Source organism: Triticum urartu, chromosome 6A (genome assembly GCF_056163025.1).
Source record: "Triticum urartu cultivar PI428250 chromosome 6A, HENAU_Tu73, whole genome shotgun sequence".
NCBI classification, from domain to species: domain Eukaryota; kingdom Viridiplantae; phylum Streptophyta; class Magnoliopsida; order Poales; family Poaceae; genus Triticum; species Triticum urartu.
Window position 1 is genome coordinate 3,127,913 of NC_141878.1, and position 72,089 is coordinate 3,200,001.

At 48.9% G+C, this 72,089-nt stretch overlaps 1 pseudogene; it reads right to left on the minus strand.

Annotated features, from left to right (window-relative positions):
- Positions 1 to 40,717: 40,717 nt before the first annotated feature.
- LOC147962946 (uncharacterized) lies at positions 40,718 to 55,898 on the minus strand (annotated as a pseudogene).
- Between the last annotated feature and the right edge of the window lie 16,191 nt (positions 55,899 to 72,089).

Consider the following 72,089-nt stretch of genomic DNA (forward strand, 5'->3'; position numbering starts at 1 on the left):
CGGATTCAAAGGCTCACGACAAAGTCAGGCACAATCACCGCCCCAGGATAACAGGGACGATCCATCAAACCTACATAAAATCCTGGACAGGATATGTCAGATACACAGTACTCCCGGGAAGCCTGCTAACCATACCCACAGAGACTGTTGGGTTTTCAAACAATCTGGCAGACTCAACGCCGAACACAAGGGGCTCGACACACCAAGCGAAGACGAGGACAAACCCCAAAAGTAGAGCACCAGGAAACAAAAGAACTTCCCACAAGAAGTAAAAACAGTGAACTCACTTCACATAACAAAACGTGCGGCGCCCGTTAAGGTACGCACCACACGGTCCATCCCCAAAGGGTCCGGACAGTGGTTGTCAAAACCGATCATCTTCGATCAGCTAGATTATTCTAGAAATATCAAGAATGCAGGCTGGACTGCCTTGATACTCGATCCAATAATTGGCGGACTCCAGTTTTCAAATGTCCTTATGGACGGCGGCAGTGGACTAAACCTGATATATCAGGATACAATCCAGCACATGGGGATAAACCCAGCAAGAATCCGCCGCAGCAAAACTTCCTTTCAAGGGGTAATACCTGGTCCAGACACCCGTTGTATGGGTTTTCTCCGGCTCGAAGTCATATTCGGCTCTGCCGATAATTTCCACCGTGAAAAGCTGACCTTCCATATCGTCCCGTTCTCAAGTCACTATCAAGCACTACTGGGACGTGAAGCTTTCGCTCGCTTTAACGCAATACCGCATTATGCATCTCTTACGCTTAAGATGCCCGGTCCATGAGGCATCATCTATTTGAAGGGGAAGCACTAAAGTGCGCCTCCCCAAGCGGAGGACTGTGCGGCCACTTTGACAACCCCACAGCAAAATGGCCTCACCGGCCAGAAAACTTCAAAATAGGTCATTAAAGACCACGAACGTGGATAGACGAGTTTGGTACAAAATCATCATCGATGCAGGCTTAGTGGCCATATACCCCCGCACTAGGGGCTCCATGCATATATAATAAGAGACAATAAAGCTCAATTTTATATATTTTACTTTACACCTTGTTTATTTTAAAATTTTTCGGCACGGCCCATTTTCAACTCAGTTCCTCTCTTTTACAGATGAACGTCGTGCGGCGCCCGTCCAGGATACGCCACAACGGAGACACAGGTGCAGACGTGCAGTAGGGACCCGTCCTAAAGGATTCTTTTTAGATTAAGACCCTGCGTAAACCTTTTTTACTTTCTCTTGTTGCTACACACCCCCTGGTTTTTTCTGATATAACCAAGGAGGAGGCTGGTGTCTTGGCAAGTGGCCACGTCAGAATTTTTGCACATACCTGGACATTAGGGGCTTTTTTAATAAAGAGTGTTGTTTCGCCCGCACTCATAAAGACCGAATACCTTAGGAGTGTTCGGCGTCGCGAGTTTTGGCATTATATGCATCAGCTCCGAATCATGTCTTTGGTCAAATGTTGGGTTTGCCCGGGTCCTGAGTTCGGCTACCTTACGTTCCGCTCTATCGGCTAAGGTAGCACCGGGAGAACTACTGCGATTGTGCCCCGGTTCGGCCGGGCGAGCACCTCAGTAGAGAAAGCCGAAAACTGACTGTCATGATGTAGGATGAGACTGGTCAGCCACTCGATGACTTATCGGAATCTATCGAATTCCTCCGTTTTAATGAAGGGCCGCTTCCCGGTCAGGCACATACACGCCCCGAACTCGGATGAGCGCAGTCGCTACCAAGGAGCTACCTAAATAGTCTCACTGTCAAGCTCCTATGGCTAAGTGAAAGTGTTAAAGCATTATAGTCCGGTTGCCTGGCCCGCTGCGCTATCACCTCCTTTGTAGGACCAAGACGTTGGGTTAAGTGTGAAAATGCGTCTTCTGCGAGCACCCCCGCACTATGTGCGTGGGTGCTGAAGCCAACGACTGCCATCTTTCAGATTATATATATATATATATATATATATATATATATATATATATATTAAAACGGCCGCACAGGAGGTGTTCCCAATACTTGAAGGCACAAGTATAAAATGGCCACTACAATTTATCAAAATATTACTTTATAATTACATATGCTATCATAACATAGCATCTTTCGAGAACTATGTCTCTATTGCACGAGCGCCTTCAAGGACTTCCTGAAAATAGTGCTCGGAGGGTACTCGGCTTTTGTTCGAATCTCGGGACGCAACAACGGTGGTCTCCATCTCCGCAAAGTATGTTTTAACACGGGCAAGAGCCATCCTTGCGCCCTCTATGCATGCTGACCTCTTCATTGCATTTATACGCGGCACCGGGTCAAGGAATTGCTGCACCAAGCTGAAATAACTCTTCGGCTCCGATCTCCCCGGCCATAGATAACCCATGACGTACTTCATGGCGCGTCCGGACAACCTATTCAGTTCGGCCCATTGAGCCAAACGATCGTCCACTGCCAGTGGACGCTCTGGATTGTGAAACTCCGACCAGAAAAGCTTTTCCACTTCGCGATCCTTCTGATCTCGAAAGTGTTCGGTTGCATCAGCAGCACTCGCTGCCAAGTCCAGATAGGTATCCTCCACACTCCACATTCGGTCCAACAGAGTAAACTTCGGATCGCAAAGTTTCCTTCGCAGCATAAAGGGCTTTCCAGCCGCAATCTGTTCGGCCTGACGCAGCTCCTCCTTCGCAGCTCTCATCGCAGAGCGCGCGTCCTTGGCATTGGCAGCGGCCTTCTCTAAGTCCGTCTGTTTCGCCTGGTCTTCTTTTTTAAGAAGTCTGCAACGGTCTATAGCGCTTTTTAACTTTTCAGCCATCTCGGCCATCTCTTCCTTGCTTCGTCAATGGGCAGCCTGTTCGGCTCTCAGCTCTTCAAGGGCTTTCTTGGCGGCCGCATCACTTTCTCTGGCTTGTTCTTTAGCTCGGGCAAGTTCTGCCCTAAGACTCTCCACGGTGGCCGCACCATCTGCGTCAAACACACACATTGTAAGACAAAGGCCTCAAACTTTTCTTACCTCATGCAGCCCGGGGAATTGCGTACCTTGAGACTCCTCAAGCCGCTTGTTGACAAGCTTGATGTTGGCTTCTGCCACGTCCAGTTGCCGCTTCAGTTCGGCAAAATCGTCAGTTCGGCTCGATTCCGGACACCCTGCCGCCTACATTCAAAGGCGACATCTTAGACCTGGGATTATGATCCTCCGCGGGCCGTCATTTCTTGATGATGCGCAGAGTCTCAGGGGCTACTATCCACACAGGGCGCATTTTATTCATGCGCAACTGCCAAAAGTGTACATTATTTAGCGTACCTCGAAACCCGTCAGTAAACTTTTGACGGCCTCATGCAATCCACTCTCTGCGGATGAAATCCTTTCAATCACCATGCCCATCAATGCACGGTGCTCCTCTGAGATACAAGCTCGCCCCAGCAGAATCTTTAGCTCCTCCGACCAAGCACCTGACGGTGCCGGACTTGTCCCATGACCTCTTTCGAAGGCCGGACGCGGAGAACCTCGGCAGGCCACATAGACATCTTCCGCCCCTGCCGGATCTGGAGAAACTCTCCGCGACGACACCTCAAGTTCGCCCGCTTCGCTAGGCGGCACGGCAGGGGGAGGCGTCCCGCTCTCCATCATCTCCAGAAGAAGATCCCCCGAAGACGAGCTCTGCTGAGAAGGGCTGAGGTCCGAGCTACAAGGTAAAAGTTTGGTTAATCTTCTCAGACATAAATCAAGGATTTCCCTCGTCCCTCAAAAGGAAAAATCTTTCTCTACTTACGGCTCGCTGGAGGGCTGATCCCCTTGAGGGCGTAGTCCGGCCGAGGAACTCCCCGGAGTCGGACCCTCTGACGAGGATTTTCTCCCCCGCTTCGCGGCCATGGTTTCCGGGTCATCAGAGGCGGCTCTCTTCTTCCCCTTAGGAGAGGAATCGTCGGTTACTCCCTTCGGAGCAGCCTCCTTCGAGGAGGCCATAGCTTCCTTGTCCTCCCCCTCCAAAGGCATTATCTCCAGCATCCTGACTAGCACGGGATCCGGCCTGGTTTCAGGAAGGGGAGTCGGACACCTGATCAGCTTTGCCTTCGCTATCCACTACTGTTTAAAAGGACGGCTCTTTTAGGGGCAAGTTTATGACAATTATACGGATAGAAGGTACGGGCACAAGGTTGCTTACTTGAGTATCCAGGTCCGGGCACAAGGTTGCTTACTCGGTCGAATCTGGACACATCTCTTGTGATCCGAAGAACAGTTTATACATCTCCGCGGGCGTTGCGCCCATGAAGTTCTGGAGAGCTCGCGGTCCCTCTGGATTAAATTCCCACAGGCGAAGGGGGCGACGTTTGCCGAGCAATATTCGGTGAATTAGCATGACCTGCGTCACCTTGACCAGGCTGAAGTCTCCTTCCGAGAGATCTTTAATGCGGCCCTGTAACAAGGGCACGTCTTTGGGCAAACCCCAATCCAACCCCCTGTTGACCCATGACGCCAGACGTGGTGGGGGACCCGAGCAAAAGGTAGGAGGCACCACCCATTTGCTGCTCCAGGGAGCGGTGATATAAAACCACTCTCGTTGCCACAAGCCTAGCTCCTCTTGAAAAGAGCCCTTGGGCCATGGAGCATCAGCATTCTTTCTTATAACAGCGCCTCCGCACTCTGCGTGCCGTCCCTCGATCATCTTCGGCTCCACTTTGAAGGTCTTGAGCCATAGTCCGAAGTGAGGGGTAACACGGAGGAACGCATCGCACACAACGATAAACGAGGAGATATGGAGGATGGACCCCGGAGCTAAGTCATGGAATTCCAGCCCGTAATAAAATAGCAATCCCCTCACAAAGGGATCCATTGGGAAGCCCAACCCCCGAAGGAAGTGAGACATGAACACCACGCTCTCAGCGGGCTGGGGACTGGGGATGACCTGCCCTTGAGCAGGCAACCTATGCCGAATTTCGCCGGTCAAGAACTTAGCCTCTCTCAACTTTAGCACGTCTTCCTCCGTGACAGAGGAGGGCATCCATCGGCCTCGAGGCGATGGGCGAACTTGTTGGAGAAAAGATAAGGCCCTGGTCTCTTTATAAGAGGTTGAATACCAGGAACCCTACCCGTAACCGTTTGGGACTCGCCATTAATCGAGAAAATATGCTAACGGGCACGATTGGGTTAACCACGTCCGTATTGATGAGAATCCCGTAAAAGGGGGGTACCCGATCTCTGCTTCGATGAGACGTGCCAAGGAAACTGCCTCGCAAAACGTGCTGTGGTGGAAAAGTAAAAAGAATTCGAGTAAAGGACTTGGCTGTAGTGTGATGGCGCACTGCGAAATACGTCAGCAGATTTGATTTGTGTTAGTATTATTCTCTCTATGGCAATATGTGTAAGCTTATTTTGCAGAACCAGACACTACTCTTGGTGTTTACAAATCTTCTATGAAGGACTTGGAGGAGGAACCCGCCTTGCAATGCCGAAGACAATTTGCGCGGCGGACTCGTCGTCATTGAAGCCTGGTTCAGGGGCTACTGAGCGAGTCCTGGATTAGGGGGTGTTCGGGTAGTCGGACTATACCCTCAGCCGGACTCCAGGACTATGAAGATACAAGATTGAAGACTACGTCCCGTGTCCGGATGGGACTTTCCTTGGCGTGGAAGGCAAGCTTGGCGATGCGGATATTCAAGATCTCCTACCATTGTAACCGACTCTATGTAACCCTAACCCTATCCGGTGTCTATGTAAACCGGAGGGTTTTAGTCCGTAGGACAACATCATCATACAACAATCATACCATAGGCTAGCTTCTAGGGTTTAGCCTCCTCGATCTCGTGGTAGATCTACTCTTGTACTACCCATATCATCAATATTAATCAAGCAGGACGTAGGGTTTTACCTCCATCGAGAGGGCCCGAACCTGGGTAAAACATCGTGTTCCCTGCCTCCTATTACCATCCGGCCTAGACGCACAGTTCGGGACCCCCTACCCGAGATCCGCTGGTTTTGACACCGACAGTCGCAGTCTGTGAGAATTGGGTGTTCTCTAATAAATTCATGAAAAATCCCTGGAGTACGACGTATACGCTCCATCCGCAGGAAGCCTTGCGGCAGCCCAGTATCGGTCAAGAATTTTTGTGAAACTAGTCTCGCAGAAAACTTGTATTTCAAGGCATAGTCCACTATTCAAGTTGTGATCTAGTGTAGCATAAATCTCTAAGTGGAATTTCAACTTCATAGTCTCCACTAAGCACCAGTATATAAACAATGTTTTGAAACTAAATGATGAGATGTGCTAATAAGACTTTGTGGGGGATTGTTGGAATTTTGCTAGTAGGCCTTTGGCCCAAAGCCCAACTAAAATTCTGAAATTCTCTTGACCCATTCATGCACACATGTGAGTGGAGTGAGTGAGGCTAAAGTTTAGTATCACCCCGGAAGTTGAGAGAGAGTTGCATCTCTTTATAAGGTGAGATCTTCTACCACTTGTATGAGCATGAGAAGAGGAGACCTACACGCGCGCTCCTCCTCCTCCTCGCCACGCCACGCCTCGTCACGACGCGCCGCGCAGCGCCGCGGGTTGCGGCATTGAGCCGAGCCGAGGATAGAGCTATGCACGTTGTCCATATTTTTGTTGTTCGGGAAAAAATAATGAGTCATTAATTAATAATTAACGGGCGTGTTAATTACCGAACCGTTTCCGATTCTTTCGGATCGTAACGACTTGGACATGGGGTTTACTCCCACGACCCGCCCGACCCGCACTATATAGTCAGGCAGACGTCTACCCTAGCCGTCACCATTTCGTATGGTTTCTCACCACCATTCCATATCATTGCGCTGCCAAGCAAGTCTTCTCCATCCCTCCTTTCGGCGTGCACCGGGAGAAGGGACAGCAGGCCTCCGGAACCCCGCCTCCCGTAATCCTGTACGGGAGAGGGGCGATCAGGTTTTTGGGGAGCGCACTCGCGCGACTGCTGGCAGCGACGACTTCGCGAACAACGACTTCTTCCCCGACCTCGGCAACCTCATCCTCGACGACATGGGCGACAACGTCAACACCGGCGGTGCTGCTCCCGCTGCACCGTATGTGATTCTATCCTTCCTGTTCGAGATCGTGGTAGAATTCATGTTTCTAGTATGTGCCCTAGATGTGATATGTTCATCTGCTATGCTAGTTCGCATGATTAGTTTAATCTCTGCTACTGTAGTCATGATTTATATTCTATTTATTCGGATTAAATCTCGTAGTAATTTGCTCATATTTCCAACAGTAACTACGCCACCCCTGCATCTCTATGCTAATCTGAGTGCAGTACTCTACACAATGCTCTACTTCTCCTAAAAAATATCTGTTGAATGCACCATGTCTGGTTTGCACTTATGATGTCCGACAGGATGCCTAAGCAGTGACCGCATCCATGTTGATATACAGTTCTTTATCTCGTGTATGAGTATTATGATATATGAAATGCTTGAATGAAGTGATCCTTAATTAATTTGTCCACAAGTAGCCCAAGGATTTGGGAGTTTAGGGTTTGTTATGAGTAGTTAGCTGCCTGTGATGTGTGCCCAAACAAATTGTCATGTTTGTGGTAAATTATTATGAACAGTTGTTTTTCGTGTGGCGACGTCCAAGTGTGCCGACGCCAGCGGCTACCACCACGGTGTCGTCCTTCTTCCAGGCGTTCGTCGCGGGTCCAGATTTACGATGACGCCACCGCATCTAGTGACAACGCGAGCTCATGTGGGCGCTGCAACTTCCGAGAACACGGGAGTCTCCATGGCCAGCGAGTACGTGAGCACACTCACACACCACAGCTCTCAAGGATGCGGGAGCCGCCTCAGGCGGCAGGGACTCCTGAACCATGCTCAGGTATAACAGGTGTTCTTTATGTAGCCTCCTCACCCGGCCATGAAATTCCAGTCTGATCTGTAGCATTCTTTTGCTCTCCTGTTTTGAGGTTGGATTGTGTGCAATAACAGTTTGTTTAAATATCTGAGGGTAAAGACAGCTCATGGAGATGCCTCTGTGACCAGACCTCTCTATATATCCTTTTCTATAGACTAATAGATGTCATTGCCCTACAAATTCTGCACTTTTCTTTTAGAGAAGCACGAGAGATTTGCTTCTGTACTCCTAATTAATCTGGATTAGTTTCAACATAATTGTTCTCAGTCATTATCCTCAAATGCAAGACATAGATGTGCATCAAAGCTAAGTAATTCAAAGTAGTTTCCTGCAGGTACATTTTCTTTTGGTTTAGCTGATAGTGTGCTTTGGTATTGGTCTGATATCTCGTTCCTGGAGTAGTCCTTTTCTTGCTTTGTTCTTTTGTGGGACTTGCTTTGGTTTCTTTAACCGTAATACCATCATATGATATGTTTCTGTTCTTATTCCAAATTATAGATCACTTGCATAGTTACATTGTTTCTGACTCACACAAGCTAGCTGCATAGTAGAAGTTCAGCAAGCACAAAGCACTTAATTCACAGTCCGCAAAATAGGTAATCTATGTAACGCAAGGCAAATCTAGCTTAGAAATCTAAACAGAACCTGCACTGCGCTCGGCTAAATCAACTTACCTGTCCACGGGGTCTTTACATAATCTGATATAATTGTTAATTATCTCTCTTCCGTGACAAAATCCAACTTACTATTTTTTTTCTCACAGAATGACTGTGTTCAGCCACTATCAGACTTTGGTGGTGTACGCCGGCTGCCAACCCATGCTTTGCCAACCTACTAGAGGTAAGGCGAGGCTCACAAAGCGATGATCCTTCCATGGGAAGGGAAATTAATTTGCATGCCTGATTATGGATAAAAGAAGCCCTTCTGAACATTACTTATCCTCGATGAGGGGGACCAACCAAAAGAGGTAATCCTTGGGTGCTGAACATGGAATGGGATAATGGAACACTATTTGTTGTTACATTCTAATTTCAGTTCCTTTTGAGTTTTAGTATTTTTTCCTTTTTGCATGGTAATTTGCTGGGACCTGGGAGTCTCGATTTTAATTATTGCAGGATGATAATCAGTTTTATGTTGGTTTTATCTTCTCAGGAGCAAGCAAATTATGGGTTCGTAGCAAACCTTTCAGTTGCTGCTGTGCTCCTCTTATTATTGTTATTCAGAGTTCAAAAACCATCAATCTCAGGAATAGTGTGACCATGTATTCGATTCTATTGAAGACCCAATATATAATAAGGTGCTATTTTCATTTGCTATGCTGGGCAACCATGAAAAACTCTGTCCAATTCATAATTTGAATTACTCATGTGTGTTCTCTATGGATCTACTCCCTTTTATTGGAGAGGGGTGTTTTTTGTCATGTTTCTAATGCACAATTTAAAGTCAAGCTCTCATATTTCACCATATTGTTTTTCTTAATTCCAGAATGTAGTGATAATTAGCTAAACTAGATCAGTCTTAATCTATTCCTGTTTAGCATATCCTAACATTCGAAACATTGCCTTTTGATCTTGTTGATGTGAAATTTTGCTGGCTGTCATATCATTACTTGAAAAAGTTCATATAGCTAATCTGGCCTTACATCATACACGAGAAGTCCATGGTTGAGTACAAGCGCTATATATTTGGAGAGATAATGCACCACTCAAACGGTGCTCTTTTCCCATATTTATTACAAGCAACAACAAAGTTGACACCTCAGGTCTGAGTTATGCTGAACTTTTTGATCTTTTTATTAACCACACCGGTGGCTAAAAGAATTCATGAGTAGTAGCACAAATAAAAGAAGCTTCATCGGTTTAAAAAAGTTCATGAATTTGAAAGGAATCCGTGCATTTAGGAAAAAGGAAAAAAGATAAAAAAAACAGAATAACAGAATAAAAACGGCAGGAGAAAAAACCATGAAATGACAGAACAAATAAAAGAAGTAAAAAAGCATGTATATCACAACCGATGGGATAGCCTAGTGGTTTGCGTTCTTTCCTTTCGTACGGAGATATCATTGGATCAATCCTGTCAGCTGCACTTTTTTTGTGAGTTTAACGAAAAGAAATACAAAAGTATATAACTTCGGTCCCTACGAGGCGGCAGGCTCCCGGTGACGAAAAGAAATACAAAAGCATCGAAGTTTCCCAAAACCAGTATGAGTTAAACGCCAAACAGGTCAGCCCACTCCGGAGCGCTCGGCGGATAACCTCTGCGTAACCCCGACTATTTGACGCAGAGAACGGCAAATTAGGGTTTCCGCTGGCGTATGGCCAGAGAGGCGACCGCCCAGGGCCCATGCCTGGGGAGGGTCCCATAATCTGCTATGCATGTGATGTATAGCCCAGCAAGCAAATAGGTAGGAAAAAAATAAGGGAGGAAACAAACAAAAGGAGACCCAATTGCCTTTGGCTGATTGCTAGCGCTAGGTGAAGCCGGCCGGCCGCACGCATCAATCGCATCGCTTTATGCCTTCGTCTCTTCCTCAACCGTCGGCCGTCGCTCGGGATTCTTCGTTGGCTAGGTCTTGCGCCGCCCCCGTGCGCCCTTGCCGGCGACCTAGAGTGCCGCCGTCGCGCTGCGTTGGCCCTCACGTCCGGCCATCCGCGAGACTACCACTAGTAGAAAAAGGGTCAAACGTGAAGCACATTAGTGCCGGTTTGTATTTGAGCCGGCACTAATGTATACATTAGTGCCGGTTCCAACGGCTAGCCGGGCCGCTTTCATTAGTACCGGTTCATGGCGAAACTTTAGCACTGGTTCGTGCCACGAACCGGTACTAATGAGAGTGGTGGCAGGATGTTGTCAGATTGGGGCCCCTCCAGCCCCTTTAGTACCGGTTCTTGGCACTAACCGGTACTAAAGGTCATCCTACATAAACCCTTCGTCCACCCGAGCTTGTTCTGTTCTTCCCCTTTCCCCTCTCCTCTCTGTTCTTCCCCTTTTCCTCTCGAACTCATCACACATTTTGCCCAAAATTTGTCAAGATTTGAAAGCCCCCATCCATTCAAATGATCACAAAGGTTAGCAACTTTGTCCTTTCATCTCTCGTTGCTAGATTAGCTCTTGCAATGCTTTATATAGTGATTAATTTGTGAGTTTAGTAATTTGGGAGGATATATATATATATATATATATATATATATATGTGCTAGTATTTGATTTATATGCAATTTTTTCTAGGAGGTATGTGAACCAGAAATTCCAACCGACCCTATTGTCGAGAGGTTAAATTTAGTTGAAAGAGAAAACGAGTACTTGAAAGAAAAATTGAAAAGAATTGAGGGGGAGAAGATGGAATTGGAGTTGCATGTTACCGATGTCGTCGATGATCACAAGATAAAGATGGATAAAATGCGCTTGATGATTAGAAAGATTAGAAAATATGCCATCGATAGTGAGGCTTGGTATCATTATGCTGTTGGATCCATTGTTACCTTAGTTGCGATCTTGATCGTATTTGTTGTTGCATTTAAATGCTTTAGCTAGAGAGTTATTTGTTTGTTGCATTGAAGTGTTGTATGAACTTTATGTATGAACTTGTATTAATTTGGTCTATTTGGTGTTGTGTAATGAAGATGAGCCGGCAATGGATGTACGATGACCGATGCTCTCCCCAGTTCGTTGAGGGCGTGCATACTTTTCTGCTTGCGGCTGAGGCAAACAAGCGGGCGGATGGTTTTATGCCTTGTCCATGTGCTCGCTGTAAGAATGGTCACAATTACTCTACGTCAAGAACCATTCACGTCCACCTTTTTAAGTCCGGTTTCATGCCCGACTATAATGTTTGGACCAAGCACGGAGAAAGAGGGGTTATGATGGAAGACAATGAAGAAGAAGAGGACAACGACAGCTATCCTGGCCATGGGTTCCCTGAATACGATGATACAACAATGGGGGAAGAAGCTGAGCCGGTAATGCGGGAAGAAGCTGAGCCGGCAATGCGGGAAGAAGCTGAAGAAGAGGCATCAGATGAGCCTGTTGATGATCTAGGTCGGGCCATTGCTGATGCAAAGAGAAACTGTGCAAGTGATTTGGAGAAGAAGAAGTTGCAGCGCATGTTAGAGGATCACAAAAAATTGTTGTACCCGAATTGCGTAGGTGACAAGAAAAAGCTGGGCACCACACTGGAATTGCTGCAATGATAGGCAGAGAATGGTGTATCTGACAAGGGATTTGGAAAGTTGCTGGTAATGATAAAGGATATGCTTCCAAAGGACAACGAATTGCCCAAGAGTACGTACGAAGCAAAGAAGGCTATCTGCCCTCTAGGCTTACAGGTGCAGAAGATACATGCATGCCCTAATGATTGCATCCACTACCGCGGTGAGTACGAGGATTTGAACGCTTGCCCGGTATGTGGTGCTTTGCGCTATAAGATCAGCCGCGATGACCCTGGTGATGTCGAGGGCGAGCGCCCCAGGAAGAAGATTCCTGCCAAGGTGATGTGGTATGCTCCTATAATACCACGGTTGAAACGTTTGTTCCAAAAGAAAGAGCATGCCAAGGCGATGCAATGGCACAGAGAAGACCGTAAGAAAGACGGAAAGTTGAGAGTACCCGCTGACGGGACGTAGTGGAGAAAAATCGAAAGAAAGTACGGGAAGGAGTTTGCAGATGACACAATGAGCATATGGTTTGGTTTAAGCGCAGATGGCATTAATCCTTTTGGGGAGCAGAGCAGCAACCATAGCACCTGGCCTGTGACTCTATATTTGTATAACCTTCCTCCTTGGTTGTGCATGAAGCGGAAGTTCATTATGATGCCAGTGCTCATCCAAGGCCCTAAGCAACCCGGCAACGACATTGATGTGTACCTAAGGCCATTAGTGGAAGAACTCTTACAACTGTGGAATGGAACAGGTGTACGTGCGTGGGATGAGCACATGGGGGAAGAATTTGACCGAAAGGCGTTGCTGTTCGTGACCATCAATGATTGGCCTGCTCTCAGTAACCTTTCAAGACAGACAAACAAGGGATACCGCGCATGCACGCGCTGTTTGGACGATACCAACAGTATATATTTGGCTAATTGTAAGAAGAATGTGTACCTGGGACATCGTCAATTTCTTCCGAGCAGGCATCCCGTAAGAAAGAAAGGCAAGCATTTCAAAGGTGAGGCGGATCACCGGATGAAGCCTCGCCACCGTACTGGTGCTGATGTACATGATATGGTCAAGGATTTGAAGGTGGTCTTTGGAAAGGGTCCTGGTGGACAACCTGTTCCGAATGACGCTGACGGACGCGCACCCATGTGGAAGAAGAAATCTATATTTTGGGACCTGCCCTATTGGAAAGACCTAGAGGTCCGCTCCGCAATCAACGTGATGCATGTGACGAAGAATCTTTGTGTGACCCTGCTTGGCTTCTTGGGCGTGTATGGGAAGACAAAAGATACACCTGAGACACGAGAGGACCAGCAACGTATGCACGGAAAAGACGGCATACATCAGGGTCATGCAAGCTACGCTCTTACCAAAGAAGAGAAGGAAATCTTCTTTGAATGCCTGCTCAGTATTAAGGTACCGTCTGGCTTCTCCTCGAATATAAAGGGAATAATAAACATGGTAGAGAAAAAGTTCAGGAACCTAAAGTCTCATGACTGCCACGTGATTATGACGCAACTGCTTCCGGTTGCATTGAGGGGGCTTCTACCGAAAAACGTTCGATTAGCCATTGTGAAGCTATGTGCATTTCTCAATGCAATCTCTCAGAAGGTAATCGATCCAGAAATCATACCAAGGTTAGAGAATGATTTGGTGCAATGTCTTGTCAGTTTCGAGTTGGTGTTCCCACCATCCTTCTTCAACATCATGACGCACGTCTTAGTTCACCTATGCGAAGAGATTAACGTTTTGGGTCCTGTATTTCTACACAATATGTTGCCCTTTGAGAGGTTCTTGGGAGTCATAAAGAAATATGTTCATAACCGTGCTAGGCCAGAAGGAAGCATCTCCAAGGGCCGTCAAAATGAGGAGGTCATTGAGTTTTGTATTGACTTTATTCCTGACCTTAAGCCGATTGGTGTTCCTGAATTGCGGCATAAGGGCCGACTGGATGGAAAAGGCACGCTAGGAGGGGAACAAATAATATGTATGGACGGACATTCTCTCACTGAAGCACACTACACAGTTCTACAGAATTCCGCCTTGGTGGCTCCGTATATGGATGAACGCAAGAATTTGCTACGCTCCAAACACCCGGAGTGGTCTGATGACTGGATTACACGTGAACAAACCAGGAGTTTCGCCAGCTGGTTGCAGACACGTACCATGCATGACACCTCTATTGAAGATGACCTGTACTTGCTGTCCCAGTTACCATCTTCGAATATAATGACTTTCAAAGGGTACGAGATAAATGGTAATACATTTTACACGATCGCCCAAGATAAGAAGAGCACCAACCAAAATAGTGGTGTCCGCTTTGATGCAGAAACAAAGACGGGAAAGGAAACATATTATGGTTATATACAAGACATATGGGAACTTGACTATCGACGTGTTTTGAAGGTCCCTTTGTTTCGGTGCAAATGGGTCAATATGACACGAAGCGGGGTAATGGAAGACCCGCAGTACGGAATGACAACAGTGGATCTCAACAATCTTGCGTATGCAGACGAACCATTCGTCCTAGCCAATGATGTGGCACAGGTTTTCTATGTGAAGGACATGTCTACCAAGCCAAGAAAAAGAGAAGATAAGGAAGCGAATGCATCGTACGATGAGCCAAAGCGGCGCATAGTTCTTTCTGGGAAGAGAAGCATCACGGGAGTGGATGACAAGACAGACAAGTCAGAAGATTATGAAAAGTTTGATGAAATTGCTCCATTCACAGTGAATATTGACCCGAGCATCCCGTTAAATGATGAAGATTTTCCATGGTTACGGCGCAAAGGGACACACGCGAAGAAAAAGTTTCACACCCAAAGATCTGGGATGTGATCGGCTTCACTATCATCACTTTCTTCTGTGTTTCACACCCAGAAGGGAATCTCTGTAATAGTTAGGGTAGTTAATTATGTGTTTTGGCATTTGAAACACGAAGAAATTTTATGTGCAAACAAATTCTTTCAAGCCTTTACTGATTTTTAAAGTTAAGTTATTCACAAACTAGTGATTCACACTAATTTCAAATAATTCCAAATTTAAACTATTCAAATTTGAAAACTACGGGCACTAACAGAAAGTTTGTAATTTTTTGTACCTAAAGCAAAAATATTCACAACGAAACTCTAAATACACAAAAAAAACAACTCAAAAAAATAAAGCAAAAAAAATAAAAAAACCCGCCTACTAGGCCAGAGCGGCGTGCATACGACTAGAAACCCAACCTGTTGTTGTTGGGCCAGGATGCAGGCCCGCAAAGGCCTAGTAGGCCAACAGGGCAGCACAGAACATGTAGGCCCAGTAGGCCTGCTTTGGAGAGGAGCTCGAGAGAGCTACCGCACGGGGGTTTATAAACCAGTGCGGTCGCCCCTCGGCTAGCGAGGTGGGACTAAACTTGCGCACCGCACCTGCGCCAGCGCACCCCCTTTAGTACCTGGTCGTGGCACCAACCGGTACTAAAGGGGGGGCCTTTAGTACCGGTTGGAGCCACCACCCGGTACTAAACGGGGTCGCTTCCCGCCGCTTGGCCTGGCCAAAACAGGCCTTTAGTACCGGTTGGTGGCTCCAACCGGTACTGAAGGCCCCACCTATATAAACAACACTTATGAAAATTTCAGTTTCTCATCTACTTCTTCTCCTCTGCACCGTCGCCCGCCGCCCCCGTACGTCTCCATCCCTCGTCGCCGCCCCATCCCCGTCGTCGCCGCCCCGTCGTCCCTGTCGTCACCGCCGGCCCGTCCTGGCCCATCCCACGTCGTCCCCATCCCCGTCGTCGCTGCCCCGGCCCGTCCGTCCCCGTCCCCGTCATTGCCGCCCCGTCCCTGTCCCCATCGTCGTCATCCCCGTCGTCGCCGCGCCCGTCGCCGCCCCCCCCCCCCCCCCGTCGCCTCTCGCCTCGCCGGTGAGCGCACACACACACATACATTTTTTGTTTTTTAGTTATACAAATAGTTAGAAATTTTTCTGTTTTCTAGAAATTGTTAGAAATTTTTCTGTTTTTTAGAAATAGTTAGAAATGTTAGAATTGTTAGAATAGTTAGAAATGTTAGAATTGTTAGAAATTTTTCTATTTTTTAGTTATAGAAATAGTTATAAAAAAGTTAGAATTTATAGAAATTTTTCTGTTTTTTAGAAATTGTTAGAAATTTTTCTGTTTTTTAGAAATAGTTATAAATGTTAGAATTTTTAGAATAGTTAGAAATATTAGAATTGTTAGAATAGTTAGAAATGTTAGAATTGTTAGAAATTTTTCTGTTTTTTAGTTATAGAAATAGTTATAAAAAAGTTAGAAATTTTTCTTTTTTTTAGTTCTAGAACTATTAGAAATGTTTGTTATATAGAAATGTTAGAAATTTTAGTTATCAAAATCCAATCATTAAAAATGTTACTTTTTGCGGGCATATAGCTAGTATTTGTCCTCGACGATGCCCGGCCCTCATCCTCGCCGTCGACCCGTCCGCGACGACGTCCGACTGACCCATGTCCGGGACTGGGCTCCGCCGGGCTGGCACTGGGAGGTGCTGCCTGGAGGGGCGCGCCGCTTGATGAGGAACCAGGCCCCGGGTCCCGTCGTCGACCTTGATCTCATTTGGTGGCGTTCGCGTGGGCCAGTTTCGGTACGGAGGGAGCCGGCCCCGCCGAAGGTGGTACGTCGCCGTGTCAGGGAGGAGGACGAGCACGTCCATTGCTACATGGTTGCGTTAGAGGGCGGCAGGTTCTCCAATACCTGGTAGTTTCTTCAGGGATCTCACTTCAGCTATGATCCTGTGAGGGTTCCTTCTCTTGGGGTGTCCACCGCCCGCGCCGCAGGAACCGCGAGTGTCCTAGATTCTTCTGTAGTATTCGATCTTTATTAGCTACCTAGCCAGTGATGTACTCGATATATAATATTCAAGACGATGTATTCGAGATTATATATTATTCGAGACGGTGTATTCGAGATTATATCTATTATTCAAGATGATGTATTCGAGATTATATCTGTTATTCGAGACGATGTATTCGAGATTATATCTATTATTCGAGACGATGTATTCGAGATTATAACTATTATTCGAGACGATGTATTCGAGATTATATCTATTATTCGAGACGATGTATTCGAGATTATATCTATTATTAGAGACGATGTAATTTGAATACTAAATTGTTTTATATTTCTTTTAGCATAGTTAAATAAAAGCTATGGCGGACAATACCGACAGAGAGGAAGAACAGACCATGTTCGATATAATACGTGGGCCAGATGATGATCAGAGTGAAGAAGATTATGACGGCTCTGAATTTCTAAAAAACACCGGAGAGGGTGATATGATATTCGATCGCGATGACCTAATTGATGAAGTCATGAACTACGATTATGACAACACCGGAGAGGTATATATATTTATATAAGCAGGCATTTGGTGATCATCACATGTTTTAAACGAGTTGAAGATATATTAACGAATCGATCATTCTTCTTTCAGCCATCCGGATCGAGCAAATCTTCAGGCAACAGGACAAAACGAGGCCAAGTTGAAGGAGGGCGTACATTTTAATATCGAGGCAATCAAACCTAATGGCGAACCATTAGCGCCTAAGAAGATTGCGTACAAGTTCGTTCGCCAGTGCGGAGTTCTTGTGAAGGACCAACTCCCGATCTCCCTTCAAGAATTGAGAGAGCCAGCAAAGCCACGTCCAGATCTTACTTTTGTCGACGACAGACAAAAAAGTCTGCTTTGGGATACTCTCATGGAACATTTCACCCTACCAGATCATTTCACAGAAGCAGATGTGCAGAATGTCAAGGACGCTGCTCTTAGGAAGATGGCGGTTGCATTCAAGAACCACAAGAATCGTGAATGGGACAAGTACGTCAAGGGAGGAAGGAAGACTCCAGTATTCGAGGGAACACTAGAGAATCAAAGTGCTCATTGGGACGATTTCGTGAAATTCAAGGATTCAGAAGTATCTAAGGAACGGTCAAGAATAAACAAGGCCAATGCCGCAAAAAAGGATAAGTTCCATAAGCTAGGGCCAGGTGGCTATGCGGTGGGAATGCCTAAGTGGGATAAGTCTGAGAAAGAGATGTTGGATGCAAGTGTCACTCCAGAAACATTGAGCTGGCCCCCCAGGTGCATGGGGGGGAGTTGGACCCGAAGACAGGCAAAGTTTCCAAGAAGGCATGTCTGGACGGAGCCGAAGATAAGCTACTTGTTGCAATAGAAGAGGCTCGATCCAGGTTGTTCGAGCCCAACAGAGAGAACGACGAGCTTACACGTGCCCTGGGAAATCCTGAACACCCGGGAAGAACACGAGGCATGGGTGCTATTTCGTGGTATGAGGGGTTTTCGGACTGGAACACCGACTACAGAACCCATGCGAGAAAGAAGATTGTGGAGGAGAAGAAGAGGAAGATGGAGGAGGAGCAGAGGAAGCTCGACTATGAACGCCTTCAAGGCCTAGAATCAGTGCATGCAGACTTGGCAATCAAATTCCATTGGCAGCAGGAGCAGATCGACTCACTTAGCCAGCAAAGGGGGTCTCAGCAGTTGCAGCAGCTAGCGGATGATCCAACATTGGATACCACCGCCCCATCCATGCCGAGAAGCAGCGTGGGTTCCGCCCCGTTTGACGCAATGCTGGATAGATACCCCGTGGATGACATCGCGGAGAACACTAACTGCGAGCTACACTTCAAAATTAAGAACATATCCTTGAAGGTGGCGGACGGCGTTGCTTATACAAATTCCCCCGATGCAACCTTCCATTGCAACCCGATTCCAGCAGGCTATGCTCGTGTCGTGGTTGATGAGGTGGTGGACCAATATTCGGAGCTAGAGCTTGACATTCCTGGAGGTGACGAGGAGCACAAACTCGGAGATGCCAAACATCGTATCATCCTATGGAGAAAGGATTGCATCATCTTTCGAAGGCCACCGGCACCGCGTCAACCGACTCCTCGTCGAAGTCCGCCACCGAGTCAGCAGACTCCTGCTCCTCCAAGTCCACCAACGCGTGAGGCCACTCCTCCTCCTCCAAGTCCGGCAAAGTGTCAGGCCACTCCTCCTCCAAGTCCGACACAGCGTCAGACATCCACTCCTCCTCCAAGTCCGGCACAACCTCAGGCCACTGCAAGTCCGGCACAGCTTCAGGCCACTCCTCCTTGTCCAACTCAGCCCCGTCAGCCATCTCCGCTGCCTCAGCAATCGCAGAAGAGACACCCCGCAGCTATGGTGCATAGCGGTACGAGTCGAGGTCATAGTACAAGAAGTACAGGCGGAGGCAAGTGATATAAATATGGTCCAAACCTCACTACTCCTCTTCCTGAGAGGGCTTACGACAGGACCGAGGAGCAAACCAATGCCATAGTGCGGGCAGAAGTCGACGCCTTGGCAGCTTTCAGGCATAACGTCTGAGACAAATGGCTCGCCAGACACCTCGGCCAAGAAAAGCCAAAAACAATGGCCGCACTAACATACCTCATGACCCGCTTTTGTGCAGGGGAGGACAACTGGTTGGCAAGGTGCAGCCCCAGCGACCCAAGTACATCCGAAACTAGGGATGGAAACGGAAAACCGCGACGCAACAAGGACCATCGCCGAACTAAGGACAAAAATCTGAAGAGCACGGCAGTCAATGCCGGATTCAAAGGCTCACGACAAAGTCAGGCACAATCGCCGCCCCAGGATAACAGGGACGATCCATCCAACTTACATAAAATCCTGGACAGGATATGTCAGATACACAGTACTCCCGGGAAGCCTGCTAACCATACCCACAGAGACTGTTGGGTTTTCAAACAATCCGGCAGACTCAACGCCGAACACAAGGGGCTCGACACACCAAGCGAAGACGAGGACGAACCCCAAAAGCAGAGCACCAGGAAACAAAAGAACTTCACACAAGAAGTAAAAACAGTGAACTCACTTCACATAACAAAACGTGCGGCGCCCGTAAAGGTACGCACCACACGGCCCATCCCCAAAGGGTCCGGACACTGCTTGTCAAAACCGATCATCTTTGATCAGCTAGATTATTCTAGAAATATCAAGAATGCAGGCTGGACTGCCTTGATACTCGATCCAATAATTGGCGGACTCCAGTTTTCAAATGTCCTTATGGACGGCGACAGTGGACTAAACCTGATATATCAGGATACAATCCAGCACATGGGGATAAACCCAGCAAGAATCCACCGCAGCAAAACTTCCTTTCAAGGGGTAATACCTGGTCCGGACACCCGTTGTATGGGTTTTCTCCGGCTCGAAGTCATATTCGGCTCTGCCGATAATTTCCGCCGCGAAAAGCTGACCTTCCATATCGTCTCGTTCTCAAGTCGCTATCAAGCACTACTGGAACGTGAAGCTTTTGCTCGCTTTAACGCAATACCGCATTATGCATCTCTTACGCTTAAGATGCCCGGTCCACGAGGCATCATCTCTTTGAAGGGGAAGCACTAAAGTGCGCCTCCCCAAGCAGAGGACTGTGCGGCCGCTTTGACAGCCCCACAGCAAAATGGCCTCACCGGCCAGAAAACTTCAAAATAGGTCATTAAAGACCACGAACGCGGATAGACGAGTTCGGTACAAAATCATCATCGATGCAGGCTTAGTGGCCATATACCCCCGCACTAGGGGCTCCATGCATATATAATAAGAGACAATAAAGCTCAATTTTATATATTTTACTTTACACCTTGTTTATTTTAAACTTTTTTGACACGACCCGTTTTCAACTCAGTTCCTCTCTTTTACAGATGAACGTCGTGCGGCGCCCGTCCAGGATACGGCACAACGGAGACACAGGCGCAGACGTGCAGTAGGGACCCGTCCTAAAGGATTCTTTTTAGATTAAGACCCTGCGTAAACCTTTTTTACTGTCTCTTGTTGCTACACATCCCCTGGTTTTTTTTGATATAACCAAGGAGGAGGCTGGCGTCTTGGCATGTGGCCACGTCAGAATTTTTGCACATACCTGGACACTTGGGGCTTTTTTAATAAAGAGTGTTGTTTCGCCCGCACTCATAAAGACCGAATACCTTAGGGAGTGTTCGGCGTCGCGAGTTTTGGCATTATATGCATCAGCTCCAAATCATGTCTTTGGTCAAATGTTGGGTTTTCCCGGCTCCTGAGTTCAGCTACCTTACGTTCCGCTCTATCGGCTAAGGTAGCACCGGGAGAACTAGTGCGATTGTGCCCCGGTTAGGCCGGGTGAGCACCACAGTAGAGAAAGCCAAAAACTGACTGTCATGATGTAGCATGAGACTGGTCAGCCACTCGATGACTTATCGGAATCTATCGGATTCCTCCGTTTTAATGAAGGGCCGCTTCCCGGTCAGGCACATACGCGCCCCGAACTCGGATGAGCGCCGTCGCCACCAAGGAGCTACCTAAATAGTCTCACTATCAAGCTCCTATGGCTAAGTGAAAGTGTTAAAGCATTATAGTCCGGTTGCCTGGAGCGCTGCTCTATCACCTCCTTTGTAGGACCAAGACGTTGGGTTAACTGTGAAAATGCGTCTTCTGCGAGCACCCCCGCACTATGTGCGTGGGGGCTGAAGCCAACGACTGCCATCTTTCAGATTTTATATATATATTAAAACGGCCGCACAGGAGGTGTTCCCAATACTTGAAGGCACAAGTATAAAAAGGCCACTACAATTTATCAAAATATTACTTTATAATTACATATGCTATCATAACATAGCATCTTTCGTGCACTGTGTCTCTATTGCACGAGCGCCTTCAAGGACTTCCTGAAAATAGTGCTCGGAGGGTACTCAGCTTTTGTCCGAATCTCGGACGCAACAATGGGGGTCTCCATCTCCGCCCAGTATGTTTTAACATGGGCAAGAGCCATCCTTGCGCCCTCTATGCATGCTGACCTCTTCATTGCATTTATACGCGGCACCGCTTCAAGGAATTGCTGCACCAAGCTGAAATAACTCTTCGGCTCCGATCTCCCCGGCCATAGATAACCCATGACGTACTTCATGGCGAGTCCGGACAACCTATTCAGTTCGGCCCATTGAGCTAAACGATCGTCCACTGCCAGTGGACGCTCTGGATTGTGAAACTGCGACCAGAAAAGCTTTTCCACTTCGCGATCCTTCTGATCTCGAAAGTGTTCAGTCGCATCAGCAGCACTCGCTGCCAGGTCCAGATAGGTATCCTCCACACTCCACATTCGGTCCAACGGAGCAAACTTCGGATCGCAAAGTTTCCTTCGCAGCATAAAGGGCTTTATAGCCGCAATCTGTTCGGCCTGACGCAACTCCTCCTTCGCAGCTCTCATCGCAGAGCGCGCGTCCTTGGCATTGGCAGCGGCCTTCTCTAAGTCCGTCTGTTTCGCCTGGTCTTCTTTTTCAAGAAGTCTGCAACGGTCTGTAGCGCTTTTTAACTTTTCGGCCATCTCGGCCATCTCTTCCTTGCTTCGGCAATAGCAGCCTGTTCGGCTCTCAGATCTGCAAGTGCTTTCTTGGCGGCCGCATCACTTTCTCTGGCTTGTTCTTTAGCTCGGGCAAGTTCTGCCCTAAGACTCTCCACGGCGGCCGCACCATCTGCGTCAAACACACACATTGTAAGACAAAGGCCTCAAACTTTTCTTACCTCATGCAGCCCGGGGAATTGCGTACCTTGAGACTCCTCAAGCCGCTTGTTGACAAGCGTGATGTCGGATTCTGCCACGTCCAGTTGCCCCTTCAGTTCGGCAAAATCGTCAGTTCGGCTCGATTCCGGACACCCTGCCGCCTACATTCAAAGGCGACATCTTAGACCTGGGATTATGATCCTCCGCGGGCCGTCATTTCTTGATGATGCGCAGAGTCTCAGGGGCTACTATCCACACAGGGCGCATTTTATTCATGCGCAACTGCCAAAAGTGTACATTATTTAGCGTACCTCGAAACCCGTCAGTAAACTTTTGACGGCCTCATGCAATCCACTCTCTGTTGATGAAATCCTTTCAATCACCATGCCCATCAATGCACGGTGCTCCTCTGAGATACAAGCTCGCCCTAGCAGAATCTTTAGCTCCTCCGACCGAGCACCTGACGGTGCCGGACTTGTCCCATGACCTCTTTCGAAGGCCGGACGCAGAGAACCTCGGGGGGCCACATAGACATCTTCCGCCCCTGCCGGATCCGGAGAAACTCTCCGCGACGACACCTCAAGTTCACCCGCCTAGCTAGGCGGCACGGCAGGGGGAGGCGTCCCGCTCTCCATCATCTCCGGAAGAAGATCCCCCGAAGACAAGCTCTGCTGAGAAGGGCTGAGGTAAAAGTTTGGTTAATCTACTCAGACATAAATCAAGGATTTCCCTCGTCCCTCAAAAGGAAAATCTTTCTCTACTTACGGCTCGCTGGAGGGTCGATCCCCTTGAGGGCGTAGTCCGGCCGAGGAACTCCCCGGCATCGGACCCTCTGACGAGGATTTTCTCCCCCGCTTCGCGGCCATGGTTTCCGGGTCGTCAGAGGCGGCTCTCTTCTTCCCCTTAGGAGAGGAATCGTCGGTTCCTCCCTTCGGAGCAGCCTCCTTCGAGGAGGCCATAGCTTCCATGTCCTCCCCCTCCAAAGGCATTATCTCCAGCATCCTGACAAGCACGGGATCCAGCCTGGTTTCAGGAAGGGGAGCCGGACACCTGATCAGCTTTGCCTTCGCTATCCACTCCTGTTTAAAAGGACGGCTCTTTTAGGTGCAAGTTTATGACAATTATACGGATAGAAGGTCCAGGCACAAGGTTGCTTACTTGAGTATCCAGGCGATTGCGGCTTTGGCCTGCGTCCTCGGTCGAATCCGGACACATCTCTTGTGATCCGAAGAACAGTTTATACATCTCCGCGGGTGTTGCGCCCATGAAGTTCTGGAGAGCTCGCGGTCCCTCTGGATTAAATTCCCACAGGCGAAGGGGGCGATGTTTGCCGGGCAATATTTGGCGAATCAGCATGACCTGCATTACCTTGACCAGGCTGAAGTCTCCTTCCGAGAGATCTTTAATGCGGCCCTGTAACAAGGGCACGTCTTTGGGCAAACCCCAATCCACCCCCCTGTTGACCCATGACGCCAGACGTGGTGGGGGACCCGAGCGAAAGGCATGAGGCGCCACCCATTTGGTGCTCCGGGGAGCGGTGATATAAAACCACTCTCGTTGCCACAAGCCTAGCTCTTCTTGAAAAGAGCCCTTGGGCCATGGAGCATCAGCATTTTTGCTTATAACAGCGCCTCCGCACTCTGCGTGCCGTCCCTCGATCATCTTCGGCTCCACTTTGTAGGTCTTGAGCCATAGTCCGAAGTGAGGGGTAACACGGAGGAACGCTTCGCACACAACGATAAACGAGGTGATATGGAGGATGGACTGGGGATCCATTGAGATCCCTTGGCGATCTTCTCGAACATGAGAGGAAGAAGAGGGTCGTCTAGGGGTCGAGGGTTCCAGGGTCGTCGAGGGTTCGAGGGGTCGAGGATCGCCGAGGGGTCGAGAGAGGTTTCCTAGTGTCAAAGTATTGAAGAAATCCATGCCTTCATCATTAGCCGGAAGTAACCAGGGCATGTTGGTACGAAGTTCTGCAAAGTTATTCTGGAATGGAGTCTCGGATAGAATAATCCGCTTTTTGGTACGAATTCAGGAAAGGCCTTCCAAATAGCGATATTCGGAAGGCTCTTGCTGAACTTTGTACCAAAAAGCGAATTATCCTATCTAGGACTCCGTTCCAGAACAACTTTGAAGAGCTTCGTACCATCATGCACATGTTACTTTCGCCTAATGATGAAGACATGGTTTTGTTGAATCCCTTGACACTAGGCAACCTCCCGACCCCTCGGCGATCCTATCGAACATGAGAGGAAGAAGAGGATAAAAAAAGAAGAGGAAGAAGAAAAAAAGAGGAGAAGAAAGAACAGAGGAGATCTTCTCCTCTATTCTTTCTTCTCCTCTTATTTTTCTTCTTATTTCTCTGTTTTTATCGGGAACGAGGGTCGTCGAGGGACATAGATGTAGTGTCGTCGTTGTCGATATATACCCCCTCCCGATAGCTTACTATGATTAGGTAGCTAGTTCTACGTTTGGCACTAATATATCCATCTGTCATGTTTGAATAATAATTGCCATGTTGTAAATATTTGTAGAAACTATGGACACTGCCCTAGACGAAGCAACAAAAGAAGCATTGTTGAGGGACATAATCGCAGAAGGAAGTGATGCCATCTCGTTGTTTCTCAATGAAACCGATGGTCTGGAAGGAGAGGGTGAACAAGCTGGCTACGGTGACCTAATGCCGGTGCAAGAAGAAGAACATGAGGATGGCTCCGGTGACCCAATGCCGGTGCAAGAAGGAGACCGTGATGACGGCTCCGGTGACCAAACCGAGTCCGGCCAGGTATATATATTACTTAAGCCTATGCTGACTAGCTGATTGATGCATTCATTGTTTTTGTATGTACACATATTAATTAAGTCTTTGTTATTTTTTCTAGCCCTCCGAATCGAGCACAACTTCGGTAAAGAGACGAGGCCCGAAGAAAAAGTTGAGCTCGGATGAAAAGTTTGAGATCATAGCAATCGCGCCCGACGGCCAACCTATTGAACCCCTCCGGACAAAGAGCGCATTTGTTGCTCAGTGCGGGGTTCTGGTTAGGGACAAGATCCCGATAAGCATCCAGCAATGGTTTAAGCCGGCTACAGAAGACCCTGAGGTGTCTTATGTCAATGATATGCAGAAAAATGATCTTTGGACTGAGCTGAAGTCAAATTCACCCTACCGCCTGAGGATAATCCAGAGAACCCAGTTAAAGAGAAATTAATCAAGTCTTTTGCTCTGAAGAGGATGGCAGAACTATTCCGGAGGTGGAAGAAAGAGCTGAATAAGTTTGTCGAAAATAATGAGACACCAGAATTCAAGGGCAGATATGAGAAGATCAGAGATCACTGGCCCGCATTTGTGGCCCATAAGACATCAGAAAAGAGTAAGAAGATGTCGGCGACAAACAAGCAAAATGCTGCGAAGAAGAAGCTTCACCATCGCACGGGGTCAGGTGGCTACCTCGTAGCCCGACCTAAGTGGTCCAAGAGTGAGAATGATCTGGTTCATAAAGGGATCGAACCAGAGACAAATAACTGGCCAGACCGTTGCCGGACTTGGTTCTTCGGGGCTGGCGGAACCCTGGACCCTGAAACAAGGAAGTGCATTTGGACGAACAATCAAATGGACATACCAGTCAGTAAGCTTAAGCAGTATATCGAAGCAGCGCAGGAAGGGACGTTCTTTCCAGACAGAGAGAACAACGAGCTCACAATGGCCCTCGGGAATCCTGAGCACCCTCGAGGGACACGAGGCACGCCAGGCTCCGTTCCGTGGAAGGTTGGGTTTCCGGACGCAGGCGGTTACAAATCCCATGAGAGGAGGAAAAAAGTGCAGCAGACCCAAATGCAGGTGCTGCAAGCAAGGGTGGATGCGATAGAGGAACGAGAAGCAAATCGCAGCAAACGTACTGCCGAAGCCTCCCCCGAAGCTACCCCGCCATCTCAGCGCAGAAGCAGCGTGGCTTCCACCGAGCTGCTTCAGCCAGAGCATGCCTTGACGGCTCCTGCCAGCTATCCCGTTGATGCTATCACGGAGTCTCAAAATTGCCACCTTATGACGCAATGGATGAATTTGAAGGTCAAGGCGGCTGTTGGCTCTGTTTATCCTACTGAACCCGGCGCAACTTTTCACTACCGGCCGATTCCAGAAGGATATGCTAGGGTGATGGTGGATGAGATAACGGAGGGATTTGAGGACCTCCAGCTTGACCACCCTACCGGTGAAGGGGAGACTCGGCTGGGGTCTGCTTTGAAGACTCCATGCCTATGGCGGAAGGAGCTCATCAACCTTCCGAACTGGACGCCTCCGCCTCGTCCTCCTCCTCCGGTGAATCAGGGCACTCCGCCTCCACCGCCTCCTCCTCTGGCGAGTGACGATCAGGGCCCTCGGCCGGCTCCTTCTCCGGCGCGTGGTGGCACTCCGCCTCCTTCTCCGCCTGCGCCGACGCGCCCGAGCAGCCAGCCTCCTCCTTCTCCGCCTCGTCAGTGAGGGCGGAAGAGACCTGCCGCTGCTCCAGCTACTCCGGCGCGTCGTAGTACTTCTCCTCCGCCGCTTAAGCAAGTAAATAAGACAACCGCTACGTCTGCTCGGTCGGCGTCTAGCAGTACAACCAGAGGCGGGAGGACATACAGATTCGGTCCTTCTCTGAAGACTCCAGAGAAGTTACCATACGAGAGGACCCAGGAGGAGAACGCCGAGATCGCGCGAGAAGAAGTGAAGAAATTCTTTGAAGGGGTGAAAGCAAAGAAACATCCACCTCCGGAGGAGAAGGTAGATCGGGTGAAAGTGAAGCGCACTCTGGCTGCCCTGACAAAACCACCGAAGTCTGATCCGCCGAAAGGAAACTATGACCGCATTATTGGAAAAGAATTTGTTGAAGCGGAGCGGTCGGGAAGTACTGTCAGTGATCAAAGGCTGAAAGAACGACGAGCTGGGAAACAAATTGCCCAGCTCGGCGAACAAGCGAAGCAATCGTGCCCCCCGCTCAAGGTGCCTAGCCACAACGTCGATAATGATCCCAGGATGGTGCCCGGTTATAGCAATCTTGCAGATTACCTGCCCAACGAAGTACATTATGAACCCATGGACGTGCAGATACAAAGATACGAGTACGGGAAGCCTCTTGTCAAAGATGAAAGATCTCTATCAACGATGATGCGAAGATTGCATGATTGGTACTTGAAAATCTGCAGAGACTCCGAGGGGAGGAGTACTTTGTATGCGAGAGTTAAACCGGAGCATGACCTCGTTGGAATTGATCTGTTGCCTGTTCCATTTGAGGAGTTCTATCAGTTTTTCAATCAATTGGCCCTCGATAAAACAACGGTCACCTGCTACTGTCTGTAAGTAGTACTACTTCTGTCATTAAGTTTCTCTATATAGCTTAGCTCTTTCATTGCATGTATTTATAATCATGCTCACTATATTATGCAGATTGAAGATCGTCGAATTGAAGAAAAGACAAGTCGGTGATATTGGGTTCATTAACACATATCTCATAGATGCAACTCAGGTTAAACTTCATGCCGCAGCTACCGAGGCCAGCTTGCTACGATCGTTCGTAATAAATCAAAACAAAGATATAATACTCTTTCCTTACAACTTCAGGTGAGTGTTACTGTCTTGTGCGTATTCGGTTTCCCTTATATATTAGTCAAGGTTATAGTAATGTAATTGATGAGTTATGCATGTGTGTGCAGTTACCACTATATTCTCCTAGAGATTAAGCTTGAGCAGGGAGTAGTAACCGTCTTGGAATCTAAACGAAAAGATCCCAAGGAGTATGCGGACATGACTGAAATCCTCAAGAAGTAAGTTAAATCGATCATTATCCACCATATCGGCAACTTTGTTCATTTCCTGATATCAAGTAATTGTTTTCTTTGTCCGGCAGGGTTTGGAAAAAATTCACCAAAACAGTTCTGGGACTGCCGAAGGAGCTGGAATTTAGACACCCGAAAGTAAGTACTATAGTAGCATGTTCCGCGCATCTCCTAGTGATTCAAGCGCTAGTTTCATCAATACCATTTAGCATTATTGCTTATCAGTTTGATTGACCTCTATTTCTTGTAAAGTGGTTGTGGCAGGAACAAGGGAATGATTTCTGTGGATACTACATCTGCGAGTCCATCCGCCACACGACCTGTGAGCGGAGCGGGTACTCTAACGAACAATATGAAGTACGTAAATAACAACATTCACAATTTTATTTTATTACCATCATTTGTGTTGAGTTTGATTCATTTATATATATATATATATGTGTGTGTATTGACCCCCTTCTTCCAATTAGATGTTTCGGAAGCGGGATGAACTCCTAGCACCAGCTCGCATGCGAGCAATTCAAGGGGAATTGGCGGCATTCTTTCTTGACCACGTGATCCCTGAAGACGGAGAATTCTATGTGGACCGTGAGTCCGTATGATTATATTTGTAAGAGATAATTATTGTATATATGTAGCCGGTAGTGTCAGATAGATATACGATAACTTGTTGTTCGACCAATCTCTCGGAGAAGGAGAGGTGGTCGATATCACTTCTCTCTGTATATATGCATATATGTTCATGACGATCTTCTATTTCCTTCGTTTGCTTACTAGCTAGCTAGCGTGTCTAGTCCTCTCTATATACGTATGTATAGTACGTAGCGTCGACCAAGCACGGACATAAGAGAGGACACTTCTCTCTATTAATTATAACTAGCTAACACAATATATGAAACACCTAAATTAACCCCGCAAAACCCCCAACCCCCCTCCTTTCAAAAAAAAACAAAAACCCCAGCCACAGAAGTGCTGACGCGTGGATGCCTATTGGTCCCGGTTGGTGCCACCAACCGGGACTAAAGGGTCTCCTGACTGGGCTCTGCGCACTGCCCACGTGGACTAAATAGGTAATCTATGTAACGCAAGGCAAATCTAGCTTAGAAATCTAAACAGAACCTGCACTGCGCTCGGCTAAATCAACTTACCTGTCCACGGGGTCTTTACATAATCTGATATAATTGTTAATTATCTCTCTTCTGTGACAAAATCCAACTTACTATTTTTTTTCTCACAGAATGACTGTGTTCAGCCACTATCAGACTTTGGTGGTGTACGCCGGCTGCCAACCCATGCTTTGCCAACCTACTAGAGGTAAGGCGAGGCTCACAAAGGGATGATCCTTTCATGGGAAGGGAAATTAATTTGCATGCCTGATTATGGATAAAAGAAGCCCTTCTGAACATTACTTATCCTCGATGAGGGGGACCAACCAAAAGAGGTAATCCTTGGGTGCTGAACATGGAATGGGATAATGGAACACTATTTGTTGTTACATTCTAATTTCAGTTCCTTTTGAGTTTTAGTATTTTTTCCTTTTAGCATGGTAATTTGCTGGGACCTGGGAGTCTCGATTTTAATTATTGCAGGATGATAATCAGTTTTATGTTGGTTTTATCTTCTCAGGAGCAAGCAAATTATGGGTTCGTAGCAAACCTTTCAGTTGCTGCTGTGCTCCTCTTATTATTGTTATTCAGAGTTCAAAAACCATCAATCTCATGAATAGTGTGACCATGTATTCGATTCTATTGAAGACCCAATATATGATAAGGTGCTATTTTCATTTGCTATGCTGGGCAACCATGAAAAACTCTGTCCAATTCATAATTTATTGGAGAGGGGTGTTTTTTGTCATGTTTCTAATGCACAATTTAAAGTCAAGCTCTCATATTTCACCATATTGTTTTTCTTAATTCCAGAATGTAGTGATAATTAGCTAAACTAGATCAGTCTTAATCTATTCCTGTTTAGCATATCCTAGCATTCGAAACATTGCCTTTTGATCTTGTTGATGTGAAATTTTGCTGGCTGTCATATCATTACTTGAAAAAGTTCATATAGCTAATCTGGCCTTACATCATACACGAGAAGTCCATGGTTGAGTACAAGCGCTATATATTTGGTGAGATAATGCACCACTCAAACGGTGCTCTTTGCCCATATTTATTACAAGCAACAACAAAGTTGACACCTCAGGTCTGAGTTATGCTGAACTTTTTGATCTTTTTATTAACCACATCGGTGGCTAAAAGAATTCATGAGTAGTAGCACAGACTAAGAAATTGCTATATATCTTATCTATGCTAAGAAATCGGAGACTGGATTTTCTGACACGGAAGGATTCCTTGAGAGCACGTCAACACTTGACGCTGCTGCTCCCGCAGCTCTAATACTTTTTCTTCTTTCCGGACACCCGACAGCCTGAGCATGCAAGAGCAGCAGCACGAGCAGGCTGCATCATGCAACATTAGCAGAGCGCTCTCACTACAGCGGAACTACTCGGGCGTCTCTGATGATAGCATGCTTGATACTGAACTTGAAGATTGTAGCACGGTTGATGAGCTGAAGGGGCATGAAAACATTAACTTTTATTAAAAATAAGGATATTTCCATGTTTAACCTTATTATCGACGTTTGTTAGAACTGGATATAAAAAAAGCGCACAACATGAAGCAGGCTGTGCCCCTTTTTACCGTCCGGTGCAACGCACAGGCATTTTTACTAGTAGCATGCATATTAAGTCTAGTACAACAATGTCCAACAAGTTTTTTCATTAACGGATCATGCCCTCACACACATACTCCACCTTCAGCATCATCCAACAGTATGTTTACATACCACTAGGTGGTAGCCGAGCAGGTCCCCGAATCTTCTGGTTGAGGTACCTCAGGATCGACATCTGAGGTTCAGGCCCAGCCCTGCACGGGGGGGGGGGGGGGGGGGAGAGGCATCGGACGAAGAAAAATAAGCGCCCATGCAGTCCGAAGATACAGCGTGCAGAAGCTAAAATCACACGGCCTAGTTCAGAAAACAGCTGTGATGGCGCACAGAGCGACGTATCTGTTACGACCTCACCCACGAGGCACGATGGCGGCAGCTTCTACGGATGCGTTTTTGCCTGATCACCTCACGGGTCAAGCCACGCCCTCGCCGTATCGGTCACTACAAGGATCCGGCTCTATTGCAACAAAATTGTTTGTCGCAATACATACCGATTTGTGGTGATAAGTACCTATTGCCACGAAACAGCATTCGTTGGCAGCCGTTGCGACTGGACACATGGTAATAGGTTATTGCAACGAAAAGGCAACTGTGGCAATAAAGTATGCTATTGCAACAGCCATGTGGGAAGTCGCCACATGTTTTCCCATGGCAACACTCATCTGATGCCACAATTTGCTTTGTGGAGATAGCTTTAATGCAACATGTAACGAATCATGGCAGCTGATAGCTCGTGGCGATAGACATTTGTGGCAACAACCTATGCCAACTACCCTCGTTTCGTGGTGCATAGTGTTCCGTGGCAATAGACAATTGTGGCAATAAACTATGACAACAATCTTTGTTTTCGTGGTATTAGGCATTTTGCCACGAACTGTACACTTGTGGCATTAAGTTATGGCAACAAATATTCCAGTTGTCGTAACAGAAAATTGCAACATACTAGTTTAGGCGGTGATAAATAGATATCACAACGGGTGAAATTTTTGTAGCGAGAAACTATTGCAACAATTTAAATTTCTTAGTGCTAACATGTGGCAACCAAAAGTGGATTGTGGCAATAGCCTATTGCAACTCAAAAAAAAAATAGGAGCATTCAATTAAAATATTCAAAACCATACGTATAATATGTAGATTCATAAAATTCATAATTCTCATAGCAAATATCCATCAAATGAAACTCAAATTTAATTTAGCCATCCTAATTAAGTGCCAGGAGTAAATTGTCATGATCAGAGTCCAGTCGAGCTAGTACTTTGGATCCTGCAATCAAGAAATCAAAAAAAAAGTTCTAGTTAATGAGCCCAACATAACATAGGCCATACTATTATTCCAGCCCCATTGTCAAAACGAATAGTTGCCACATGTACATGTAACTGAGGTATCAGAACAATTTTACAAGTGTAAATGTCTAAAGCATAAGCACATGTACATGTACTAAAATCTTCCAGTATTGATTTAAGTTGTAACTCAATCTATAGTTTCATGTCCCTAGCTAGCACATATTCAGTTTTCTAAGTTGTGACTCGATGCTGCAACAATGCATGGTGGAAGAGAAGAAGCAGCTATCGGAACCAAATATAACCAGACAGAAATGCAATTTCATCTTAACACATAGTAGACAAAGAGTGATCTTAGAGATAACCTGAAATTTCGAATCAGTACCAAAATACTCAATCATCCATTCCCACTCTTCTGGTTGTAAATCTTCCAGCAGATTAGCCAATCTAGCTGCATCTATTTTGTATGCCTTGTAGGTGGAGCTTACAGTTGATCGCCAGCCTCTATATCTCTCTTCCACAATTTTGAGAACTTTTTCTTCTGTTTCTGGTGTATCTTCCAAGTCCCATCTGTCCTATAAAGCATACAACAAATGAATAAACATAAGCAATGCATTATCCATGGTGATGTGAATGTCCGACTACATCCTCACTCCAATGAGCAGTCTTGAAGGTTTAGCAATTTAACCCATACTGGGATTTTATGCATTATAACAAACTAGTTAGCTTGCACGTGCGTAGCCTTTTGAAGAACTTTTGTCTTTTATTCTTGTTACCAAACAATTAAAAAATCAAAAAATAAGAACCTAAATTTATTACAAAATTGTATTAATACAGAACATAGTTGAGAAGCTTGTGCTCAAAATCTAGATGAATATATTTCTCATCATTAGTCAGTTGACAATATTCAAATGATAAGAAAATTCTATATCTATTCTCTTTGCCTAATCTGATACGACTCTAGGGATGATGGATTCATTATTATGTCAAGTTTTCAGGTTTCGTGAAAATCTTTACATATTTTGCATTGTAGAGAAAAAAAAGCAACAACAGAAATTCATGCAAACTTCGACTCAAGATAATCTATATGACAAATCTTCTTTCTGAATTCTCTACACTCCATTCTTTGAATTTTCTGAAAAAAATAAAGCATGTGAGCTCATGTGCTGAAAATCTACGTATTATATATATTTGGCTGTCGCGGTAATAGAACCTTTTAACTTCATTGCATTCCGCAAATCAGCGGCGAGCGCCTTCATGTACTCCGAGCAGGTTTGCGATGCTTGCCTAGTGGGCAAGCAGCGGCGAGCGCCTTTCCCTCAGCAGGCTAACTACCGCGCCACCGAGCCGCTTGAGCTTGTGCATGGTGATCTTTGCGGGCCTATCTCGCCACCCACTCCGGGCGGCAAGCGTTACTTTCTGTGGCTTGTGGATGATCACAGCAGGTTCATGTGGTTGTACCTGCTCCAAAGCAAGGACGAGGCAGCGGAGGCGATCCAGCGCTTCCAGGCACACGCAAAGCGCGAGACGGGGCGGAAGCTGCACACTTTCCGCTCTGACCGAGGCGGAGAGTTCAACTCCGGCGAGTTCAGCGCACATCTTGCTGATCTTGGGGTCCAGAGGCACCTCACCGCGCCATACTCGCCCCAACAGAATGGCGTGGTGGAGAGGCGCAACCAAACCGTTATCAGGACGACCCGGTGCATGCTCAAGGCGATGGGAGTGCCGCCGCAATTTTGGGGCGAGGCCGTGTCCACAGCCGCTTTTGTGCTCAATATGGCGTACTCCAGAAGCGTACCGGGCAAGACGCCATTCGAGGCTTGGCATGGCAGGAAGCCCACCGTCGACTTCTTGCGCGTGTTCGGCAGTGTGGCGCACGTCAAGAACACGCGCCCACACCTCTCCAAGCTTGAGGACCGGAGCAAAGCCATGGTGATGATTGGGTACGAGCCGGGGAGCAAGGCGTACCGGCTCTACGACCCGGTGGGCAAGCGAGTCCATGTCTCCCGTGATGTCGGCTTCGACGAGACGCGAGCATGGGACTGGGAGAAGAGTGGCACGGACCGGGCATGTATGAGCTTAACAATTGAGCCCATGTCAATCCTCACAAGCGGTCCGTCATCTACGGCATGCTCCTCCTCATCGCCTGGAGCCCCGCGATCATCCGCTCAGTCCGCATCCCTGTCAAGCACGCCATCCACGACAACAGCATCGACCGGGGGCTACGACGACACCCCAGCGACGACCACTACCGCGCCCACGGCTCCCCCGGCTCCTGCGCACACGACCGGCAACCTCGCGCCGGTGCACCCGATGACAACGCGCGGCAAGGACGGCATCTTCCTCCCCAACCCTCGCTACATGGACACGCCTGAGAAGGCGGCACGGAACGCGCCTCCTCCAGGGCTGGAGGAGTTCGACGACGCTGACGGCGAGATCGATGACGACGAACTCGTCGACGAGCTGCACCTCGCGCTGGGCGAGGAGCCCGGCTCCTTTGAGAAAGCAAAAGGTGAGACGTGCTGGCACCATGCGATGATGGAGGAGATGAACTCCATTGAAGCCAACCAAACCTGGGAGCTCGTGGACCTGCCCGCTGGTCATCGTCCGATCGGCCTCAAATGGGTATACAAGACCAAGAAAGATGCCCACGGCGCGGTAGTGAAGCACAAGCGAGGTTGGTGGCGAAGGGATATGTATAGAAGCACGGCGTCGACTACGACGAGGTGTTCGCGCCGGTGGCCAGGCTGGAGTCCGTCCGCCTCCTGCTCGCTCTGGCTGCGCGCGCGAGCTGGACTGTGCACCACATGGACGTAAAGTTCGCCTTCCTCAACGGCGAGCTAGAAGAGGAGGTTTACGTGGTGCAGCCGCCGGGGTTCACAGCTACCGGCTTAGATTCGAAGGTACACAAGCTCAGGAGCAGAGCATGAAGATCGGGATGGTGGAGCTCGACGAAGCACACAAGGCTTAGGGAGTGATTGTGGACTTAAACCTTGTGTATTTGTCAGTTTAGTCTTAGCAGAAAGTAAACGCTGCTTAGTCAGCTGAGTAGATAAGCTTGTTAGAAAGTTTTTTCCTTAGAATTAGTCCCCACCCCGCACGAGCTGGATCGTGGGATGGCGTGATCGTTGTGGCTCGGCGTGGCTGTTTTATCGGGCCGTTAGTGGCCTCGTTTCCCTTCTGTAACAGAATAAGAGGAGAAGAAGAAATGCAGAAAAGTTGCAAGTGTTGGCAACGCAAAACCACTATCTTCTGAGCACTCTCGTGTGTGTGTGTGTGATCGGTGCTTGCATAGACATGGACAATATATACTTTGTGGTATGCTCACAAAGGCTTGCTATCTGTAGTGGCTTGTATGTATTGCACGATCATACCATTCCAGCTCAAATGACTCAAGCCGAGGCTCCTCTTTTGCTCCATCCTCCATGCTTTTCTTGTTGACTGTAACTTCTCTAGTCTAACACTCATGCACGTACTCGTGTGCATGCCCACGTTGTAGCACCACCTCGCGCACCTCGCGCCTCATGTAATTGCGCTCGGCGCCTCCTCTGTAACCCGGCTATATTATGCTGAGTCATACACTCGAGAGCACCCAAGGTGCATTCTCTCATTCCTCTCCTCGTCTACATGGTATCAGACGCTAGGCCTCACCAACGTCGCTAACTGCCTTCCGCTGCTCCGTCTTGCCGGCGACATAGTTGCCCCATCGCCGCGGCCTCCTCCACCACCCCCACCCCCTCCCAACCATGGTCTTCACGGCACCTTTGCTGCCGCCGCCGCTGCCACACCGAGCCGTAACGCCCTCCTCACCCCCTCAGCTCTCGCAGCGGCCTTGCGCACCGGCACCATCATCCCGGGCGCCGGCGCCCCCGACCTGCACCCTGCGCAGCCGTCCTCCCACCTAGCTGCCATCTACATCAACCAGCATGTCCCCATCGTCCTTTCCTTGCAGCCACCCAACTTCTCCCAGTGGCGCACCCTGTTCGAGGTCACCTTCCAGAAGAGCGGTGTCGTCGCCCACATCAATGGGGCGCCGCAGCCCAATGATCCTCTTTGGCTACAAGACGATGCCCACATTGTCTCCTGGCTCTACAACCGCATCAGCCCAGAGATCTTTGGGCTTGTGCACTTCCGCGGCGCCACGGCCACGGAACTCTGGGCGGCGATCACCTCCATCTTCTTGGAGAACAGGGAGCATCAGGCGGTCTTCCTCACCACAAACTTCCGCCGTATCGAGCAAGGATCTGGCTCGGTCCTCTCCTACTTCACGCGCCTTAAGGCCTGCGCTGATCGTCTCTCCGACCCTGGTGAGCCCGTCGGTGACCGCGAGCAGGTCCTCAACATGTTTCGCGGTCTTCATCCACGCCCGCGCTACGCCGTGCCCATCCTGACAATGCAGACACCCTTCCCCTCCTTCCTCCGCTACTGCGCTTTCCTCCTCCTCGAGGAGAGCCGCCAGTCCGCGGAGCCGTCCAGCGACATCGCCGTTCACGCCGCCCGCATTCCTGCCAGCACCAACTCCGGCGGGGGTGCCGCAGGCAGCGGCGGTGGCCCGAACCGTCGTGGTGGCGGTGGTGGCCGCAACAAGGGAAAAGGGAAAGCGCCGCTGGAGATCGGCAATAGCAGCAACAACGTGCCAGCGCCGCGCCCGCTTGCCCCGTCCCCGTCTGCTCACGTGCCATGACTATCAGTTAGGAAAGAGCGTTAGGCTCCCGTTTTCTTCTTCAGAACATGTGTCGTACTTTCCTTTTCAGTTAGTGCACTGTGATGTTTGGACCTCGCCCGTGCCCAGTGTATCGGGCAAGCAGTACTATCTTGTTCTTCTCGATGATTATAGTCACTTTGTGTGGACATATCCCCTTCATCGCAAATCTGAAGTTTTTCCTCTTATACGATGATTTGCCCGCTTCGCTCGTCGACAGTTCAACCTGAACTTGCTCGCTCTCCAGTGCGACAACGGACGAGAGTTCGACAACTATATTGCTTGCGCCTTCCTCTCCAACGAGGGCATCTCTCTCCGTTTTTCTTGCCCATACAAATCACCACAAAACGGGCGACCTGAGCGAGTACTCCGCACCCTGAACGACACTGTTCGCTCACTCCTCACGCACACATCCATGCCGTTCACGTACTGGGCCGAAGCTCTTAACACGGCCACATTCCTCCTCAACCGTCGCTCGTGCCGCACTCGCCACGACCACACCCCCTTCTTCCTTCTCCACGACATACACCCTGACAACGCGTCGCTGCGCGTGTTTCGGTGTCTCTGCTACCCCAACATCACAGCCACTACCCCGCACAAACTCGCTCTGCGCTCTGCAGCTTGTGTCTTCCCCGGCTATTCCTCCGAGCACAAGGGATACCGCTGCCTCGATCGCACAAACAACCGCGTTCTCGTCTCATGCCATGTCGTCTTCGACGGGACCCACCTCCCCTTCTCCCACGCTACCACTGAACCCACACCTCCTAACGATGAAACTGATCAGCTACCCCTGCCAGTCGTCCCACACCGGCCTGGCTCGCAGCGATCCCGACCATGCCCTACCACTTCCCCACCTCCTATCACGGTCACACACCTGCCCAGCTCTCCGATCGTCACCATGACCCACACACACCACCCAGCTCTCTGGTAGCTGCTGACTCTCCTACGTTCACCGCGTCGCCGGACTCCGCACCTACCATGAACTCCAGTCCCGCCAACGCTCCAACAGCAACCCCAGCACACTGTTGCCTGCTCGCGCCTCCCACGTGCCCACGCACGCTATGATCACCCGTGGGCGCGCCGGCAAGTTCCTTCCCAACCCCAAATATGCTGAAACAAACACTGCTTCTGCCGTCTCCACCATCTCACCCGTGCCCAAGTCCGTGTCCGCCGCGCTTCGTGATATCCATTGGCTAACCGCTATGCAGGATGAATACACTGCGCTCATGGCGAACAGGACATGGACGCTCGTGCCTCGGCCCAGGGGTGCCAACATTGTCACGGGAAAATGGTTCTCCAGGCATAAGCTCAAAGCTGATGGATCCCTGGATCGCTACAAGGCAAGATGGGTAGTCCGCGGGTTCTCGCAACGCCCTGGTCTGGACTTTGATAAGACATTCTCACCAGTGGTCAAAGCAGCTACCATCCGTGCTGTCGTCACCGTCGCCGCCGCGCGTGACTGGCCCATGCACCAAAAGATTTCAGAGAAGAATCAAATATTGTTCATAGATAGACAGGATCATAAACCCACAATTCATCGGATATCGATAAACACACCCCAAAAAGAGTTACATCGAATAGATCTCCAACAAGATCGAGGAGAACTTTGTATTGAGATTCAAAGAGAGAGAAGAAGCCATCTAGCTACTAACTATGGACCTGAAGGTCTGAAGTAAACTAGTCACACATCAATGGAGGGGCCATGGAGTTGATGTAGAGGACCTCTGTGATCAATGCCCCCTCCGGCGAAGCTCCGAAAAAGACCCCAATATGGGATCTCTTGGTTACAGAAGGTTGCGGCGGTGGAAATAGGGTTTCGTGGTGCTCCTGGATGTTTTCGGAGTATGTGAACATATATAGGAGGAAGAAGTAGTTTGGTTGAGCCATCAGGGGCCCACGAGAGGGGAGGGCGCGCACAGGGGGGTAGCCGCGCCCCCTGCCTCATGGACGCATCGTTCGTTTCATGACGTCCACTCCAAGTCCTATGGATCATGTTTGTTCCAAAAATCACACTCCCGAAAGTTTCATTCCGTTTGGACTCCATTTGATATTCTTTTTCTACGAGACACTGAAATAGGCAAAAAAAATAGCAATTTGCACTGTGCCTTGGGTTAATAGGTTAGTCCCAAAAATAATATAAGTGTAAAATAAAGAGCATTAACATCCAGAACAAATAATATAATAGCATGGAACAATAAAAAATTATAGATACGTTGGAGACGTATCAAGGATCCCCAAGCTTAATTCCTGCTCGTCCTCGAGTAGGTAAATGATAAAAACAGAATTTTTGATGTGGAGCCGCGCCAGCTTCTTCCTCTCCCAACAGAAGTTTCCTGACGAGCTATTGGATCGTGCCAACATGACCGCTTGCAAGCCCGTGTCAACACCAGTGGACACGCACTCGAAGATGTCCGCCGCCATGGGCGCGCCCGTCCGCGACGCCTCGGAGTACCGTAGCCTGGTGGGCGCGCTCCAGTACCTGCGCGGCACGTCGACGCACGGGCTCCATCTACACCGCTCTACTTCACTCGACCTGGTGGCCTACACTGACGCCGACTGGGCCGGGTGCCCCAATACGCGCCGCTCCACGTCTGGCTACGCCGTCTTCCTCAACAACTCGCTCGTCTCCTGGTCGTCGAAGTGCCAACCGACCGTCTCCCGCTCTAGTGCGGAGGCGGAGTACCGCGCCGTTGCCACCGCCGTTGCAGAATGCTGCTGGCTGCGCCAGCTTCTCGGTGAACTGTGCGTGCCTCTGCCCACAGCCACGGTCACCTACTGCGACAATATCTCCTCTGTTTACATGGCTGACATCCCAGTGCATCACCGGCGCACCAAACACATCGAGCTCGACATCCATTTTGTCCGCGAGAAGGTTGTTGTGGGCCAACTGTGCGTTCTCCATGTCTCGACCACGCAGCAGTTCGCCGACATCCTTACGAAGGGCCTCCTGACGCCGGCGTTCCAAGAATTCTGTTCCATCCTGTGCATCCGGTCACCCGATGCTCAGAGTACGGCGGGGTGTTGACTGTAACATCTGTAGTCTAGCACTCCTGCACGTACTCGTGCATGCCCACGTTGTAGCACCACCTCGCGCACCTCGCGCCTCACGTAACTGCGCTCGGCGCCCCCTCTGTAACCCGGCTATATTAGCGTGAGTAATACACTCGAGAGCACCCAAGGTGCATTCTCTCATTCCTCTCCTCGTCTACACTTCTATATGCTCACAGACAAACAGGAGGTGCGCATCTAAAACTTGTCAAATATTGTGTCTACATTTTCAGGCATCGCTATCCTTATAGTAATACAAACAATAAATTCGGATCATTGCTTGGAAAAAAATTAGAATAAGAAAATAGACAAAAAGGAACTTCTCAAACTCTCTACAGTCTGAAGCATGAAGTAATAATATAGCCTGCATGTGTACAATTCTGAAATAGTGGAAGAACAATTACACTGCTTGATTTCTGAACTCCCTACAACCTGCTCTAATGCTATTATTACAGAACCCCATGGTTGTGCATTTTCTAAATAAAATTGTAGGGCAACATAGCATCGAGAACAATTACTAAGTGAAACGATGGGTAATTTTATTATTATGCAGGATCATGTCAATGCTCGGTCGAGGTTTCTCTTTCTGCTCCATGATCCCTTGTAAACTGAAGGTATGCATCTCTGATTGTGTGCATCTCCACCACTACATCTCTCGTCAATGCTCGTTCTCGAGGTTGTTGCTTTGAGCAGGATATACCAAGCCTCAAGACCGAGACCAAGCACTGCTGGATCCTAATACTTGTAGTGCTATCATGTCGTCCATTGTGCAGCCACATTGTGGGGTCAGCTATCTCCAAGGTTCTGTCTGGAAGAGCATCCTCAACAAACCTGTGCAGATCCAATGAATCTCTAAATGTGTCTTCTGTTGGGCTCCTTCCTGTAAACATCTCGAGCAGCAATATGCCAACACTATAAATGTCACCAGCTGTTGAGACTGTAGAACATTCTCCGTACTCTGCAATTATGCAATGTCTTGTGGTTAACATGCCATATTCAACTGAAAAGTAAAATAGAAAGTTAGAAAAGTTTCCGTCACCTGGAGCAACATAGCCTATGGAACCTCTAATTCCAGTTGAGCTATATGAAGTTTGCACCCCTTCTCTTGTATTTTCTTGAAGGATCTTTGATATGCCAAAGTCTCCAACTCGTGCGCTCATATCTTCAGCAAGAAGAATCTTTGATATGCCAAAGTCTCCAACAATGTATTACCAATGGTTGACAGTCGTTGTGCAGACATTCTACTGCATCCACAACATTCACAGCCATATCTAGCCTCTGGGCAAGGCTTAGCGTGTTGTTTGCAGTGGGCTCTTGAGACTGATGAAGCCAACCATCCAAGTTACCATTGGGCATGAACTCATAAATCAATGCCTTGAACTCTTGACCTTGGTGGTTGACGCTTGAACAAGAAGTAATGTTCTTAATGAGATAACGGTGTCGTATTCTTCTCATGGCCTCACATTCAACCTCAAACACTACCGGAATCGCACCCTATGCCGACGGCCAGGGCCGTCGGCATAGCCCTGAATGGCCGTCGGGACAGGCCTATGCCGACGGCCCCCGTCGGCATAGGGCCGTCGGCAAAATATCCGTCGGCGTAGACAGGAACGTCGTCGGCATAGAAAGGCCGTCGGCATAAGACCTATCCTGACGGTGTCCGTACATCTATGCCGCCGTCAAGTCTGCCCAACGACTTGTCTCCACGTGGCACCCCTATGCTGACGGCCTAGCCGTCGGCTTAGTCGAAAACTGTGCCGACGGCTAGACCGTCGGCATAGATGTGCCACGTGCCGACCAGCCGCTGCTCGTGGGCCAGGGCTATGCCGACGGCCCAGCCCCTCGGCATAGTTTGAAATTAAGCCGACGGCCAGTCCGTCGGCATAGTCCTTCAAACAGAGATCCCAGTTGCTGACACGTGGGCACCTATGCCGACGGCCTGGCCGTCGGCACAGTTTTAAACTAAGCCGACTGCTAGGCCGTCGGCATAGGTGCCCACGTGTCAGCAACTGGGAGCTCACGCTGGCCCTATGCCGACGGCCTAGCCGTCGGAATAGTTTGATTTTGCTTTTTTTTCTTTTTTATGTTTGTTTTCAGATCAATTCAATTCAAATAGCAGCACATATCAGCAGATATATATGATGGGATAGACATATAGAACACAACGGGATATCATCCGGCACCATCACAACAATATATGCATAAGCATCATCACACACAAGTCTCTAAATGAACATCATCACAACCAACATAAGCATAAGCATATAGAGAAGCACACAAGTCATCTAAATGATCATCACCACACACAAGTCATCTCAAGCATCATCACCACACAAGGATCATCGAGCACCGCGGAGGTCTTCACCGCCAAGACGGCCAAAGTCCAGGTCGTCAGTGCTAGCGGTAGCGGTACCGCCTCCGCCTCCACCTCCTCCTCCGCCTCCGTGGATCGGAGTGGTCGGGCTCCATGTCTCCGGAGTGCTGTGAAGACGACCGCCAACGGTAGATCCACCTGTTCCCTGCATGTTGAAAATACATATGCACGGGATCTATGACTGTGTTGAAAGGCATGACATGCTTTGGGTGAATAGATTGGGGATGAACTAACCGGCGAGGGGCCAGCGTTCTGTGCCACAAACTCCTCAAAGCTCATCAGCACTGGTTGTGCTGGAGGGCATTGTGCTGTAGGGAACTGAGGACACCTGTCGGCCGCCATATCCTGAAAAGCCTGCTGCATCTGGCTATCCCTCTGCACTTGGTGTTCATAAAGCCTCTGATGCCACGCCATGGTCTCCTGGCGTGTGTACTCCATGTAGGCCTACGGTATGACATGATGGAACTCATAAAACTACTAAATGCGGAAAATGAAGTGAGAAATGAAGATAAGAGGGAAAATACTTACAGATTGTTGCTCCTGAAAGAGGGACTGTGTACTAGTCACTGGCTGGCTCGTGCGCTGGCTCAGGCTCGGGTCGATCCGACGAAGCTGTGTGTAGGAGATACTAGGAGTGATCACAGCATCGAGAACCGCGTCCCGACCGTGCTCCTTGGGCCCCATCCTCACCACCGCCATGTCGTCCAGAGGCGCCGCAATGGGGTCAGGTGTGTCAGGATGTAACTCCAGATATGCTTCGGAGTAGGCCTTCTTCCTCCCTGCGGTCTTCTTGCCGTAGTACTTGGGCTCGCCAGGCTTGGGGTCCTTCCGCGTATGGGCGATCTCCCACGCCTCCATGTGTGAGAGCGGCCGCTTCAGTTTCTTCTCCTGCACCACCAAACAGAGGTTAGTCATACATAAGAAACTGATGGTAAATATAAGAAGAAGAATGTTTAATGGGGTTAGTCATACATTAACTTCCTTGTGGAGATAGTGGTTTCGGTTTCCCTGAGCATGTACTCCCTCCGTCCCTCGGTTAGCCTTATTTTTGGGTTCTCATAGCCGCCCAGGCTCCAGCCTCATCACACCAAAGATCCACCAATGCCGCCCAGGACTCGTCTTTTCCATAACACCAATTTGGACACACCTACATAATAAAAGCATAATGGCATGTAGGTGTGTCCAAATTGGTGTTATGGAAGCATAAAGCATAATGTACCACAAGGTAATGAAAGCATAATGAAAGCATAATGAAAAATCTTTTATACTTACCGCCAAGAACTCGGGCCTCTCCAAGGTAATGCCCATCCTCCGCGCTTCTTCCTTGGTCATCTTCACACCAAGATAGTCGTGGTAGTATGTGGAGATGGCCACATAGCGCACCTCGTACTGCATCTGGCGGGCCTTCTTCTTGCATTGGCGCAGCACGATCTGGTCCGCTCTAGCCCTGTGCTCCGGAAGAACTCGATAGAATTTCTACAATCATGCATGAAACAAGAATGGGAGAAGCCATGAGTTAAATCATTCATGAAACTAGAATGGACTTGTGCTTCTGAAGAGAACTCACCCAGAAAGTAGTGATCACGGCCTTGGCATGGGTCTCATGGTCCGCGTGGCGGGCCGCTTCCCAGTGGTCCCAGCTCGTGGCCAAAACCCGACGGTCCGGCTGCCTGACTGGATCAGGACAGTACAACCCCGGCCAATATAACTTCAGCAAGACGGTGATGAGGCCGTTGGGAATACGGACCCCTTTAGAATATATCCAGTTGCTGCAAAAGAATGAACTATTAGCATGTGACAAGAAAAATAAATAACAACCGGAATAAGCATGTGACAAGCAACATAATGAACCACTTACTCTTTTCCCGTGGGCTCAATGAGCCACTTCTGCTCCTCAGTAGCAGGAACCTGCTTTGGTAGCTTTGCGTTGCCACGCAGCCACCCCTTCGTGTCAACCCCCTTCCCGTCACCACCATCATCCCCGCCACCACCCTCCTCCTCGCCTGCCTCCCCCTCCCCAACCTCCTCCCCCTCCCCAACCTCCTCCTCCTCCTTCTCGCCTGCCTCCTCCTCCACCTCCTCCTCCTCCTCCTCCTCCCTAGAGTGTACCTCACTAGAGGAGGGCCTCGAATACAACACCCTTAAGTCGGTGAGGGTGCGCTGTTTCTGGCCGCGACCCCCTGTAGTGGCTCTCCCCCCAGCACCTCGTCCTCTAGAGGCTCTCCCCCCGCCCCCTCCTCCTCTAGGGGCACCTCTCCGTCGACCTACCTGTGAGGAGTCATCGTCAAGTAGCCGAGGGGGAGGATTACGTGCTCGACCACTCCGACTAGGCAGGCCGACGACCTTGCGTAGGAAACCCACGCCGTCGGCCTTCCCCTTGCCCATGTTCCACGAACCTGTATTGAAAAGAGAAAAAGCAATTAGTAAATTAATGAAATGAAGGAAAAGGCATGATAATAAACACACTAATAAAAATGCATAAAAAGGCATATTCCTAAACTATAGAAAAAAAAACTTGAAACGTACATCTGCTAGAACCCATATGAATCATCACTGTTGTAACCTCTTTCTCGGTCCGTCTCATCATCACTATCAATCATATCATCTTCGTTGTCCGACGGAGGTGGAGGCTCTTCCTCGTCGTCAGCGTCTTCGTTTAACTTTTCTAGCATAAGTATGTCATTTTCATTGACAATGGTCTCACCATCATTCCGTGCATCGTCGACGTTTGGGTCCACATCATCATAACCCAATGGTCTAGCGTCGTCGTTTCTAACCACATCATCATCCTCATCAGGTTGCTCTTGATAGAACACTCCCTCGTATGTCATGGGGTTAATGTTGCAGTAATCGTCTTCATTTGGGTCTGGTAGCTTACCATGTGGCGACACCTTGAACACAACTTCCCAACCCTTTAGATACACTTTCTGGCATGGGTAAGGCAGATAATATACTTGTGTAGCTTGGGTAGCCGCAATGAAGAGATCGGCTCCGGCATAGACGGTTGATGGTTTAACTTCGACCAAACCAATGGAAGGCGTATGTTTTACCCCCTCCCACGGATCGAACCATCGGCATTTGAACACAGGCAGACTTAGGGTCTCACGCCCATGGCGGAATTTAACCTCGTATATATTTTGTACCCTTCCGTAGTAGTCTACTGAATTTTGACCGGGGGTGTACACTCCAGTATTTATAGTTTTGGGATCGGGGCGGCTATTTTGGTGCTCCTCTGTATGGAAGCGATACCCATTCACATCATACTTTTTACATGTTATGACGGCAGGGTCAAAACCCATGGAAACCCATCTCAATTCATCATCCATAGATATGTTCGGATCTTTTCCCTACAAGTATAATGGAAATTGTTGCGTGCATTAGTTCGGTTAGCTAATAAATGTTGAAGTAGGTATTTTATAGGGGCGTGTAGAAAATTACTTTGTCCATGAACCAAGCAACAAAATTTTCACGTCCAGGGTTTCCATGACGGAGAAGAGTAAGTGCCTCCGCCTCAGTAGGAGGATTCACTCCCGTCCATTCCTCTTGAACGAAATCACTAAAAAAAGATAAGCGGTGTTAGACCGGGACTAAGTGAACATGAAACATGATGATGTGGAAGACATAAAGGAATGGTGTAGTGGTATTACCTCATCCACACTTCCTCAACTTCCTTGATGTTGTGCAAGATATAGAACATGAGGTCCTCCCACTCTTGTCGTGGCATGTTATAAGATTTCGAGGCCCCAGCCCTCCCACCTTGCGCGTTGAATAGATCGAGTTTGGGTTGATACTTGGGCTCTTCTATATTGTATCGAGGCACCTTGTTATGCAGATGGGGAACGTGGTCTTGATAGTATGATGTCCTGAGGTCTGACACCTCCTCTAGGATAACTGCCTCAGCTATGGAAGCTTCAATCTTAGCTTTGTTTCCACATTTCCGTTGGAGATGCTTGTTCTGCCTCTCAGGGCCGTACTGCCAGCGATTTTGCACAGGGCCCCCCAACAATACCTCGTTCGCAAGGTGCAGCATGAGATGTGTCATTGGAGTAAAGAAGCCTGTCGGAAAGATCTTCTCTAGCTTGACTATCAACTCCGGTGCCTTGTTATGCAATTTTTCAATCACCTCTTTACTTACTTCTTTAGCACAGAGCGTGCGAAAGAAATGGCTAAGCTTGGCAAGCACTCGCCATACATGCTCGGGGACATAGCCTCGAACCATCACCGGCATTATCCGCTCAATCCATACATGGTAGTCATGACTCTTCAGGCCGGTCACTTTGCCCGTTGAAAGATTGACTCCCTTACTTATATTCGATGCATAACCATCGGTGAACTTCAAAATTTGTTTCAGCCAGATTAGTACTTCTTTTTTTTTCTGGCGGTTTAAGGACAAAGTCAGCATCTGGCTTGAACCAGTTTTTTCGACCGCCTGTGGGAGGCTTCATGTTCAAGCATGGTCTATCACAAAGTCTCTGTTGATCGGCTCTAGCTTTTACGTTATCCTTCGTCTTATCAGGAATGTTGAGGATCGTGTGGAAAAGGGACTCTGCCACATTCTTTTCGGTGTGCATCACATCAATATTGTAAGGAAGTTTGAGGTCCTTGAAATAGGGAAGCTGCAAGAAGGGGGTAATGTGCGTCCAGTTGTGCGTCTCACCATATCCCTCGAAGCCTTTGGCTTTGGCTTTGCCTTTGCCTTTGACTTTAGGCTTGAGAGCTTTTAGCTGAGCAAGAACATCTGCCCCCGAAAATGTTGGAATCTCGGTTACTTCATGAACAACCCGGCCTTTCATGAAGTTCTTCTTGTCTTCCCTGTCTGGATGGTCTGGAGGGAGGAACTGTCGATGCAGGTCAAAGGCTACATACTTGCCACCCTTACTCAGCCAAATCATTCGCAGAGCCTGCATGCACACTGGGCATGGCATCTTACCACTTGTACACCATCCGCAGAATAGAGCATAGCCGGGAAAGTCATGCATGCAATAGTGCAACCAAACTTTCATCAAGAAATTTCTCTGCAGATCCCGGTCGTATGTCAACCTCGGAAAGTACCAAGAATGGTGCAAAGAATCCACAAGCGGCTGCATAAACACACCCAATTGCTTCCCCAGGTAGTCAGGCCCCGGAATGATGAGCGACAAGAACATGGTCTTCCGTTGCATTAGGGCACCGGGAGGAAGATTGAGCGGAATTACAAACACAGGCCAGCAGCTGTATGGATTGGACGACATACCATATGGATTCAACCCATCACCTGATATGGCTATTCTGACATTCCCAGCCTCGGCTGCTTCCCCGGGGTATTCTTCATCGAATGACTTCCATGCTTCCCCTCCCGATGGATGTATGATTTTTTTTGGATTGTACCTTATACCTTCCTTGTGCCACTTCATCATTTTGGCAGACTCCTTCGTGATGAAAAGGCGCTGCAGTCTTTCTATAAAATCAAGATAGCGAAGAACCTTAACGGGGATAGTTAGCTGCTTTTTCTCACCATCCTCACCGACCACCTCAATGTACCGAGACGAACCACACTTCCTACTGTACTTGTCATCCGCATACTCGTGCCTAAACAAAAGGCAATTCTTCGGGCAAACATCTATTTTCTCATAATCCATAGAGAGTGCCTTCATGATTTTCTTTGTATCGTACATGCTTTTCGGCAGTTCATGACCCTCAGGGAGGCTGTTAGCCCATACTCCCAGGAATCCTTCGAAGCATTTCTGGCTACAGCCGTACTCAGCCTTGACTGCAATCAGTTGCGAGATGGCATCCAGCTGAGATATTTTCGCACCCGCATAAAGAGGTTTCTTCGACAAGGCCAAGACCTCCAAGAAGGCCTTTGCGGTTGCCTTCGGCTCCTCCGGTTCATTCTCTGAAGGTGTCGCATTTGCCGTTTCTGCAACAATGACATCATCTAGCATCTCCCTGACCCCATTGTCCTCATATCCATCGATGCGTTGTCGCATCACCTCCTGTCTACCACGGTCCTGCTCGGCTATGTTTATCGGCGGCATGTCAATGTTTGGCATATATCCGTGCGTGCGAAGGTGCTCACTCATGTCCTTCTGATTTCTACGATGACGTCTGGCACATCTCGCACAGGGGCATGGTGGGATAATTCTCATTGGACGATGGAATATCTCCTTCAAATACACATCGGTTTTCGCGATCCACTCTGATGTTACTCGATTCCGATGGATAAAACCACTGTACATCCACTGATTATCTGCCATCCTCTGCTTTTTTGCAACCCACACAACATAATTAAGGATTCACTTAAATTAATCACATCAAATTTTTAGTTTCTACCGCGTTTAATCCACCTACATCTCTAATAGGTAAAGATGGGTCCTAATCCCACCCGAGGATGTGTAGATTGAGTACGTTCTCCATTCTACCCCGTTCCGAGACAAAATTTCGGCAGCACCTCCCCGCTGTTCTCCAGATACACGTCTCGGCAAATAGCCGAGAGAATGTGCTTCGGAGAACAATGGGGAGGCGCCGCCGAAATCCTGTCTCAGAAGGGGGTAGAACATGGAGAACATACCCAATCTACACATCCTCGGGCTGTCCGTGGAAAACGCTGGACAATCCGAAAGAGCTGCGGTGATAAATATGCAATTGAATGCATGTTTATCCGTGCAACCCTTTCGGACGGGAGACGCCTAGGTTACGTCAGTTGACATGAGAATGAAATCTAGTGATATGAAAAAATGGAGGAGATGGACTTGTAGCTCACCCTCGGCTGTAGAGGAAGTAGTCAAACAGCAGAGGGATGCTCAGGGGGACCAACGCGTCAGACAACGGTCACTCTGATGAAATGCGACACCACAACGCCTGCAAATTCCACCGAAAGAACAACTTAGATCATCACATCTCAGTAAAGTGTCAAACTTTTGTCTTCTATTTTTTTAGCAAGATCATCATGAGTATCATTTTTTAGCAAGATCATCACATCTTAGTAAGTCTCAAAATTTTGTCTTCAGTTATTTTATCAAGATCATTATGAGTATCAAAAAAATAACAAGATCATCACATCTCAGTCAAGTGTCAAATTTTGTCCAACATCCATCCATCCATTCATCTATCATTAACTTTACCAACATACATGACAAACAAAGTTTCTAAAAAAATTCACCGACATTCCATCCATCCACCATCTATGATTCTAACAACATCCATGAATCCATCTAAGAAAAATTTATCCATACATCCATCCACCTAAAAACAGTAGCAAGAAGAAGAAAAAACATACAAAAAATCTATTTATCTAACTATCTATCCATCCATTCATCTAGCAGCACAGCAGCGGCAGGGGAGCAACGGCAGCAGCGGGGGGAGCGGCAGGATGACGGGGGAGCTCACCGAGGGGGCAGGGGACGTGGTGGCGGAGGTGGTGTCGGAGGGGCCGGCAACGGGTGGCGGAGCGTGGGCGGCTGGGGGCTCCCCGGTGCTCACCAGCACCAGAGGAGGGCCGGGAAGGGGCCGTCGGACCGCCGACGCAGTCAGGGACGAGGCGGCCGCAGCCGGGGATGGGCCGCCGGGCAGTGCGGCGGCGGTGGGGGAGGGGATGGGGGCGGCGCGGCCAGTGGGGGCGGTGCGGCGGTGTTGGGAGAGGGGATGGGGGCGGCACGGGCAGTGGGGGCGGCGTGGCAGCGGTGGGGGATGGGATGGGGGCGGGGGCGGGGCAGCGCCGCAGTTGGGGGAGGGAATGGGGGTGGCGGCGCGGGTGGGGATCAGGGTCGGGCGGGGGGGGGGGGGGGAGACGGTGCGGGGGAGTAAGAATGAGTGGAGGGGGTGGGTGCGGCTGTGGATAAGGTCAGCCGTCGGCATAGATGGACATGCCACGTGTCAATCTATGCCGACGGCTAAGCCGTCGGCATAGGTACTTTGCATATTTTTTTATTACGGCAAATTTTTTATTTTTTTATTACGACATATTTGTGAGCTCCGGTATTCATTAGACTTGTGCTAAGAAAATGGAAAATTACGGTGAAACGTTCACTTACCGGCCCGGTGCCCGGGTGTAAGCTGTGGTAGCCGTTTCCCCCTCCGAGACATGGCCCGGTCCCGTGAGGGGGGCCACGCCCCGGAGACGCGTCCCGCCTCTTCGGACATGCCACCACACCACCCCGCATGTATGAGGGCCCGGTGCGACGCTCCGGTGGCATTGCTACCCCTAGTGCCCCCGTCCCGCCTAACCCTGTAGCGTTTGACCACGGGATCTACCCCTTTGACTTTGCACGGACGGGCTTTGACCAATGGACCTCCCCACCCGGTTGTGTTAGGTCAGCCCATAGGAACACTTTGGAGCAACATCCGGGGCAGACCCACAGCAAGATCTAGCCGTTTGTACATATATGCATATCAAATGCACGGTTGGACGTATGATGGCGAATCCGAATGATTTGTATTCAGTCGATGAACTGGTAGATGTATGCAGTCGATGAACTGGTAGATGTATGTAGTCGATGAACTGAAAGACTTATGCAGGGAAGGTGAGAGGTGGGCTATATATAGGGTCGTCTGGCTCACAAAGTGATTGTGGTAGTTTCGATCCAACGACTCACATGAGCTAGGAAGAAACACACCCTTGATCCAACGACTCGCAAGAGCTAGAAAGAAACACACGATCCGTGTGATTCTTCCTGATTGGTGGGATGCACATTAGTACCCACTCCGGACTACGAAACCCTGATACTCGGAAAGAGTTTGTCCAGTTTGTACACGAAGTGCGTCCAGTTTTTGCTGTGACCCTCTCTACTCTTTCACGCATCCCCCCTCTAAGTGACGGCTGCTCTCCCTTCCGTGGAGGGGGGCCACACCATGGATCCCCAAGACGGGCGTCTACGCATGCCAGAACACTTTCACACATGCATCGGGACCCGTGCGATGTTTCGGTGGCATAGCAACACCCCGAAGGCCACCCCGAATCCCCATTGACCAGTAGATCTAGCCGCTTGACTTTCGCTGGACGGGCTTTGACCGGTGGACTCTTCCACCTGGTTGCGATAGGTCAGCCCATAGCAACATCCCCGAACACGGTCTGGACCCAACCCAACACTAGATTCCCTCCGGTTCCACCGCACCCGCACCATCCCCCCCTCTAAGTGACGGCTGCTCTGCCTTCCGTGGAGGGGGGCCACACCACGGAGCCCCAAGACGGGCGTCTACGCATGCCAGAACACTTTCACACATGCATCGGGACCCGTTCGATGTTTTGGTGGCATAGCTACACCCCGAAGGCCACCCCGAATCCGAGTTGACCAGTAGATCTAGCCCTTTGACTTTCGCCGGACGGGCTTTGACCGGTGGACTCTTCCACCTGGTTGCGATAAGTCAGCCCATAGGAACATCCCCGAACACGGTCTGGACCCAACCCAACACTAGATTCCCTCCGGTTCCACCGCACCCGCACCATCCCCCCCCTCTAATTGACGGCTGCTCTGCCTTCTGTGGAGGGGGGGCACACCACGGAGCCCCAAGACGGGCGTCTACACATGCCAGAACACTTTCACACATGCATCGGGACCCGTGCGATGTTTCGGTGGCATAGCTAGACCCCGAAGGCCACCCCGAATCCCAGTTGACCAGTAGATCTAGCCCTTTGACTTTCGTCGGACGGGCTTTGACTGGTGGACTCTTCCACCTGGTTGCGATAGGTCAGCCCATAGCAACATCCCCGAACACGGTCTGGAGCCAACCCAACACTAGATTCCCTCCGGTTCCACCGCACCGGCACCATCCCCCCCCTCTAATTGACGGCTGCTCTGCCTTCCGTGGAGGGGGGCCACACCACGGAGCCCCAAGACGGGTGTCTACGCATGCCAGAACACTTTCACACATGCATCGCGACCCATGCGAGGTTTCGGTGGCATTGCTACACCCCGAAGGCCATCCCGAATCCCAGTTGACCAGTAGATCTAGCCCTTTGACTTTCGCCGGACGGGCTTATATAACCGTAGGAGGGCCACCGCAACACCTGGCGGCATTGCTACCCCCAGGTACCCCGTCCCGTCTAACCCTGACACAGACGACCGCCGGGTCTATCCCTTTGACTTTCGCTGGACGTAGTTTGACCGGTGGACCTTTTCACCTTGTTGTCATAGCCCAGCCATAGGTACACCCCCCAACATAGTCCCGGCACAACCCACCCCAAGATTCCCTCTGCGTCGGCCCGACGTGGCCGTTTCACCCCCCCGGGGCACGGCGGCATCGACGCCCGTGAGGGGGGAGGGGGCACACCCCGGAGCCGCGTGCCTGCGCCTGCCACCACGTTTCCATAACCGTAGGAGGGCCCACCGCAACACCTGGCGACATTGCTACACCCCACAGGTACCCGGCCCGTCCTGTCTAACCTCTCCGTGACACGACGGAAGAAGGCCCGTGTGGGGGGCAATCGATATATGTTTTCTGTACATTTAAGTTAATGAAATTAGTATTGGAAAAAATAAAAAATAATAAGAGAAAATATAAAAAATATAAAAATATTAATAGAAACCTATGCCTACGGCCTAGCCGTCGGCGTAGCTACGGCCACGGAACGGTAGAGCCCTGGATCGATGACGTGGCGTAGGGCGGGGATCAATGACGTGGCAAAAACCATGGGGCAGGCCTATGCCGACGGCCTAGCCGTCGGCATAGAAATGCCACCCCACGGGACCGGCGACCGACGCGGATCGATGACGTGGCGGCGCGGCGGATCGATGACGTCGCCGTAGCTATGCCGACGGCCACCGTTAGCCCGTCGCCATAGCCTGACGCCGTCAAACTGCCGTCGCCGCCCAGGTAGACGGGCCCACGTGATATGGCGACGGCCTGCTCTATGTCGACGGCCCCCGTCGGTATATCCGGAGAAACGCCGACGGCTTATCTATGCCGACGGCCCCGTCGGCATAGATGGTTATACGCCGACGGCCTTTCTACGCCGACGGCTTTAGTTGGGCCGTCGGGGTATGCCCATATATGCCGACGGGGGCCGTCGGCATAGATATGGCCGTCGGCAACTGCCTAAATTCTGGTAGTGAAAACTCTTGGAATACCTAGATTGACCAAGGTTAAACACCTTGATAGCCAATGCTCTTTCTTCAGTGTCCAAAACACACTTATACACTGCACCATAACTTCCTCTCCCAAGCAAGTTGGCTGCTGAAAATTCGTTAGTTCCCCTCAATAATGCAACATATGAGATTCTCTTGTGATGATGATCACCAACTAAATTTTGTGCTAATGTCTTGTGGCCTGGGTTGAGATTCTTGCAGAGTACCCAAACAAGAAGAATAACTGAAAGTGTGAAAAAGATTGCTCCAGTTGTCGCTAGTAAAATTACAAGAGACGTTGGCATCTTTATTTTGTTCTTGCCCGTGGGGCATGGAGCCAAATGAAGTAGAGGTGTACCACCACACAAATTGATGTTCCCGGCAATCGCTGCGTAAGTGATGTTTCTGAAAACACCTTCAATTGGCACCTCACCTTGCAAATTGTTGAAGGATACATCCAGTTCTGACAATGATGTCAAATTCTGTAGAACTATTGGGATCGGTCCTGAAAAGTTGTTGTGTGCTAGGTACAACCCATCCAGATTTCTAATATTGGCAAGAGCATGAGGAATATTACCAGAGAACTTATTCATGGTCAGGTTTAGTACACTGAGCCCCTTAATATTTGTCAGTGCTCGAGGTATGCTTCCCTCAAACAAATTACTGTCTAATGATAGCCATTCCAACACAATGCAATTCTGAATACTGTTGGGTATCTTGCCAGACAATCGGTTTCCTGACAGAGTAAGTAGATTAAGGTTTATCAAGCTACCAACTTCACCAGGAATTGGTCCAGAAAAGGAATTGTACGACAAGTCCAAACACCAGGAAAGGTTGGGTAATTTTAAAATCACTCTTGATATTGAGCCGTTAAGATGGTAATTATTTGACAAATCAACTACGAAGAGGTTTCTCAAATTTCCCAAGCTTACTGGAATTGGCCCCTCCAAGTTGTTGTTACGTGCATTAACGATAATCAAACGTGAAAGGTTTCCTAGCATGGGCGGTATGAGGCCAGACAATCTATTGGTGTACAGGCTTAGATCGATCAAGTTCTCCAGCTTGCCAATGCTTTCTAGAATCACTCCAGATATGCAAGTATTTGCAATCATAAGCCTTTTGAGACCGACCAAATTGCTGATGTCTGTAGGAATAACCCTAGAGACCCCATTGTGTGCTATATATAAGTCATGGAGAGTCATTGAGAGATTCACAATTGAACCCGGTAGCTGTCCTCCAAAAGAATTTGTACCGAGTACCAATTGCTCCAGTCGGCTACAGTTTGCCAAAGAAGTGATGAATTCCCACCCTTTGTGGTCATTTGCTTCAAGTTTATTTTCAGCCAAGTTTAGTAATTAGAGAGCTCCATGCCTCCCCAATGTTGGAGGCACATACCCACTAAATCTATTTAAAGCGAGACTAACATGTCTGAGATTAGACATATTGGAAAGTGATGAAGGGAGGACCCCAGTGAAGTGATTAGAATTTAAGTTGAGAAATTCCAACTTGGGGAAATTGTTACCGATATCATCTGGAATGCTTCCGTCTAGCATATTAATTCCTACAACCAAGAATTCTAGCGATGACCAGTTGTAGAGAGAAGTTGGAAGCATACCAGTGAGGAGGTTTCCAACTAGATTGAAATACTGCATGCTCTCGATGGTACCGAGACCTGGAGGGATCGAGCTAGTGAGTTGGTTACGGGAGAGGTCGAGTAACTCTAGATAGGATAGATTGGCCAGCGACACTGGGATGGGCCCTATGAAGTGGTTGTTTCTCAACGTGATCAGTACCAAGTTTGTGAGCTTCTCACCGAGCTCAGCCAGGATGCGCCCACCAAGTGTGTTGTTGTCCAGTCTGATTTCAGTCAGGCTAACACATGAGGTTAGGTTTGCCGGCAACGTACCCGAGAAGGAGTTGTCGTCTAAGTAAAGTCTCTGCAGGCGGCGGAGGCGGCCTAGGCTGGCCGGAATGTCCCCGTGAAGAGAGTTAAAGCTCAGGTCGAGCATCCGCAGGAACGTTAGGTTCCCGATGGCCGGGGAGAGTGCTCAGGCGAGCCCAGCGCCAGTCAATCTCAGCACCACCACCCGCGCCGGCCTGCGGTTGCAGGTCACGCCTTCCCAGCTGCAGAAGCCGCCGCTGGTGTTCCAGGAGGCCAGCAGCGAGCCGCGAGGGCTGAGCTGTGCTTTGAAAGTAAGCAGCGCGGCCTCATCGTCAGCGCTCGTACCAATGATCAACATGATGGCAACAAGTGAGTGTAGCAAGCTCATGGCTATGCGATGACGACCCATATTGTTGTGTCCCTCGTTGCATGCGCTCTTGGTTTGGTTTGCAAGTAGCATTTGCGTATGTGTTTCATATATATGCTAGCTTAGCTTAACTGGTCTAGTAATATTTCTGTCCGTCGTCAGCATAGCACTCAAATGCCCGCCTTGATTCAGAGTTTGCCATCTGTCAGCAACACAAAGGCTGTTACGTACCATGCAGAGATATGCATATGATATGTCGGCGCGAGACTTGATCGTTTCAAAAGGTTGGTATCACCAGAAGTCAGTCAGTGCAGTCTTACAGTGTATGATGGCCAATACTAGTTTACAATGAGTCGGTCATAGGAGTCCTTGATGCTGATGGGCACCATTGCGGTCCGGGATAAAATAAAAATATTACTACTGGCCTGCCCTGATGGGCATGTTGCACTTGATATACGTAAGGAGGTGAACAGCAAGACAGGATGATGATGTACGATATTGCCGGCCGCTCCTCTCTTCGTCTCCTTTGTTGCGCCGCGGGCCACATATCATCATCAATGTCTGCCGGAGACAAGAGATGGATGCACGAGTTAAGGAAGACCAGTCCACGGACATGGATGCGGGAGCACGTTATTTAACATTGCTCGGATACGTTTTAACCCGCTTTTGATCTAACACGACAAATTTCATGCAAACCGGCCAATATTCATCAAAGTTCGTATAGAAAATAGCACAAATCATCCATACATCTTTCCCTAATAATAATAAAGGACGGATTGACTTTATTAGATTCATCGTCGCGGCATTTTTATGAAAAAAGCACTCATAAATTACGTATTCAACCCATAATGCTATTTTAAGTCTGTAGAGAAAACGTTCCGTGGATGAGCCTCCGCCATACGATGGAGAAGAAATACACACGAGCGAGCAGAATTGTAAATGAAAAACACAGGCACACACAAGCACGAGGGCTCGCCTTCGATGCGTATGGGTACGCCGCCATCGCCTCCGCATGCGGCCTGTGCGGCCAGCCGCCTCCGCACGCGGCCTCTCCGGCCACCCGCCGCCGCTGCCCCGCACAGCCTCTCTGCCATCCGCCTGTTCTCCTTTCTCTCCCCATCCGTCCAAATCTTCTCTGGTGCCACCTGAAGCATCCTCAACCTCCAATCTCATGTTGTCAAGCCCTTCTAATCTCGCCGGAACATGGACTTATCTGGAACGCCGTCCTGCTAGCCGTGCCCACTTGAGGTACATCCTTGTACAACCTGTACAAGTAGTTTTATTCAATTCGATTTGATTCTTGACTACATCAATATGCAGCGAGGATAGAGTGGTGAGGCGGCTTAAGTGAAGCTCAGGACGGCGTCTTGCATGTAACTGTTGGAATTTTGCTAGTAGGCCTTTGGCCGAAAGCTCAACTAAAATTCTCTTGGCCCATTCATGCATATATGTGAGTGGAGCGAGTGAGGGTAAAGTTTAGTCCCACCCTGGAATTTGAGAGATAGTTGCACCTCTTTATAAGGTGAGCTCTTCTACCACTTGTATAAGCATGAGAAGAGGAGACCTACACGCGCGCTGCTCCTCCTCGCTCGCCTCGGCACACCACGCCACGCCGCGGGTTGCGGGATTGAGCCGAGCCGAGGACAGAGTTATGCATGCTCGAGGACAGAGCTATGCATGTTAATTACTGAACCGTTTCCGATTCTTTACTCTCACGACCTGCCCGGCCCGCACTATAAACTCAAGCAGACGTCTACCCTAGCCGCCGCCGTTTTGTATGGTTTCTCACCACCGTTCCAAATCATTGCGCCGCCAAGCAAGTCTTCTCCATCCCTCCTTTCGGCGTGCACCGAGAGAAGGACAGCAGGCCTCTGGAACCCCGCCTCTTGTAATCCTGTACGGGAGAGGGGCGATCAGATTTTTGGGGAGCGCACTCGCGCGACTGCTGGCAGCGATGACTTCGCGAACGACGACTTCTTCCCCGACCTCGGCAACCTCATCCTCGACGACATGGGAGACAACGTCAACGCCGGCGGTGCTACTCCCGCTGCACCGTATGTGATTCTATCCTTCCTGTTCGAGATCGTGGTAGAATTCATATTTCTAGTATGTGCCGTAGATGTGATCTATTCATTTGCTATGCTAGTTCGCATGATTAGTTTAATCTCTTCTACTGTAGTCATGATTTATCTTATATTTATTTGGATTAAATCTCATAGTAATTTGCTCATATTTGAAAGGCACCGCGAGCTATTTGAAAGGCACCGCGAGAGTGTTATGCACTATTTGAAAGGCAGCGCGAGTTATGAGGTGATCATTGGCATGCACTTGAGAGAGTTATGCGCTATTTGAAAGGCACCGCGAGCTATGGGATTCAGTACACCGGGTATCCAATGGTACTGGAGGGTTATAGTGACTCAAACTGGATATCTGATGTTGATGAGATTAAGGCCACAAGTGGTTATGTTTTTACACTTGGTGGTGGCGCTGTTTCCTGGAAGTTTTGCAAGCAGACCATCTTAACAAGGTCAACTATGGAAGTAGAACGCACAACATTAGACACTGCCACTATTGAAGCAGATTGGCTTCGTGAACTCTTGATGGACTTACCTATGGTTGAAAAACCAATACCCCATATCCTGATGGACTGTGATAATCAAACTATGATCATCAAGATAAATAGTTCAAAGGACAATATGAAGTCCTCAAGACATGTGAAGAGGAGACTAAAATCTATCAGAAAATTGAGGAACTCCAGAGTTATTACGTTGGATTATATCCAAACGTCGAAAAACTTGGCAGATCCCTTCAGAAAGGGTCTATAACGTAACGTGATAGATAATGCATCGATGGAGATGGGCTTGAGACCCACCGCATGAGTTGTCCATAGTGGTAACCCACTCTATGTGATCGGAGATCCCGTGAAGTAGAAGTGGGAGACAAGCTGTTGGTCAGCTGGGAGGAGAGTATCCCTATATTAACTATCCCACTCTGTGAAGATGCAATACTCTCCTGATCTGCATGGCAGGTTGATACTTATCTTAATGTGTTTCTAGTAGCTTATTCGGGTAAGCAGAGATGTTGTCCTGCAGAACATCTTCTAATGAACACACCTATATGAATTGGTCTATTAACGTCGCTGAGGGAGTCCTGGATTAGGGGGTGTTCGGGTAGTCGGACTATACCCTCAGCCGGACTTTAGGACTATGAAGATACAAGATTGAAGACTACGTACCGTGTCTGGATGGGACTTTCCTTGGCGTGGAAGGCAAGCTTGGGGATGTGGATATTCAAGATCTCCTACCATTGTAACCGACTCTATGTAACCCTAACCCTATCCGGTGTCTATATAAACCGGAGGGTTTTAGTCCATAGGACAACATCATCATACAACAATCATACCATAGGCTAGCTTCTAGGGTTTAGCCTCCTCGATCTCGTGGTAGATCTACTCTTGTACTACCGATATCATCAATATTAATCAAGCAGGATGTAGGGTTTTACCTCCATCGAGAGGGCCCGAACCTGGGTAAAACATCGTGTTCCCTGCCTCCTGTTACCATCCGGCCTAGACGCACAGTTCGGGACCCCCTACCTGAGATCCGCCGGTTTTGACACCGACATTGGTGCTTTCATTGAGAGTTCCTCTGCGTCGTCGCCTTTAGGCCCGATGGCTCCTTTGATCATCAACAACGATGCGGTCCAGGGTGATACTTTTCTCCCCGGACAGATCTTCGTCTTCGGCGGCTTCGCTCTGCGGGCCAATTCTCTTGGCCACTGGGAGCAGATCGAAAGCTACGCCCCTGGCTATCAAGTCAGGTTTGGAAGCTTAAACTACACGGCTGGCATCCGTGGAGACTTGATCTTCGACGGGTTCGAGCCACGGCCAAGCGTGCCGCACCATCTCGAGGGGCATGATCTAGCTCTACCTCCGGATAGTGTCCTGGAGGCCGCACACGCATCGGTTCCGACCTCTAACTCAGAGCCTATTGTGCCAATCGAGGACGAGCGGTTGGACACCACCTCGGGGGCTGTGATCTCAAAGGAGATTGAGCCGAACGCTAGCCCCGCACTCTGCATAACCCGTGACTCTGAGGATCTGGGCTCCTCCCCGAACTCCGAACCCCCCGTGCCCCTGCCGATCGAATCCGATTGGGCGCCGATAATGGAGTTCACCGCCGCAGACATCTTTCAGCACTCGCCTTTTGGCATTATCCTGAATTCTCTTAAGTCTCTCTCTTTGTCAGGAGAGCCCTGGCCGGATTACGGTCAGCGAGGATGGGATACGGACGACGAAGAAATTCAAAGCCCACCCACCACCCACTTGGTAGTCACTGTCGACAATTTAAACGACGTGCTTAACTTTGACTCCGGAGACATCGACAGCATGGATGATGATGTAGGAGATACCAACGAACCAACGCCCATAGGGCATTGGGCAGCCACCTCACCTCATGATGTATACATGGTGGATACCCCTAAAGGAAGCGACAACGAGGAAAAAGGGGATGGAACAGGAGATCGACCCCCCGATAAAAACCCAGCCATAGAGCAGGACAAGCCTGTAGACGACGAGCAGGCCTTAGAGCAACCGTGCGAACAGGGCAACACGGATGGAGAAACCGAACATCCCTCCTCCGGCGAAAACGACATTCTGGACGACCTCACGCTGGATAAACCCATGGAGCAGAAGAATCTCCACGAGAGGCTCGTTGCAACGGCATGCAGCCTGAAAAAGCAGAAGCGGAAGCTAAAAACAGCGGAAGATGCACTCCGGATTAGATGGAGCAAAGTAATCAATACCGCAGATAAATACGGCGACAGTCGCCGCACTAAAAGCTATCCAAAAGAAAGCTACTGCCTGAATTCGACGAAGAGGCCCTAGAGCCCTCGCATTCAAAAAATGAGGAAGCCACACGGTCGGATAGACGACCCCATAAAGCGGCAAGCGGCGCCGCACTTAAATCGGCATGCGACCCACTTAAGGATTCGCATCAGCGCCTAGTCAGGTCAATTTATGGGCCAAGAAAGCAAGCTCTCGTCAGCAATTCTATGAAGCCATCATCAGAATCCGGCACACCCAAATACAGGGGCGCCGCACACCCCCCTATGTTTCACCGATGAGGTTCTGGACTATGAATTTCCAGAGGGATTCAAACCCATGAACATAGATGCGTATGATGGAACAACAGACCCTGAAGTCTGGATCGAGGATTATATCCTCCACATACACATGGCTAGAGGAGATGATCTCCACGCCATAAAATATTTACCCCTTAAGCTTAAAGGGCCAGCCCGGCATTGGCTCAAAAGCCTTCCTAAAAACACAATTGGAAGTTGGGAAGAGCTCGAGGATGCTTTCCGAGCAAATTTTCAAGGGACCTATGTCCGCCCTCCGGATGCAGACGATCTTAGTCACATAACTCAACAACCCGGAGAATCATCTCGGCAGTTCTGGAATAGATTCCTCACTAAAAAGAATCAGATAATCGACTGTCCGGACGCCGAAGCCTTGGCAGCTTTCTGGCATAACGTCCGAGACGAATGGCTCGCCAGACACCTTGGACAAGAAAAGCCAAGAACAATGGCCGCACTAACATACCTCATGACCCGCTTTTATGCAGGGGAGGACAACTGGTTGGCAAGGTGCAGCCCCAGCGACCCAAGTACATCCGAAACTAGGGATGGAAACGGAAAACCGCGACGCAACAAGGACCATCGCCGAACTAAGGACAAAAATCCGAAGAGCACGGCAGTCAATGCCGGATTCAAAGGCTCACGACAAAGTCAGGAACAATCACCGCCCCAGGATAACAGGGACGATCCATCAAACCTACATAAAATCCTAGACAGGATATGTCAGATACACAGTACTCCCGGGAAGCCTGCTAACCATACCCACAGAGACTGTTGGGTTTTCAAACAATCTGGCAGACTCAACGCCGAACACAAGGGGCTCGACACACCAAGCGAAGACGAGGACAAACCCCAAAAGTAGAGCACCAGGAAACAAAAGAACTTCCCACAAGAAGTAAAAACAGTGAACTCACTTCACATAACAAAACGTGCGGCGCACGTAAAGGTACGCACCACACGGTCCATCCCCAAAGGGTCCAGACACTGGTTGTCAAAACCGATCATCTTCGATCAGCTAGATTATTCTAGAAATATCAAGAATGCAGGCTGGACTGCCTTGATACTCGATCCAATAATTGGCGGACTCCAGTTTTCAAATGTCCTTATGGACGGCGGCAGTGGACTAAACCAGATATATCAGGATACAATCCAGCACATGGGGATAAACCCAGCAAGAATCCGCCGCAGCAAAACTTCCTTTCAAGGGGTAATACCTGGTCCAGACACCCGTTGTATGGGTTTTCTCCGGCTCGAAGTCATATTCGGCTCTGCCGATAATTTCCACCGTGAAAAGCTGACCTTCCATATCGTCCCGTTCTCAAGTCGCTATCAAGCACTACTGGGACGTGAAGCTTTCGCTCGCTTTAACGCAATACCGCATTATGCATCTCTTACGCTTAAGATGCCCGGTCCACGAGGCATCATCTCTTTGAAGGGGAAGCACTAAAGTGCGCCTCCCCAAGCGGAGGACTGTGCAGCCGCTTTGACAACCCCACAGCAAAATGGCCTCACCGGCCAGAAAACTTCAAAATAGGTCATTAAAGACCACAAACGTGGATAGACGAGTTTGGTACAAAATCATCATCGATGCAGGCTTAGTGGCCATATACCCCCGCACTAGGGGCTCCATGCATATATAATAAGAGACAATAAAGCTCAATTTTATATATTTTACTTTACACCTTGTTTATTTTAAACTTTTTCGGCACGACCCATTTTCAACTCAGTTCCTCTCTTTTACAGATGAACGTCGTGCGGCGCCCGTCCAGGATACGCCACAACGGAGACACAGGTGCAGACGTGCAGTAGGGACCCGTCCTAAAGGATTCTTTTTAGATTAAGACCCTGCGTAAACCTTTTTTACTTTCTCTTGTTGCTACACACCCCCTGGTTTTTCCTGATATAACCAAGGAGGAGGCTGGTGTCTTGGCAAGTGGCCACGTCAGAATTTTTGCACATACCTGGACATTAGGGGCTTTTTTAATAAAGAGTGTTGTTTCGCCCGCACTCATAAAGACCGAATACCTTAGGGAGTGTTCGGCGTCGCGAGTTTTGGCATTATATGCATCAGCTCCGAATCATGTCTTTGGTCAAATGTTGGGTTTGCCCGGCTCCTGAGTTCGGCTACCTTACGTTCCGCTCTATCGGCTAAGGTAGCACCGGGAGAACTACTGCGATTGTGCCCCGGTTCGGCCGGGCGAGCACCTCAGTAGAGAAAGCCGAAAACTGACTGTCATTATGTAGCATGAGACTGGTCAGCCACTCGATGACTTATCGGAATCTATCGGATTCCTCCGTTTTAATGAAGGGCCGCTTCCCGGTCAGGCACATATGCGCCCCGAACTCGGATGAGCGCAGTCGCTACCAAGGAGCTACCTAAATAGTCTCACTGTCAAGCTCCTATGGCTAAGTGAAAGTGTTAAAGCATTATAGTCCGGTTGCCTGGCCCACTGCGCTATCACCTCCTTTGTAGGACCAAGACGTTGGGTTAAGTGTGAAAATGCGTCTTCTGCGAGCACCCCCAACGACTGGGGGCTGAAGCCAACGACTGCCATCTTTCAGATTATATATATATATATATATATATATATATATATATATATATTAAAACGGCCGCACAGGAGGTGTTCCCAATACTTGAAGACTTCCTGAAAATAGTGCTCGGAGGGTACTCGGCTTTTGTCCGAATCTCGGGACGCAACAACGGTGGTCTCCATCTCCGCAAAGTATGTTTTAACATGGGCAAGAGCCATCCTTGCGCCCTCTATGCATGTTGACCTCTTCATTGCATTTATACGCGGCACCGGGTCAAGGAATTGCTGCACCAAGCTGAAATAACTCTTCGGCTCCGATCTCCCCGGCCATAGATAACCCATGACGTACTTCATGGCGAGTCCGGACAACCTATTCAGTTCGGCCCATTGAGCCAAACGATCGTCCACTGCCAGTGGACGCTCTGGATTGTGAAACTACGACCAGAAAAGCTTTTCCACTTCGCGATCCTTCTGATCTCGAAAGTGTTCGGTTGCATCAGCAGCACTCGCTGCCAAGTCCAGATAGGTATCCTCCACACTCCACATTCGGTCCAACGGAGTAAACTTCGGATCGCAAAGTTTCCTTCGCAGCATAAAGGGCTTTCCAGCCGCAATCTGTTCGGCCTGACGCAGCTCCTCCTTCGCAGCTCTCATCGCAGAGCGCGCATCCTTGGCATTGGCAGCGGCCTTCTCTAAGTCCGTCTGTTTCGCCTGGTCTTCTTTTTTAAGAAGTCTGCAACGGTCTATAGCGCTTTTTAACTTTTCGGCCATCTCGGCCATCTCTTCCTTGCTTCGTCAATGGGCAGCCTGTTCGGCTCTCAGCTCTTCAAGGGCTTTCTTGGCGGCCGCATCACTTTCTCTGGCTTGTTCTTTAGCTCGGGCAATTTCTGCCCTAAGACTCTCCACGGTGGCCGCACCATCTGCGTCAAACACACACATTGTAAGACAAAGGCCTCAAACTTTTCTTACCTCATGCAGCCCGGGGAATTGCGTACCTTGAGACTCCTCAAGCCGCTTGTTGACAAGCGTGATGTTGGCTTCTGCCGCGTCTAGTTGCCGCTTCAGTTCGGCAAAATCGTCAGTTCGGCTCGATTCCGGACACCCTGCCGCCTACATTCAAAGGCGACATCTTAGACCTGGGATTATGATCCTCCGCGGGCCGTCATTTCTTGATGATGCGCAGAGTCTCAGGGGCTACTATCCACACAGGGCGCATTTTATTCATGCGCAAATGCCAAAAGTGTACATTATTTAGCGTACCTCGAAACCCGTCAGTAAACTTTTGACGGCCTCATGCAATCCACTCTCTGCGGATGAAATCCTTTCAATCACCATGCCCATCAATGCACGGTGCTCCTCTGAGATACAAGCTCGCCCCAGCAGAATCTTTAGCTCCTCCGACCAAGCACCTGACGGTGCCGGACTTGTCCCATGACCTCTTCCGAAGGCCGGACGCGGAGAACCTCGGCAGGCCACATAGACATCTTCCGCCCCTGCCGGATCCGGAGAAACTCTCCGCGACGACACCTCAAGTTCGCCCGCTTCGCTAGGCGGCACGGCAGGGGGAGGCGTCCCGCTCTCCATCATCTCCAGAAGAGGATCCCCCGAAGACGAGCTCTGCTGAGAAGGGCTGAGGTCCGAGCTACAAGGTAAAAGTTTGGTTAATCTTCTCAGACATAAATCAAGGATTTCCCTCGTCCCTCAAAAGGAAAAATCTTTCTCTACTTACGGCTCGCTGGAGGGCTGATCCCCTTGAGGGCGTAGTCCGGTCGAGGAACTCCCCGGAGTCGGACCCTCTGACGAGGATTTTCTCCCCCGCTTCGCGGCCATGGTTTCCGGGTCATCAGAGGCGGCTCTCTTCTTCCCCTTAGGAGAGGAATCGTCGGTTACTCCCTTCGGAGCAGCCTCCTTCGAGGAGGCCATAGCTTCCTTGTCCTCCCCCTCCAAAGGCATTATCTCCAACATCCTGACTAGCACGGGATCCGGCCTGGTTTCAGGAAGGGGAGCCGGTCACCTGATCAGCTTTGCCTTCGCTATCCACTCCTGTTTAAAAGGACGGCTCTTTTAGGGGCAAGTTTATGACAATTATACAGATAGAAGGTACGGGCACAAGGTTGCTTACTTGAGTATCCAGGTCCGGGCACAAGGTTGCTTACTCGGTCGAATCTGGACACATCTCTTGTGATCCGAAGAACAGTTTATACATCTCCGCGGGCGTTGCGCCCATGAAGTTCTGGAGAGCTCGCGGTCCCTCTGGATTAAATTCCCACAGGCGAAGGGGGTGACGTTTGCCGGGCAATATTCGGCGAATTAGCATGACCTGCGTCACCTTGACCAGGCTGAAGTCTCCTTCCGAGAGATCTTTAATGCGGCCCTGTAACAAGGGCACGTCTTTGGGCAAACCCCAATCCAACCCCCTGTTGACCCATGACGCCAGACGTGGTGGGGGACCTGAGCAAAAGGTAGGAGGCGCCACCCATTTGCTGCTCCACGGAGCGGTGATATAAAACCACTCTCGTTGCCACAAGCCTAGCTCCTCTTGAAAAGAGCCCTTGGGCCATGGAGCATCAGCATTCTTGCTTATAACAGCGCCTCCGCACTCTGCGTGCCGTCCCTCGATCATCTTCGGCTCCACTTTGAAGGTCTTGAGCCATAGTCCGAAGTGAGGGGTAACACGGAGGAACGCATCGCACACAACGATAAACGAGGAGATATGGAGGATGGACCCCGGAGCTAAGTCATGGAATTCCAGCCCGTAATAAAACAGCAATCCCCTCACAAAGGGATCCATTGGGAAGCCCAACCCCCGAAGGAAGTGAGACATGAACACCACACTCTCAGCGGGCTGGGGACTGGGGATGACCTGCCCTTGAACAGGCAACCTATGCCGAATTTCGCCGGTCAAGAACTTAGCCTCTCTCAACTTTAGCACGTCTTCCTCCGTGACAGAGGAGGGCATCCATCGGCCTTGAAGGTCGGAACCGGACATTGTCGAAGGTCCGAGGCTCCCGGAATCTGGAGCCTAGGGTGTTGGAACTCGAGGCGACGGGCGAACTTGTTGGAGAAAAGATAAGGCCCTGGTCTCTTTATAAGAGGTTGAATACCAGGAACCCTACCCGTAACCGTTTGGGACTCGCCATTAATCGAGAAAATATGCTAACGGGCACGATTGGGTTAACCACGTCCGTATTGATGAGAATCCCGTAAAAGGGGGGTACCCGATCTCTGCTTCGATGAGACGTGCCAAGGAAACTGCCTGGCAAAACGTGGTGAGGTGGAAAAGTAAAAACAATTCGAGTAAAGGACTTGGCTGTAGTGTGATGGCGCACTGCGAAATACGTCAGCAGATTTGATTTGTGTTAGTATTATTCTCTCTATGGCAATATGTGGAAGCTTATTTTGCAGAACCAGACACTACTCTTGGTGTTTACAAATCTTCTATGAAGGACTTGGAGGAGGAACCCGCCTTGCAATGCCGAAGACAATTTGCGCGGCGGACTCGTCGTCATTGAAGCCTGGTTCAGGGGCTACTGAGCGAGTCCTGGATTAGGGGGTGTTCGGGTAGTCGGACTATACCCTCAGCCGGACTCCAGGACTATGAAGATACAAGATTGAAGACTACGTCCCGTGTCCGGATGGGACTTTCCTTGGCGTGGAAGGCAAGCTTGGCGATGCGGATATTCAAGATCTCCTACCATTGTAACCGACTCTATGTAACCCTAACCCTATCCGGTGTCTAGGTAAACCGGAGGGTTTTAGTCCGTAGGACAACATCATCATACAACAATCATACCATAGGCTAGCTTCTAGGGTTTAGCCTCCTCGATCTCGTGGTAGATCTACTCTTCTACTACCCATATCATCAATATTAATCAAGCAGGACGTAGGGTTTTACCTCCATCGAGAGGGCCAAAACCTGGGTAAAACATCGTGTTCCCTGCCTCCTGTTACCATCCGGCCTAGACGCACAGTTCGGGACCCCCTACCCGAGATCCGCTGGTTTTGACACCGACAGTCGCAGTCTGTGAGAATTGGGTGTTCTCTAATAAATTCATGAAAAATCCCTGGAGTACGACGTATACGCTCCATCCGCAGGAAGCCTTGCAGCAGCCCAGTATCGGTCAAGAATTTTTGTGAAACTAGTCTCGCAGAAAACTTGTATTTCAAGGCATAGTCCACTATTCAAGTTGTGATCTAGTGTAGCATAAATCTCTAAGTGGAATTTCAACTTCATAGTCTCCACTAAGCACCAGTATATAAACAATGTTTTGAAACTAAATGATGAGATGTGCTAATAAGACTTTGTGGGGGATTGTTGGAATTTTGCTAGTAGGCCTTTGGCCCAAAGCCCAACTAAAATTCTGAAATTCTCTTGACCCATTCATGCACACATGTGAGTGGAGTGAGTGAGGCTAAAGTTTAGTATCACCCCGGAAGTTGAGAGAAAGTTGCATCTCTTTATAAGGTGAGATCTTCTACCACTTGTATGAGCATGAGAAGAGGAGACCTACACGCGCGCTCCTCCTCCTCCTCGCCACGCCACGCCTCGTCACGACGCGCCGCGCAGCACCGCGGGTTGCGGCATTGAGCCGAGCCGAGGATAGAGCTATGCACGTTGTCCATATTTTTGTTGTTCGGGAAAAAATAATGAGTCATTAATTAATAATTAACGGGTGTGTTAATTACCGAACCGTTTCCGATTCTTTCGGATCGTAACGACTTGGACATGGGGTTTACTCCCACGACCCGCCCGACCCGCACTATATAGTCAGGCAGACGTCTACCCTAGCCGTCACCGTTTCGTATGGTTTCTCACCACCATTCCATATCATTGCGCTGCCAAGCAAGTCTTCTCCATCCCTCCTTTCGGCGTGCACCGGGAGAAGGGACAGCAGGCCTCCGGAACCCCGCCTCCCGTAATCCTGTACGGGAGAGGGGCGATCAGGTTTTTGGGGAGCGCACTCGCGCGACTGCTGGCAGCGACGACTTCGCGAACAACGACTTCTTCCCCGACCTCGGCAACCTCATCCTCGACGACATGGGCGACAACGTCAACACCGGCGGTGCTGCTCCCGCTGCACCGTATGTGATTCTATCCTTCCTGTTCGAGATCGTGGTAGAATTCATGTTTCTAGTATGTGCCCTAGATTTGATATGTTCATCTGCTATGCTAGTTCGCATGATTAGTTTAATCTCTGCTACTGTAGTCATGATTTATATTCTATTTATTTGGATTAAATCTCGTAGTAATTTGCTCATATTTCCAACAGTAACTACGCCACCCTTGCATCTCTATGCTAATCTGAGTGCAGTACTCTACACAATGCTCTACTTCTCCTAAAAAATATCTGTTGAATGCACCATGTCTGGTTTGCACTTATGATGTCCGACAGGATGCCTAAGCAGTGACCGCATCCATGTTGATATACAGTTCTTTATCTCGTGTATGAGTATTATGATATATGAAATGCTTGAATGAAGTGATCCTTAATTAATTTGTCCACAAGTAGCCCAAGGATTTGGGAGTTTAGGGTTTGTTATGAGTAGTTAGCTGCCTGTGATGTGTGCCCAAACAAATTGTCATGTTTGTGGTAAATTATTATGAACAGTTGTTTTTCGTGTGGCGACGTCCAAGTGTGCCGAGGCCAGCGGCTACCACCACGGTGTCGTCCTTCTTCCAGGCGTTCGTCGCGGGTCCAGATTTACGATGACGCCACCGCATCTAGTGACAACGCGAGCTCATGTGGGCGCTGCAACTTCCGAGAACACGGGAGTCTCCATGGCCAGCGAGTACGTGAGCACACTCACACACCACAGCTCTCAAGGATGCGGGAGCCGCCTCAGGCGGCAGGGACTCCTGAACCATGCTCAGGTATAACAGGTGTTCTTTATGTAGCCTCCTCACCTGGCCATGAAATTCCAGTCTGATCTGTAGCATTCTTTTGCTCTCCTATTTTGAGGTTGGATTGTGTGCAATAACAGTTTGTTTAAATATCTGAGGGTAAAGACAGCTCATGGAGATGCCTCTGTGACCAGACCTCTCTATATATCCTTTTCTATAGACTAATAGATGTCATTGCCCTACAAATTCTGCACTTTTCTTTTAGAAAAGCACGAGAGATTTGCTTCTGTACTCCTAATTAATCTGGATTAGTTTCAACATAATTGTTCTCAGTCATTATCCTCAAATGCAAGACATAGATGTGCATCAAAGCTAAGTAATTCAAAGTAGTTTCCTGCAGGTACATTTTCTTTTGGTTTAGCTGATAGTGTGCTTTGGTATTGGTCTGATATCTCGTTCCTGGAGTAGTCCTTTTCTTGCTTTGTTCTTTTGTGGGACTTGCTTTGGTTTCTTTAACCGTAATACCATCATATGATATGTTTCTGTTCTTATTCCAAATTATAGATCACTTGCATAGTTACATTGTTTCTGACTCACACAAGCTAGCTGCATAGTAGAAGTTCAGCAAGCACAAAGCACTTAATTCACAGTCCGCAAAATAGGTAATCTATGTAACGCAAGGCAAATCTAGCTTAGAAATCTAAACAGAACCTGCACTGCGCTCGGCTAAATCAACTTACCTGTCCACGGGGTCTTTACATAATCTGATATAATTGTTAATTATCTCTCTTCCGTGAAAAAATCCAACTTACTATTTTTTTTCTCACAGAATGACTGTGTTCAGCCACTATCAGACTTTGGTGGTGTACGCCGGCTGCCAACCCATGCTTTGCCAACCTACTAGAGGTAAGGCGAGGCTCACAAAGCGATGATCCTTCCAAGGGAAGGGAAATTAATTTGCATGCCTGATTATGGATAAAAGAAGCCCTTCTGAACATTACTTATCGTCGATGAGGGGGACCAACCAAAAGAGGTAATCCTTGGGTGCTGAACATGGAATGGGATAATGGAACACTATTTGTTGTTACATTCTAATTTCAGTTCCTTTTGAGTTTTAGTATTTTTTTCCTTTTAGCATGGTAATTTGCTGGGACCTGGGAGTCTCAATTTTAATTATTGCAGGATGATAATCAGTTTTATGTTGGTTTTATCTTCTCAGGAGCAAGCAAATTATGGGTTCGTAGCAAACCTTTCAGTTGCTGCTGTGCTCCTCTTATTATTGTTATTCAGAGTTCAAAAACCATCAATCTCAGGAATAGTGTGACCATGTATTCGATTCTATTGAAGACCCAATATATAATAAGGTGCTATTTTCATTTGCTATGCTGGGCAACCATGAAAAACTCTGTCCAATTCATAATTTGAATTACTCATGTGTGTTCTTTATGGATCTACTCCCTTTTATTGGAGAGGGGTGTTTTTTGTCATGTTTCTAATGCACAATTTAAAGTCAAGCTCTCATATTTCACCATATTGTTTTTCTTAATTCCAGAATGTAGTGATAATTAGCTAAACTAGATCAGTCTTAATCTATTCCTGTTTAGCATATCCTAACATTCGAAACATTGCCTTTTGATCTTGTTGATGTGAAATTTTGCTGGCTGTCATATCATTACTTGAAAAAGTTCATATAGCTAATCTGGCCTTACATCATACACGAGAAGTCCATGGTTGAGTACAAGCGCTATATATTTGGAGAGATAATGCACCACTCAAACGGTGCTCTTTGCCCATATTTATTACAAGCAACAACAAAGTTGACACCTCAGGTCTGAGTTATGCTGAACTTTTTGATCTTTTTATTAACCACATCGGTGGCTAAAAGAATTCATGAGTAGTAGCACAGACTAAGAAATTGCTATATATCTTATCTACGCTAAGAAATCGGAGACTGGATTTTCTGACACGGAAGGATTCCTTGAGAGCACGTCAACACTTGACGCTGCTGCTCCCGCAGCTCTAATACTTTTTCTTCTTTCCGGACACCCGACAGCCTGAGCATGCAAGAGCAGCAGCACGAGCAGGCTGCATCATGCAACATTAGCAGAGCGCTCTCACTACAGCGGAACTACTCGGGCGTCTCTGATGATAGCATGCTTGATACTGAACTTGAAGATTGTAGCACGGTTGATGAGCTGAAGGGGCATGAAAACATTAACTTTTATTAAAAATAAGGATATTTCCATGTTTAACCTTATTATCGACGTTTGTTAGAACTGGATATAAAAAAGCGCACAACATGAAGCAGGCTGTGCCCCTTTTTACCGTCCGGTGCAACGCACAGGCATTTTTACTAGTAGCATGCATATTAAGTCTAGTACAACAATGTCCAACAAGTTTTTTCATTAACGGATCATGCCCTCACACACATACTCCACCTTCAGCATCATCCAACAGTATGTTTACATACCACTAGGTGGTAGCCGATCAGGTCCCCGAATCTTCTGGTTGAGGTACCTCAGGATCGACATCTGAGGTTCAGGCCCGGCCCTGCGCGGGGGGGGGGGGGGAGGCATCGGACGAAGAAAAATAAGTGACCATGCAGTCTGAAGATACTGCGTGCAGAAGCTAAAATCACACGGACTAGTTCAGAAAACAGCTGTGATGGCGCACAGAGCGACGTATCTGTTACGACCTCACCACGAGGCACGGTGGCAGCAGCTTCTGCGGATGCGTTTTTGCCTGATCACCTCAC